The following is a 72,089-nucleotide window of genomic DNA, read 5'->3' on the forward strand; positions in this document are numbered from 1 at the left end:
AGAGTAAAGAGCTGGAGCATGGTTTGTGATCTCAGTATCGGTTGGATCGGATCAGCCGATACGGACCGAGATCGCCCAAACTCGGGCAAATATGACACTTTTGTCCCTATTTTTTATAAAAAAAAAAAACTAATATTTTTACATTTTTACCCCTGTCCATACAGCTGGAGTGGACCGGTCTCGGCCAATACCGATTAATTGGTTTTGATCCCTGTAGTAAGAAGTAAATCACCAAAGGAGTATACGAGTTATCACTTATGTAGCAACTTCCATCAATTGAAAGAGAGTGTATCAACTATGCTTGATTCGAATTCTGTAACACTTGAATGCATTGAGTACTGCCAATTGGTCACTCTCCTTAAGGTTGTAGAAGCCCCCCCCCCCCCTATAGTGCAATTGAATGTACTTGTCAATCAACCAGTAAGTTAAAACAACCCCAAAATGTGAAACTGTCTAGTAGTGATGGACTCACTCACTAGGCCACCCAAGGACACCAAACATTGTCCTCAATTAGATATAATAATAAAGAGAGAAATGTGCTAAACATCTTCTCTCTATAGAAGAGAGTAAGAGACACCACTAAAGGATGTCTTCAAAAGAGTGTTCTTAGACCTCTTCAATACCGAGTAACATCAAGAGTTTGTCATAATGGTAACCAGAATTACAAATAATCAAGCAACTTTACCACCTTAAGAATTGTTGTAAAAATGAATCACCAACTGAGAGAATACAAAAACTTATCTTTATGGTTGTACTGAAATCCATGTATAGAAGGATGGTGCATCAAGTTCCTAACTTGATTTCTGTAACACAACAACATAATATGGGTTGAGTTACGCAATCTGTATTCCTTGCGAATCAACCTCTAAGATAAAACAACCCCTACTTGAGAGTCAAGACTATACCAGTAGTGTTGCACTCACTGACTGGACCACTTAGGGACACCAACGTTGTGTTCAATTGAACATAACAAAACCTTAAAGAGTGAAATCCAAGACCAAGAGAAAACAAAACTTGGGATTGTGTCTCTTAAAACTGATTGAGAACTGGGCAAAACCTCCTCTCTTTATATATAGAAAAGGAAGAGACCACCAAGGATTGTCTTCAAAAGACATACCCAAAAACCATGTCTTTCTCACAAGATATATCTGTTGACCAGTTAAACATGTCTACCAATAAGCACACCTATTGGTCATTTAAGTACTATTAGGAAAAGATATAATCATCTAAGGGTGTCAAAATCAAACCGAAACTATTTATTGAAATCCAATCGAGCCGTTTACACCGAAATTGTGAAATCATTTAATAAATGGTTCGATTTTTTTGTTTTAAAATTAGGATCATTTAGTTAAACAATTTAAATCGAACCAAACCATTTAAACCATTGATAAACCATTTAAACCGAAACAACTATTAGTAATATATAATGACAATAATTAACCATTAATGCACAGACAATAGATTGCTGCTTAACTTGAAAACAATGAAAGTCAAACATGGACTGGTGGAAGGTATATGTGAAATTTATAATAAAATAATCTCATCCAAATACATTAGAATAATAGTATTCAATGTTTCTATGAATATTTTGGCTTCTCTATGAATTAGAATCATGTCCCTTCCAATGTGTCTTGTTGAGTACATCTAGTAAGCATTAAATTCAATGTATAAAAGCAAACCATGACTGAAACCATTTAGGGCCAATAAATCGTAATCGTTTAAAAACCAAAAAACCGAAACCGTGTACTAAATGGTTTTGGTTTCAATAATTGAAATCATTTAATAAATGGTTTGCTTCTGGTTTCACCTAAAAATCCTTGCACCAAATCGATTACACCGAAACGAACCGTTTAACACCTTTATAATCATCCAACAAACAATATACAAAATAAAAAATTATTTTGAACCATCAATTTAAATTATATAAAATTCCAACACTACTGTAGAGTCTGAGGCAGTGTTTGGTATGCATTTTTTGAATGCATTCTAAGTCAATTCCGCATTCTCTGACACCTAGAATGCATACCAAACACAGCCTTATTATTGATGTCATTACAACAATGGACACATACACTATTTGAGGACCAATCATCAACGATAAACAGACCGAGTCATTGGTCACATGGGGTGAGAGGCCTGGAAAATTACCTTTCTGTTTTTATTTGATTCTTTGCAATTGATTTTTTTTTTCTCTTTTTTTTTGGGGGGGGGGATGCAAGGTTCAAGGTCACACTACTTGAAAAGATATTAAACTAATACATAATAATATTTTGATTTAGATGCCGTTAAGGGGACTTGATCAACTGATCAAATCCCTAAACACTATCTTAGTGATGCAATGCCAAAACACCAGAGCATGCCCTGGATTCTTCGTAGTTGAATCCAGGGTGGGATAACTGGGAAGTGGGAGGCCGCGAGAGTTAGGGATTATTTGTTTTTTGATTTACGGGTTTTTTTAATTGTTTTTTTTATTTTAAACGAATAATACGTGTAATTAGAGTAATTTACATTTAAAAAATCGCGTTTATTACCGTATCTATTGAATTACACGTAAAAGAATGTTTTTTTTTTTCATTCATACATAAGGATATGCATATAATACATATATAGTATATTAAAATTGCTTACACACCCCTGAACCACGGCCCAAATGCTTGACACACCCAATTTTCAGACAATTACTTGAAACCCCAAAAAACCTGATGGTGTTAGTGTGCTATTATTGGTTGAATGGAAAAATCCATCTTACCCTTATTAGCTATTCAGTTAAAAATTTTGAAGTTAGAATTACCAATTTACCTTTTCAATGTTTTAACCTAAAAACCCCAAAAACTCAATGCGATTCTAATAACACCGTTGGAGAGAAGCTTGGTAGTGATCCATATCCATTGCCGGCAAAGGTGAAGGTGAAGATGACGAGGATGCAGGTGGACCCAAGAATGCTTTTCCCACTTAAAATTTTTCCTTTCCCTTGGCCAACAAAGCCTTAGACGTAAACAACAACTTTTCCCCTGACTACCTTTTCCACCCAGAGGATACAACAAAAATAAATCATCAACTGAAGCCAACAGATGAGGAACTACATGTTTCCTAATTTTGTTCATCGGATTTAGTTGGTATAAATCGAATAAAGGGGGAAAAAAAAGGCGTGGATGGTAAGCACTGATAGAGAGCATATCGTGAACTTGTCTCTTCAATTTCAAGATCCTTATCTCTTTTTTTTTTGGGTTAGATTTGAAGACCTTTACCAATAGCTAAAAACATCATACTCTTCACCTTCAAAATGAACCATCAAAAATCTGCTCTCAACGCCAGATTGAACCTAAGAATGCTTTTCCTTAAACCGGATTTGGGAGATTCTTGCTCTCAATGTCGGATTAGAATTTGGTTGTTACACACTGGTTGCCGGAGGTAGGGGGAGAGGTAAGGGGAGGTTGCAGGTGCTAGCGACAGTTGGGGCACCATTGATTTCTATTGCAGAGAAGGGTTGCAAGTTATGGTGGCGGTTAATGGTGGGTGGTGGTAGTGCTTACGGTGGACGGTTCCAGGTTAGGGTTTCAAATAGGAGAGAGGGGTTTCAGCGAGGGTTTATGGGAAGGGTTGGGGGTTTTTTAATGGCTGGCGGTAGGATCACAAGGGTTGAGGGTTCCATTCAAGGCTTGCTTCGTCTTCTCCGATGACTACAAATCGCCACAACAGTAGCAGCAAAATGGAGTGTGGAGGGCTTTTTCAATGATGAAAAGGAATGTACCCTTTACTATGGCCAAAGGGTAAATGGGTCACTTCACTACCCTTAAAAGGTAGTTTGGGTATTTAGAATTTTTTTAATCCATGACATCATCACTAAAATGGGGATTGACTAATGGACAGTGACTACGTGTAAGAAATTGTACAATGCAGGGGGTGTTCAAGTAATTATTTGAAAAATTGGGGGTATCAAGCAATCGGCCATAGTACAGGGGTGTACAAGTACTTTTCCCTTATTTTAATATAATATAATAAAAAAGTCTTTGCATATTCTTTACAAAACAATTAATCTAGGCCCAAGGTTTTAACCAGTCATAGTTTGACAACTCACTAACTTGGATATTCTCCCTTAATGGGTAGTGGTAACCTTATTGAGTGTCACCCCAATCATCATTTATAGTGTATATGCCGAGCAACCGATGTGTAGTGTTGTCAATAGGCGTCAACCATATTGACTCACCACAATTGCCCAAAATATAAATGTAACTCGTATGTGCGTCTTAAGTTTGAGAAAAAGTAACTACAAAAAATTCTTGTTGCCAAAAACAATCAGCGGTGTAACCATCATAAATTTCAAATGAATTAATGTTCAACACATCAAAGTGACTCATATTTATATTTTCATTAACTATTATTAAAAAAACATACAATACAACAACCCTAGAACAGAGTGCCTAAATTTATCCATAGTTGTGAACACTAAGCGGTACTATGGTCAAATGATAACCAATCTGACCACTTTGGTTAAAAGTTTGTAACTCATTAAAAAAAAGGTTTAAGGTTTGTATAACCTTCTTGATTCGCATTGCCATGTGTATCTTTTAAGGGAAGTAGTTTTTTGACGAGAGTGTAGCCTACACCTACATTTCCATGTGTCTATCTCTCTCCTCAAAACAAAGGAGCAGAAGTGTCTTTTCATATGGGAAGAGAGATAGACTCATGGGAGTGCTGGCGTAGGCCACACACATAGACAGAGTTCTTTTTCCCTTCTTTTAAGAGACAAAGTTCTTTGTCAGGGAGTGTGGTCTACGCCAACACTCCCATGTGTCTATTTCTCTCTCCTCCTCAAAACAAGGGGGTAGAGATGTCTTTTCATATGGGGAGGAGAGAGATAGACTCATGGGAGTGTTGGCATAGGCCACACTCCCGGACAGGGATCTCTTTCCCCTCTTTTAATTATAGGAAGGACGAAAATTCCATCATTTGATGGGTGTGACGAACCGACCGCCTTGCAGTTCAGATGGTCGAACCAACTGTATAAAACAAACCATTGAATGAACATCATTTTCGTAATTTACAAAATTAAGTGGCAATTAATAAACAAATCGTTATCATCTACGGTTTCCTAACCGATGCAGTTTCCTAGTGCCTCTCACAAGAGGTGGTGGGATCCACCCTGGCACTTGATCGAACACTTTGCCCGGATGGGGTCCACCCCCTCTTGTGAGAGGTACGAGGAAACCGCATACGATAAAAATTCGTTAATATACCCTTTTCTCTGAAACTATTGTTGCTGAACCCTAACAAACAAAATAGTCTCCACTTCCCAGGGGTTTTGGCTCTGCTTCGCTTTCTCGCCATGGGTAAGAAACTCAAAGAAATTCTGCAGTTAAGCGAAGCTGAAACCCTAACAACTGAAGGGAACCGTGTAACTGAGAAGAAGAATAAGAAGGATAAGAAGAAGAAGAACAAGGAAAGAAAACACAACCATTTCAACGAAGAAAACCCAACACCAGAACTGCTTGAGAACGGCCAAGGAGAAGCTAAACCAAAAAGGAAGCTTGAAGAAGCACTAGAGCCTTCAGAAGTCTATGGAAAGGATACTGAAAGTAAGAAGGCCAAGAAGAAGAAGGAGAAGAAAGCAGAGGAATTGAATTCGAGTAAAGAACTTCAGGGTAATAATGTCGAAGCAAATGAAAACAGTAGGGATGAGTCATTCATTAATGCTTCTGTGACTGTGTCTGGAAACAACACAAAGGATTCCAAGTACGCAGCTTTGAACTCTTTTGCTGAATCCAAGCTCCCTGAGGAAGTACTTGAATGCTGCAAGAATTTCAGTAAACCTTCTCCAATTCAATCACATGCTTGGCCTTTCCTTTTGGATGGTCGGGATTTCATTGGTATCGCTGCAACTGGATCAGGTAATCTTTAGGTTCGTTTATTTGGCTTACCTTTTAGTCTCCTATACAATGACATTGCTCATCATGTAACATGCTTTTGTAACCAGGTAAAACGTTGGCATTTGGGGTTCCTGCTTTGATGCATATTTTGAGCAAGGAGAATAATAAAAAATCCAAGAGAAAGAATCCTCTTTGTCTTGTACTCTCACCTACAAGGGAACTAGCTCAACAAGTTTGTATACTAGTCTTCCATGCATTTCTGTTTCTGCTTTTATTGTTGTGTTCACCGTTTGGTTCATAGATGGTTTTTCTGTTGATCATTTTCCATTGGGTGTGCAAAATGGGATTCACTACTTCAAAACACAACTTTAGGCCGAAGGAGTTGATTTTCTTCCTTTTCTGTTATTGAATTCTATGTCATGGATGTTATAGTTTCAGGCTACATGTAAGTCATCAATTACTAAAGGAGTTTAAGATATTGTCTTCTCTGGTCTGTCTATGGACCACCTGATTCCATACCTATCCATCAATAATAGTTGATAATTCACCTTGCACCACTAAGTTTTGAAATCCAAATCTGAAGCAAATATTTATCTGTAACACTGCAATCACCTTTGCTTTACGGTAGTCTTCTTTGCAACTAGACTGAAATATGGAAAAAAAAGAAGAGTAACTTACAGCCTGTAAATGTTTCCTAACTGCTTGAAGGCCCAGGATTTCTCTATAAACATCAACGTTTAGTCTGATGATTGGACAAGAGAACCAAACATGGAGTATCTCTGCCTTGTAGGGACTTAAATGGTAGATCTTGTGCCTTTTCATGGGTTGTTCCTGGCCAAAGGCCTAAATTTTTTCTTTTTTTGGTGTGTTTGTTTGTTGGGGGGGGGGGGGGTTAGGATTTGGGAATTCCTGTACAGATTTAGTCAGTGTTTGTTGGTTCATTTTATAATTCTCTAAAAAAGGTTCCATTGACTAGATTTTTCTATGAGGGTCATTAGTAGAGATGCCCCTCTACTGTAAACACAAACATCCCAACAGCGGCTAGAATTGGGAAATCATTCACAGTTGGGAAGGACTGTACTGTCATGGTTTGAATGGGAAAGATTATGAAGGAATATAAATGATGGGTTTTTTCTCACTTTCTCACTTCCAATGGTGTTAAAACCCACTTCCATTCTCAGATTTTTTGAAGGTGGAGGGGAAGTATGGGAAAAATGCGACTTGTATGTTTCATAGGCAGGAGAGAGCCACTGGATGACCTACGCCTGAATCTTGGAACTTTTACTTAGACCCAAGAACTGAGTGCCACATGCTTCTGTCTTTTCTTGGAAACCTCCAAAGCAAGTTTCCTAGGAGCCAAAAACATCCATAATCATAGACCAGACTTTTGCTTCAATATGCATACCTCCTTTTGCATGGATCCTTTTGTTTTATGATCATTTTCTTGATTTCATGTCTTCCCATCCTCTTTCTTCTAGGGCGTCTAATGTAGCTCTAGATAGGAGAAGGATCCTACTAAAGGCCAAGCAACAAGATCAAAAAGGGGCTTCTGGTTCGAATGGGCAGAACTAGGGTTAGATTTATGAGAATGGAGTTAAATCTTATATGGTTTTAATAGGCAGGTTTAGGAGAAGCTAACAGTGAAGGTTTGAACAAAATTTCAAATTTCAGAAAGTTAGGGTTACGGTTTTGGGTTTTGGATTTTAGAATTTAGGTTGAACTTAGGGTTTAGAATAGAAATTCTGGGCAGGGGTTCTAGCCGAGTCCTAAGGGCAACAAGGGGATGGTTCGGCTGTGGTTTGATGCAATTCTGATGGCTGGTTAGGTCTAGGAAGCATTTGGGGTTTTAGGGTTTTGTGGAGATGAGGGGATTTTAGGGTTTTGAGCTAGGAATGGGGGCAGAATCTGGATCGAGTGTAGGGGCTACTGTGGGGGTGTTATGCTTGAAGTTTGAAAGGATATGGATGGTAGAATAGGGCTGGACAGTCTCTAGATAACCTAGGGTTTAATGGAGATCGATTGGGGGTGATTAGGGTAGGCTGTAGAAAATTAGGAGAAGAAGGATAAATGCAGAAGATTAAAATAACTTACTGGATTGAGCAATGGAGAAGGATAGAACCACCTTCAGTGAAGATCCTCCCAGCCGTCACGGCGTAAGGAGTCGTAGGAGATCCACCTACCCTTTCTACCTTGATAGAACCACAAGGATATACACTCTCAAAGAGCAGCAGCAGCAGCAACAAGGCAGCTATACGATTTTTTTAAACTCATAAACTTGTGGGGGAGCCTCCCACGATTTAATATTTATAATAAAAGGCCATAGGCCAAATCCTAATACAATTTAAACTCTTCCCTCACTTAAATTGTGGAGGGGGGGACCTGATTAAGCAACTTAAAATTTTAAAAGGTTAAAAGACCTATTTACTCCTAATAACTTAAAACAAAAAACACTTAATTAAATCACTTAAATTGAACCAATTGGATACAACCAATTTGAACCAGTTCAATGAAACAACATAAAAATAAACTAAGTATTGAGCTAATCCCGTATGCAACCTATGTACTCCTAGTTTGGGCCCATTAAAGTGGCCTATTACATAGAAAACCCTTGGGATCAAAGGCCCAACATATATATATTCTAACCCTAGACTTATTTCTAAAGAAATAAGCCCATTTCGATGATGAATTTGTATTAGTGTCCCCGTATGCGACTCGCCTCGTCGACGCCCGGATGCTGTGATAAGTAGGTAAGGGCTAGTGAGAGGAATTGTGCCAGCCCAGAAACGTAGGATTAGACTAGCTTACTGGAACATTGGATCCCTAACGGGTAAGAGCCTGGAGTTGATAGATGTTATGAGGAGACGAAGGATTAATATAGTTTGTATCCAAGAGACATGATGGAAGGGTAACAAAGCTCAAGTGTTGGATGACTTCAAACTTTTGTATTCGGGAGACCAAAGTACTAGCAATGGAGTGAGGATGATAGTGGATAAAGATCTAAAGAAAATGTAGTGGAGGTCAAAAGTAATGTAGTCCTAAATAGGTAGGAGACCTACTAGGAGCCAGGTAGATCAAACCCTCACAAAGGTGCTGGTTGATTGGGGGCAGATTGGGGTATTTTAGGTCAAATCTAGGGTTAGGTTTATGAGAATAGGGTTAAATCTTATATGGCTTTAATGGGCAGGCCTAGGAGAAGCTAATTGGATAGGTTTGAACAAGGTTTAAACAAAAGTTAAAAATTACAGAAATTAGAATTAGGGTTTCGGGTTTTAGAATTTAGGTTAACACTAGGGTTTAAACTTGAAATTAGGGCAAGGGGCTAAGGTCGAGTGCTAGGGGCAACGGGAAGGGTACTCGGCTGTAATATGGTATAGTTCTGATGGCTGAATTGGGCTATACAGAATTTAGGGTTTTTTTTTTGGGTTCTATAGAGACGAGGTAAATTAGGGTTTGAGTGGTTGGATGGGGCTGCAACTTAGGTCTAGTGAAGGAGGAGATGAAAGGGGGCTGTGGTTGAAATTTGGTTGAGATTGGATGGAGGAACAAGGCTGGACAGAATTTAGAACAATTAGGGTTTATGGGGATCGATGGGTTTTAATGGAGGAGACAATGTGGATCGATTAGGGCAGGTGAGGCTTGGGTTGGAGGATTAAGAAGAAGAGGGGAATACTGAAACAGTAAATAACTTATTGGTTTAAGGAGATCTTCAATGGCAGCAACCTTGAAGATAGTTTTGAAGATGAAACTCTCGATCTACAAGATGCAAGGAGTCACTGGAGATCCACCAGTCCTTCAACCTTGATATGACTCACAAGGGGAGGCCTTGATATGACTCACAAGACAATCTCAGAAGAGAGAAACAACAGCAGCAATAGCCAGCAGCACATAAACGATTTTTTTTAAAACTTTAATTGGTGGGGGAGACTCTCCCACGATTTCTATTAATAAGGGCCTAAGGGCCACAATCCTAATACAATTTAAAATCCTCTCTCTTCCAAAATCGTGGAAGGAGTGTGACTTAATGAAATAACTCAAAGTTAAAAGTCTTAACTACACCTATTTAACTTAAAACACTTAAAACTCTTAAACTAAGAAGATTCCTCGTCAACCAATAGGATATAAGATCCTAATAGCCAATAGGAACACTTCACTTAAATTGGACCAACTTAAATTGAACCAATTGGATGCAACCAATTTGAATCGGTTCAATTAAAGACATAAAAATAAAACCAAGTATAGAACTGAAATAAAACTAAGTATAAACTAATCTAAGGCTCCTACTAAATCCTATGATCAGGGGGGGCTTTTTCAGCTCATGGAGGCTTGGATCTGCATAAAAAAGATTGGGTGATAGGATTATATCCATCAAACTAGTGTTGGAGAAAGAGGTTGTCATTATTGTGTGCACTTATGCATCCCATATAGGATTGGATGAAAGTAGTAAGCGCCAATTTTTGGATCACATGGATGATTTAATGCAGGGTTTGGCCAAGATGAAAAGATTATTATTGGAGGTGACCTGAACGGCCCTATTGGGAGCGATTATAGCGGCTATGAAGGTGCCCATGTAGGCTTCAGGGTTGGGGAGAGGAATGAGGAGGGAACCTCAATCCTAGACTTAACAGTAGGATGAGGAGGGGACCTCAATCCATCAAACTAGTGTTGGAGAAAGATGATTTGTATTAAGAGGGTTGCCAAAGAAGTTCTAGGGGAAGCAAAAGGGTAGGCGTTACGCCCCTAGGGAGACTTGGTGGTGGGATGAGGAGGTCCAAGCAGCCATCAAGACCAAGAAAGAGAGGTTTAAAACATGACAACATACTAAGAAACAAAAGATAAAATGAGGTATAATGAGGCTAGAAACGAGGCTAAGAAGATGGTGAGGATGGCTAGGGTGAGGAAATATGAGGAGCTCTATATTAATCTAAACACCAAGGAAGGGGAAAAAGATATTTCTAAAATAGTTAAAATGAGAGAAAGGAAGAGTAGAGATTTCGACTAGGTGAGATTTATAAAAGGGGAGGATGGGAGAGTGTTGGTAAGGGATGAAGACATTGTGAGGAGATGAGATGAGTATATCGAACTTCTAAATGGAGATAGTTTGAATATGACCGAACCGGTTAACTGCATTAGTCATTAAGACATCACACATCATAGATATGTACGAAAGGTTGGTGTGGCGGAAGTTAAAGAAGCCTTACGAAAGATAAAAGTAGGCAAGACACCAAGCCCAGATGAGATCCCAATAGAAGTGTGGAAGGCCCAAGGAGTATGTGGGGTATTTTGGTTAACAAAGTTATTTAACAAGATTATGATCACAAGGAAAATGCTAGATGAGTGGAGGAGAAGCATTGTAGGTCCGATATACAAAAATAAGGGTGATGTCCAAAGTTGCAATAACTATAGAAGCATAAAACTAATGAGTCATGCTATGAAACTTTGGGAGAAGGTTATCGAAGCACTCCTGAGAAGAGAGACTCATATCTCGAAGAATCAATTTGGTTTTATGCCAAGGTAGAACCACGAAAAAAGCTATATACCTACTAAGGAGGCTTATTGAAAGATGTAGAGCTAGTAAGAATGATCTCCATATGCTCTTTATTGACCTAGAGAAAGCCTATGATAGAGTTCCTAGAGATTTAATCAGGCATGTTCTTGCAAAGAGAGGGGTGTCGAGTAAATATATCGATGTAATTAAAGATAATTAGGGGTGTGGCGACTAGTGTGAGATTTGTGGGAGGCCAAGGCAAGGAATTCCCAATTACTGTTGGGCTACATAAAAAACCAGCACTAAGCCCTTATTTGTTTGCGCTTATCATGGATGAATTAACTAAGAAAATCCAAGACGAGGTACCGTGGTGTATGCTCGTCGCCGATGGTATGGTTTTGGTGGATGAGACAAAAGCAGGGATCAATGCTAAGTTAGAGATGTAGAGATCGACCTTGGAAACAAGAGGCTTTAAGATTAGTAGATCAAAGATGGAGTATATGATGTGTAACTTCAGTCACACTATGATAGATGATGACATTGTGAAAATTGAGGAGAGAGAGATACTGCCAAATGACTGTTTCAGATATTTGGGGTCTATCATACACAAAGGTGACATAGATGATGATGTTTCACAAAGAATTAAAGTGGGATGGATGAAGTGGAGAGGTGTGATGGGAGTACTGTGTGACCGACACATTCCTGTAAAGCTTAAAGGAAAGTTCTACAGGACTGTTGTCTGTCCTGCTATGATGTATGGGGCGGAATATGGGCACTTAAGAAGGGCCATATAGCGAAGCTATGTGTTGCAGAGATGAGGATGTTAAAATGGATGTGCGGCAAAACTAGGAAGGATAAAGTGAGGAACGAACGTATTAGAGCTGATGTGGGAGTTGCCCCGATCAGCAACAAGCTCTGAAAATGTCGTCTGAGGTGGTTTGACATGTGCAACGGAGGCCTATGGACACCCCAGTAAGGAGGAGTGATCAGATTCCGATTGAAGGAGCTAAAAGAGCTAGGGGCAGGCCTAAAATGACCATAGGTGAGGTTGTGAAGAATGACATGCATAGTCCGAGTCTTGTGCCAAGTATGACCTAAGATAGAGCCTATTGGAGGGCAAGGATCCACGTTGTTGACACCATGTAGCTGATATTTTCCTGATTTCATGGGCTATCCTCTTTCCTCTTACTTTCATCTTTCATTTTTCATTCCTCACTTTTGTTGTCCCATTTCTCCTTTTTATTCTGCATTCCTCTTACTTTCCTTTCCCTTTGTGAGGACCTCAGTTTTTCCCTACTTTATTTTGAAAGGATCCATGTAGTGACCCCATTTAGTTGGGATTAAGGCTGAGTTGTTGTTGTATGCATACTTCTTTCCAATTTATTGTTTTTTTTAGTTTTCTTTTTCTGGTAGATTGTCCTAGGTTCTGTGGGAAATTCCTTTGAACTTGTCCCATTCTTGTCAACCCAATTGGGGCTTTCAAAATTTGGTTAAAATTGGTGTTATTGATCCATGCTGATTCAGGATATTGCTGTTTCAATTGGTGCTGAAAATCAAAATCATTCCTGTAATTTGATCAAAATGGACTGAAGCTGTATAATAATTACAGTGATTTGGGTTGAAATCCCTAATTTCCCCCCCCCCCCCCCCCAAAAAAAAATTTTGGTGATTGAAATCAGGATGAAATATCTTGTGAATATAACCACACTTTGATACCTAAATGACAGATCGTGGTTTCGCTTCAAGAGTTAAAAACCTAGAGGTGATCAATCTCAGCATATGTTCCTGCAATGTATTCTAGCTTAGATTTATTTTAGACTCCCCTCATACATAGGTAAAGGTTGACATTGGATTGTACCTCAAAGAAAGGGGGGGGGGGACTTTCTTTTTTGGGATATCTGTAAGTAGGTAACCCTTTCTTTCCAACCTTCAACCAGCTTCAGATTGTTTACTAGTCAAATTAGTCTACTAAGTGCTTCTTTACTAGAAAATGGGCTTCCTAATCTATGTCCTTTATCTGATTAGAGAAAACCTTTATTGATCCATATAATATGATTGAGAAATGGACGTTAGAATTATGCCAACTTTCAACTGTCTTCTCCATTTCGTCTCAAAATGATGGTTATCACTAATTCACTATCATACTAGGCATCCTAAGACATACAAGATAAGGCATAAGGGCTAGATTCAGTGTTGATTTGGCACCATGATGGTGTGGTCAGTGGTGCCCACGTGGGAGATTCCCTAGCCCCTTGGAACCCACCTGTCTTTGATATCAAGATATATTTAAGTAATTTTATGAACATATATAAGTAAGTGATCTAGTGAAAATATTTAATCTGGTGCTTCTTTGTAAGATCACCATTAAAGTTATTACTCATAATATTTAACTGGTTTCTTTTATCCATTGAGAAGAAGTAGCTCAATCTTGACTTTGTGCACTCTGACAGATTGCAGATGTTCTGTGTGATGCTGGAACGCCTTGTGGTGCCAAAACAGTTTGTTTGTATGGAGGAACTTCCAAAGGACCTCAAATATCTTCTTTGAAGTCTGGAGTGGTAAGATATTTTGAACTTCTTCATTTTCCTTTTCACTCTCCAAAATTTTGGTTTCCCTATATGGGATTGCGTCGAACATGTGATGTCCCTTCTTCTTTTTTGTTTTTTTTAAAAATAATCAACAATTTTATTGAAAGTATCAAATAACACAGATATACATAAAAAATATTGAAATACATGGTGATACAAATGAGAAAGAAGACCCTGATCACAATTCAACAGACTGAAACCCCTAACCGACACAGATGTGAACTATCTGACATCTCACAGAGGAATTGAGTTCCCAAAACAATTTGAGGTCTGACAACCCCTTGCTTGGCCAACTCATTTGTGGCCTAGGCTGCCACTGGAACTTGTTGATTTGAGATGCAAGCTGATGAATTGGCCTTATTAAATGGTCATAACACCATGTTTTCCCCCGCCAAATCTGTCGTCCATTTTATAATGTTTGCTGAATCCCCTTCTATTATGGCTTGAGACCTCCCAATTTGTCGTCCATTCAAATTAATTAACATATAGTCATCAAAGAAATTTAGAGGGCAGACCTAGGCGCGATGGTAAGGTTGCTCCATTGCGACCTAGTGGTTGTGGGTTCAAGTAAGGAAACATCCTCTCGATGAAGTGGGGGTAAGGCTGCATACATTATGACCCTCCCTACACCCCAGTGGTGGGAGCCTCATGCACTGGGTTTGCCCTTTAATAGTCATCAATGAAATTTAATGAAATAACATAAAAGAGAGAAGGAAATTGGAAACTATTCCTTAATATCATTAGAATCTCTGATTGGTCATCAAGATGTGTGTTCATGACACATATTATAGCTCAGGAAAGCAAATATTTCTCTGTCCATGGCTCGTGGAATATTAATGAACACACAATTTATTTTCTTAAATTTTCAACTTCTAACTATCATTCATCGAAGGTTCCTTTTTTCCGGTTTGACCAAGATTTTGACCTTAGTCGAAACCGAAATGAACCATCAAACTGTTCGAAATCAGGTTAAAATCTGGTCCATTTCGCAGGTTAATTTGAAATGGCCATTTCATTGGACAAATGATGGAATTTTGCCCAGAAACATCTTGTAGTGCCTATTTAAGCATGTTTACACATGTTGGAATCGTGAGATTGGAAACCTCCCAAAGTGATATTTTGGCTTTGGACCCTAGTTTTCTGGTGTATGCGTAGCCTACTGTATCATTTCCCTTATATAGCTTATTCTACAAAATTTAATCCTACAGCATACAACATTCAATAAGAACAATTGAAATTAGCAATAGGAATGAAGAACAGATTTACACAATTAACAAACTGTGAAACCATTTAATGTTACAATCCACAATACATTCTCAGAAAGTGTCATCATGGACACGTAATAAAGTATAAATATACAATACATTTTAGGTTTACAACCATTTCAAATAAATTCCACATACTATTACGAGGAGCCTCACAATCACTAGGCAGCCTTTGGCTCTGGGGCCCATTGGAATTGAATCTCAAACTTGATGACAAATGCCCGCCATGTTATACTGTGCATGAAGACATGCTCGAAGTCTAGCATAATGGCCCTATAGGTGGCATCGTCAACATATTCAAGAAATCCCAACCTACGATGTAGATTACTAAGCCGTGAAGGTGCATATGTGGACTCACCGAAACTGTTTGGTGGACCAAGCTGAGATGGTTGGGGGATTGGGTATGAGAAGCTCTCCGCAAAAGATGATCCACTCTGTGATTGACCCTCATGCTTAGTGGGAATGAAGAATAAGAGCTATACTGGCCATACCCCCCATATTGACCATACGCACCGTCTTGGTTGTCATGGCTTCTAGCTAGCTAAGGCATTGGCGGAGGGCTTGGATGCAAGGCAACACCAATAAGGCAGGTGCCTGCCTAGGCAACCAATGCACCTGGACGCCTAGGCATCGCCTAGGAGACACCTTGACAACTATGCCCATTGCACCCACCTACTTGGAACTGGAGCTCTGTGCAGGAAATGAGGATGCTTGCCACTATGCTTACCTACCATATCTGCTTCTCTCCTCTAGACTCGGGCTTCCAAGTGTGCTAAACAAGCTCGTAATGTTTATATCCATGCTATCCTTCTCATCTGGTTTGAACCTGAGTAGCCTCTACAGGGTAGGGGGGGGCATGTGTGCCATGGTCGGTATCCTGTATGGTATGATCGAACTGAGTCTCTCTTGTGAGTTAGAGGGGGCTCAGAATCATTGGCCCGCTGCTGCTGTGCCTCTTCCTCTCCCCTTCTCTATTGGATGTCACCTACGGCTACAAGTTGATCACCCCCATCTTCATCATCATCATCGTTATCGTCGTCATCATCATCATCATCACCAACATTATCATTACCAAATGGGGATGGTGTGTGAGTGATTGTGGAATGCAATCAGTCGACGTCGTCCTCCTCATCTTCCGCACCAGGTTGGGATTTTAAAGGCCATGGTGTCTGTTATTGAACGTGGCCCTCACGTGCAATAAAAGCGTTGACATCAACATCCATCACTTTGCAATCTCGGTGGGGTCTAACCCTAGGCTCATCCAATACAGGGTGTGCATCGCTCCCTCACTCACTCATAAAAGGGATCACCTCATCTGATTCTTCCTGGAAGATGTTATTGAGCTCTATTGGGTCATTGTCATTCTCTATGCCCATGTATATGTTTTGCATCTTTAGTCTCATGTTGTAGCGCACATGCACCAACTTCTCCAGCTGTTTGTGACCCAAACGGTTCCACTTCTTGGAGTGGATAAGTGAGAATGTACTCCAGTTAAGCTCACATCCGAAGGTGGACCATGTTTGGAAAGCATGCACCAACTTCTCCAGCTGTTTGTGACCCAAACGGTTCCACTTCTTGGAGTGGATAAGTGAGAATGTACTCCAGTTGAGCTCACATCCGAAGGCGGAACATGTCTGGAAAGCACCTTTAATGCTACCTTCCTCAATTTAGGTGTCTCTTTGCCATATAACACCTACAGTCACCTGCATTAGAGCATCAAGATTATTCTTGTTAAGTGGTGGTACTTGGTAGTTGATATATTTATATTCAACTAAGGAACCAAGTAGATTGACCTACCAAGAGTAGTAGTCTTCCGAAACCCTTGCAGCTGTGCGGCCAAGAGTCTTGGTGGCAACGTTGAAGTTCTTTACTAAACCCGTTTCAATGATTGCTACTGATAGCATCAATACCTAATTATAATTAGATTCATTCTAAGTATTTAGGAAAGTACAAGTGTCATTTCATTGTTGCATTAGGATTATATGCTGGAATTGGTTCCAACTTTGTCACCACCTCTTCCACTGCATTTATTAGATCTTGATTCATCCCAAGTTTGTGCTTTTGTGTAGTTGTATTGCTACTTGAGATTGAGATAATAGGCTGGAAATGATGGGAATACGTTATCAATGCTTAATGAGGATCTAAATGTAAAATAATTTGACTTAGGTAGATTACAACAAAAAAACAAAGAAGGTAAAAAAAAAAAAACAGCCTTGTGCAGTGGATGCATAAGCATCTTCTTCTAATGGTCTTGTATGATAGTTAGGTACTGTTTGTTTCCGTGTGGTACAGCTGCCCGCACATGCTCCTTTGTCATCTGTTTTGTTTGGATCCATTAAGTTGGGATAAGGCTGAGTTTGTTGTTGTACACAAGTTAGGCTTCTTCTCTGAGTCAACCATCTTCAACACCTTTACCATTGGACCAAGTATCGATATTACCTTTTTCAATTCCTGTCAGAATGTGTCACTGGATACGATCAACTGGACTGCTCTACCTGCTGGAGAACCTGACTCTTCAACGAAACCACTCCTCTGAAGCAAACATCAACCTCAGCCCAACCATCTTCGTTTCAAAGCTCTTTAGGGCGATATAATTTTTGGCAAAGCAAGTGATGCCAGGTCTCACTAAATCCCCACCACACTTGCTCCTCAATAAATTTAGGGCATACCCGTGGTTGTGTATAAAACTGGTCTCATGTTGCTTTCTCAACCGCTTTTTGTACTATGGACAACTTCCCCATGTCCTTTAGCATGAAGTCGATGCAGTGGGCTGCATGTGAAGTCTTGAATAGGCGGTACCTATTGTTCATCATTCTCTCTCTACCCTTCTGGAAGTTGTTGTCGTTTTCTGTTGCCACTTGTACAACATTTTCCATTCCCACCTCATCAGTAACTAACTACCTTCAACACTTATAGATGTATTTTGCATCCTTAAATCTCCTTGGATGTATCCACTGATTTCAGAAATATGGTCTTGCCATCACAATAGATAGACTGTTAGTGGGTCCAACTCAACCATCACATTCCACAGTCACGCAGCTGCCCTCAACAGCTTTTGTCTGTCTGTGTACTCCTGGAGCTTGTCTCTTTACTGGAGCAAATAGACATTCATGAGCTCATATGTAGTGAGCCCCTTCACTCCTAGGCCAACTTTTCTGATAGTGTCTAACATATTCTGATAGTAGGGTCCCTCAGTTGCATTGGCTGGGATACTGTGATAGATAAACCACATAGAGACGGCGTCACCAACTTCACCCTTCTAATCAGACCACATGCTTAAGCTTCCTTTGTTTGGTATCCTGTGTTATGAATATAACAGGATCCTGGTCAAGGATGTCAATGACATCCTCTTCTGATGCAATGTTCGGAATTTCAGTCGAAATAATTGTACTTTCATGCAATTTTTTTGGTTTCGACAAAGGTTGAAACAAAACAAGGTGCGATACCTGGGTCTTACCAAGTTCTGGTCAAAATTTTGCAGTTTTGGCTAAATTTCAAGTGTGTTTTACGTTTCAGTATTGTTTCGATCAAACCGTTTGTAAAAAATGCATGGTTTTGATCTATTTTCGCAGTTTCGGTGAAATTTTAACCAAGTTTTGGGTTTCGTTATCATTTTGCTAGTTTCAACAGTTTCGACTCCAAAGAGGAAGCCTCCTTCAAAATTTCAGTTTGTATGATTTTTGGCCAAATCACTCCCACACATTTGTAATGAACCATGTATAACATTTGATGATTATGAAATGGTTTCTAATTTTATGTTTCTTTATTACTAATGATTATTTTAGTTATTTTAATTGAATTTTGTGTTTAGTACCAAATTTTATGTAGAATAGGTTATATTGGAGAAAGTATACAACAACGTACAATGTACGCTACCAACCTAGGGTCCGAAGTCAAATTATCGTTTTAAGGGTGTTTTTTTACAATACAAGGATTTTACTATGTTTAAAGGGCATAAAGCAGTGTTTCCAGAATTTTCGGGACCTAATTTTGCAATTTGGTCCTCGGAACCAGCAGTTAAAACATACCAGGTTTCGGGCGAAATTTCATAATTTTACGAAATTTTTTGGTTTGAAACTTCAAACCTTGCTCTGATGCCCCCCCTCATACTCTTTGACTTCCTAAAGGGCAATTCCATTTGCTTCTGCTTCTTCCTACCCCCAGCTCTACCCTGTGAAGAACCAATGGTAGCTGCTGAGTCACTACCACCAACCTCTGGTGCAGCTGGTCTAGAGGCTCCTCTGTACTCTCTTGCTCTATCTTGCTCCTACCAGTGTGTAACTCTGCTAGCTGCCTTTTCATGCCATATATTTTTATTCTCTATTGTTGACACTTCACCAGGAATATCCTCATCACTGCTATATCCTTCCTGGTGCTGGTTGTTTCTCCAGCACTGTTTGTTCAAACTCTTCCATCGCCTGCCTCTTGTCCAACCTCCCCTGAATTTTTACTTTCCATGAAGGCAACCATGACCTTTTGTACCTCAATAGGGACCCTAGGGCATTTTGCCACATCCCTGTAGCCGGTTTAAAGTATCGGTATCGGGTATCGTATCAGAAGGGTCATTTTAAGAGATGTATTGTTTCGTATTAGAGAGACGCAAGCTACACTAGATACATATGGAAATGCTTAGGATATATGCAAAATACAGTTTTGAAGCATAAAACACTATGTCTGAGTAATATATAAATATATCATGTATAAAAAGGAAACAAAGTATAGTGAGACAAGTGCATTCAATTGATTATATATAAATGATACGTATGGAAATGGTCAAGAAACATATGGAATTGCTTAGGATATATGCAAAATACAGTTTCGAAGCATAAAACACTATGTCCAAGTAATATGTAAATATATCATGTATAAAAAGGAAACAAAGTACAATAAGACAAGTGCATTCAATTGATTATATATAAATGATAAGGTTTCTTACTAGTACTAATACCAATTTTTTTTAGATATCGAATTGTATTGGTAGCTTAAAGATACGGTACATATCGGTTAGCATCAACAGAGACAGAAGGATACTTAAACTTGACTGTAGGCTGTAGCCACCAGCCAGTTGTTTCAGTTTGTTGGCCCCACCACCCATAGTTGTCAAGGTGTCGCCTTGGCGTCCAGGCGGTTTTGTAGGGGTCTAGGCGACAGGCGCCTTGTACTGGTTTTATTGGTATCGAACCTGGTTCTGGCACTTATTTATGCCAAATATCATTTAGATAAATGTTTCATTAACTTAGATATTATTCATAAATTGGCAAATACCCCTATTTGAATCCAATACAATTAGTTAAAAAATAAAATTCCAGAAGGATAAAAATCAACCCCCCAGTTCAATAACAAAAAACTGGATTTTCGACGGTAGATGAAATTTTCAACTTTCTAATGCTGGGGTTTTTCTCAAATCTAAAATTTCTATAAATCTTAATATGATAAGACATTGCTAAAAACCAAAAGTGCGGTAAAATGTTCATTTGTTTTGATATCTAAAACAATATTTTCATTCAGAGCAATTTTGATAGCATTCGCGCATACCAAATAAGGTGTGACCAGAACATAACTTCTTAAATATAAATCAGATTTAAGCAATTTTGGATTTGTTGGAAAGTTGGTTTTGTGCTCTACCTAATACTAAAAGTCTCATGTAAAAATAAAATCATTTGACTAGTCAAATTTCTAAGAGAACAAGAACATTTCTCTAAATCGAGAGCAATTTAATTACTTATAGATAAGATTATATTTTCTAAGAACAATATAAACCAAATGTATGTTTGATTGTTTCAAATTTCCAATAACTTGCTTCTTCAGTTCTGCTGTCTTCTGGTTCTATGTTGATTTTTGATGATATAAATATATTGTAGCAATACTAAAATATTGTAGCATAGTAATTAATGTTAGAAAAGGGGGGAAATAAAAAATAACACTTGTGGGCGCCTGAGCGGCACCTTGTCGCCTAAGCGCTTCGACACCCCTCCACCGCCTTGGGTCGCCTTGCTGCCTTGACAACTATTCCACCACTCAATATCCTCTTCCCACAATAATTGCATTGTGACTTTAATTTGTCATTGCTAATAGGTACACCATGATTCCATGCTGGGTCTACCCCCTCTCTTGACCCTGATTAGCAATTCTGCAACCTTCTTACACTGTTGCAAAAAAAATGCGGACATTATGGAATTTTTTTACAACAATTAACACTTCTAAAACAACAAGAAAGCATATTTTTAAAACAAAATTTTTCCCTCTTATATTTTTCCCCAATAAAAAATGTTGATATATTTTTAAATACAAATTATTAATTAACAAAAATTAATTAATGAACAATACAATAAGTACCTACTATCAGTTGAAAACACAAAAAATATTTTCACAAATTTTCATGATTTGTCAAACCAAATCAGAATATTTTCCCTATTTTATATGTTTTGGATTTGTAAACTTTTTTTTTAAAATAAAAAAAGCATAAAAATTCTATAACATAATAAAAACCGACTCTGTGAACTCGTAGATCGGCCTACGGTGTTTTATAATAGATTGAAGGCTAACCAATAAATTTACCATATTTTTTGCAAAAATATAATTTCAAGGAAAAAGGGTTTACCTTCAAATTTGAATCATGCATAAATCTTGACTTAAATCTAGCAAATGATTGATGTAGATGCGTTGTACTACTCATGTCTTAATTCCAGCAAAATTGAAACAATTCGGCCAAAAATCAGGAATTCTAGGAGTTCCTAGAGCTTTTGGCCAAAACCTTCCTCACAACAACAACAATAACGAAAAGATTAATAAAAAAAGAAAGAAAAGAACATAACAACAATAACGACATAACTCAACATTATTTTAACTAAATGGGATCAACTACATGGATCTTTGCCCTCCAATCAGCTCTATAGAGGTCATACTTGAAACAAGACCTAAGCTATGCATGTATTTCCTCACTACATCTCCCAAGTTCATTTTAAGGCCTGCCCCTTGCTCTTTTAACACCTTCAATCCGAATTAAGTCACTCCTCCCAACTATAGCATCTGAAGGCCTCTGTTGAACATGACCATGCCACCTCAGACTGCTCTCTCGGGGCGACTCCCAAATCAGCTCTAATATGACCATTTCTTATTTTATCCTTTCTAGTTTTGCCACACATCCATCTCAACATCCTCATCTCCGCAACACTAGCTTATCTATATGACGCTTCTTAACTGCCCAATATTCTGCACCATAAATCATAGCCAGACGTATGACAGTCCTATAAAATTTTCCTTTAAGCTCTAAAGGAATACGCCGATCACATAGCACTCTAGACGCTTCTCTCCACTTCATTCATCCTATTTTAATCCTTTGTGCAACATCATCCTCTATATCACCTTCTTTATGTACGATTGAACCCAAATATCTTAAATAGCCATTTTGTGGGATCTCCTTCTCAACAATATTCCTCACCTCATTAACCGTTCTAGTGTGGCTAAAATGTTAGAAAAAAGGAGAAATAAAAAATCACACTTGGTTGCCTTGGTCGCCTAAGCACCTAGGCACCCCTCCATCGCCTTGGGTCCTCATTGCTGCCTTGACGCTTTGACAACTATGGATCTAAAAAACAATGAATGTTTCCTATAGATATGGTGCACATTGCACTAAATTCAACCTGATTGTAGAGTTGGTGTGCCTCCAATCGAGGCATCAGGTGATGAGAAATCTGAAATCTAGTACTTGTCTTCATGTGTGTGGAGAAGGTGATGGGGTGAACCACTTTGAACTTCTGTTATATTGTAAACCAAGCCTAACCTGCAATTTCCGGGGTTTAGATTAAATAAAATAAAATCAGGGTGGAACCTTGGTCTAATTGTCAAGGTACATTGGCTCATTTGTTGACTGTTCCTTTCTTCATGTTGACAGGGTTGGGCCCATACAAACTTGCCCTAAATTGCTTCCCTATCTTTACTTCTTATCTACGCAGTTGAGATTCGACAGACTACTGGATTGTCATCATCTTCTCTTAACCCTTTTGCTTTTGCTTGTGTATATCAGGACATTGTTATTGGGACTCCTGGCCGTTTGAAGGATCTAATTGAAATGGGTGTGTGCTGCTTGAAGGAAGTATCTTTTGTGGTGAGTAGGACAACACCTGAAAACATTTTTGCTGATATGTATTTTCTTCTTTCTTTCACCCTTTTTAAGTGTCCATTGGATTTCTTTTTTGATAAATAATAAAATTTTTATTTATTTAAGACAAAATGCTAAACAGTCAGAACTTTGTATGCCAAAAGACAACTCAAAACAATGAAACATCCTACACCATAGTTATCAAGGCGTTGCCTGGGCGTATGGCGTCCTTGGACTCCTAGGTGGGCGCCTTGCCGCCATGGCGGTGTCGCCTTGATTTTTGACTCTCTAAAACGCCATGTCCGCCTTGATAACTATGATTGTCATCCTCCTTAAAGTTTCTTTTACTTCAAACACCGTAATTTTTCATACATATCTACAATATGTGGTGTCTTGATGGTTAATGCAGTCTTCTGGGCCACTATTACTCGAAATGTCTTCATTTAGTAAGCTGTAGAAGTGATCTTTCCATCTCTCTTTATTGTCCTCATCCCTTATTAGATCTTCGTATCTCTTCGCCCTTGCTTTTCCCACAATCTTCTTGATGTATTTCAAGAGAACAAGAAGGGCAGCAGCAAACCATGTCACAAAGCTGGATCAAGAATGTACTAATATGTGTTATTTTGAGTGTCCAATAGGTTGTATGGGCCATGGGCTTTATATTTTTAGGTTTACTTTTGTAATTGGCCAATTCTATAAGCTCAAATATTTGGGATTAAGTAGTTATTTTCTGTTTCTTAGTCATTAAGAATCTTAGGTTTCTATATTTGGGGTTTCTATTTTCAGTTTAGAAAGTAGACTTTCCATTTTATGTAATAGCAATATTAGAGGCTTAGTTTCTAATTTGTAATGTTTCTAGAAGAGAATCAAGAGAGATCTTAGAATTGGAGTATGTTAGAATATATGTACTCCAGAATACTGTGGGGGTATTCTGGTCCTTTTGGGGTATTTTTATGTTATTAAGTGTACTTAGCTTATGTCGGCTATGTGGGTTTTAGTCCCACATCGCCTAGCTTAGGCTATTTGTAATTTCCCCTCTATTATAAATAGAGGAGTTTACCTATCAATACAACAAGCCATTCTATTATTTTATTTCCTCTCTCTGACCCACGGTTCAACCAACATGGTATCAAAGCAGGTCTGATCTAGGTTAGAAAGAAAGAAAACCCCCTCTTTTTCTTCAATTGACTTCTTCCTCTTTTCTCTTTCTCGGTTCTCCTTCTGGTTTTTGGCCTTTTTTTTTCTTGTAAGAGGGCAGCACTAATGAGGAAAACCTAAACCAATGATTTAGTTGCTGCCCTCCCACAACCAACCTATCATTGAAGGTGCAACCAATTTTTTTCTGTTGGTTGAACCATGGGTCAGAGAGAGGAAATAAAATAATAGAATGGCTTGTTGTATTGATAGGTAAGCCCCTCTATTTATAATAGAGGGGAAATTACAAATATTCTAAGCTAGGCGATGTGGGACTAAAACCCACATAGCCGACATAAGCTAAGTACACTTAATAACATAAAAATACCTCAAAAGGATCAGAATACCCCCACGGTATTATGGAGTATATATATTCTAACACTCCCCTTCAAGCTGGATTATACAAATATTAAAGAAAGAAGATCCAGCGTGGACTAAAGAAAAAATAACTCCATAATAATGCTAACACTCCCCCTCAAGTTGGCGCATACAAGGTACTAATGCCCAACTTGAATAAAATGGGAAAAAGAAGTTGTAGCAGAATCCAGCTTCAAGATGAATGCAGCTCCCAAATAAACCTTTAAGAACTTGTAAAATTAGATCTTCAAAACTTGGGCAGACTTGATCAGTAAACTTTCACCAATCTGCAGCAGCTGTCTGGTGATGAATCTCAGACTGTCATAATGACATAAAATCTTGAAGTGTAGAATTAGGGTAGCAAGCAGCGGAATAAACTGAATCAGGCAACGAAAATAATCAACCCAATTGTAAAGTCCTCAAATAGGCAACAACCAAATATCTTCAATACTCTTCAATACTTCAATCTCCCCCTTACAGCAAACTCAACCCAATAACGAAAGATACCCAATGACAATAGTGGAGAAAACTGATCTTCTATGTTTTGCACAATGTCTGCAGGTATTGCGTTCTGCAATGTTTGCAGGTATACTGTACATAATCCCCCTCGCACATGTAGTACACGTGGACATAACAAAGATGAAGTAAGAGATGGGGCAAAAACATAATATTCCAGATTTTTCCAAGAGGTGCTAAGGGTAATGGAAAAGGAAGAAATGGCAAATTAGAGAATACCATTAACTTCCAAAGGGGTTATGGGTATATGCCAAATGTATGGGATATGAAGGGAATTAGAATTATTGAAAGGCAACGGTGTTGGAAAAAAAGGATGGCATGGCTGTAATTTGGTGGAGATCCACTTTTAAATACAATCCAAGCCAAAGGGTAAACTGGTAATAAACCATAATTTTCAAGGGTCAATTGGGTAGTCAAATAGGGGAATGGTAGAATTACAAATAGTCTAAGCTAGGCGATGTGGGACTAAAACCCACATAGCCGACATAAGCTAAGTACACTTAATAACATAAAAATACCCCAAAAGGACCAGAATACCCCCACGGTATTTTGGAGTACATATATTCTAACACTCCCCCTCAAGCTGGATTATACAAATATTAAAGAAAGAAGATCCAGCTTGGACTAAAGAAAAAAGAACTCCATAACAATGCTAACAGAGTATTTTCTATTTTTAAAGTTTTCGATCTTCGAATGGTTGCTTTGTTATTTAATTAAGAGAATGGCTGGACAAAGACCAAGATTTGGGTTTTAAAAAAAAGAGAGAGCTTGGCTTTGAAACCTGTGAGATGCAACTGCTGTGAGAGACAGCTAGTGTGAGAGGCCGTTGTGGAGATAGGTGGGAGACCTTCTTTACCATCTTCTCTTTTATTTATTTATTTTTCACTGTTACTGAGTTTCATTGGAGATTATGGAGACCATCTAAGGAGGTTCTAGTAGTGCTGTTATAACCTTTTACTGGTGCCATCATTCCCATTCAATATTCTGCAGATTGGAGGCAGGACCAGACTGCGACACCTTCTGTTCTATGTTTCTGGACAGCATTATTCAGTTGTGAATTCTCTCTCATCCAACCAGTAATTTAGGCTCAACTTTTAATATGTTTCTCCCAACCCTGGTTTTCCTTCGATTGAAATCTCTTGACCATGCAATTGTTAGATTCTTCTCAGGTACTGAGTTACTAATTCTGATCCTTCACCTTCTAATTTTGAATCTCTAATTTATCTCCTAATCTGGCCATTGACTTTGGCTGTAACTTTGAGCAGGTAACCTACCCTAGTACCCTACCTTTGACTGGACCATCATCCCCATCTGAGTTGGTAGTTACTAATTCTGGGCAATTGCTATTTCTGAGTTTGTTTGTTTGTTTTTTATTTTTTTCACTTTCTGTTCTGGCGGTTGTCAGTACGTTGATCCTTACCGTAGGTTAGGACATCATTGACCGAGTCCTACATTACTTAACATCATTTCTTGCAAATGTATACATTTTTAGATCCGCTACATCCTTAGTCCTTTGCCATGTCTTAAAACTAGCTTTCTTAGTCTTAATGGCTGCTTGAACTCCATCATCCCACCACCAAGTCTCCCATAGAGGAATGACGTTTTCCTTTCAATTCTCTTGGGACATTTTTAGCAACCTTCTTAATACAAGTAGTCATCTTGTTCCACACGGTAGTGTCTTTCTCAAAGTCTCACTTTCATTGTTTAACCTCTTTATCAGTAAATAGTTTCAAGTTATCTCCTTTTAAGCTCCACCGCCTTATCCTAGAGCAAATAAGCTCACCATTCTTACGATTCTGCGTAATGAGGCACATATCCATGACCGCTAATCTATGGTGTGTGGTTAGGCTCTCCCCTGGTATAACCTTACACTCCTACATAACAATCTATTGGACCTTCTACTTTGGAAGAAATCTATTTAGTTACTATGATACCCACTTTTGAAAAGTAACTAAATGTGACTCAACTACCCTATTGGTGAGTATTGTATTGGTGAGATTCCAATACTGCTGGTGGGATTCCAACAAGGCTAGGTGAGAGGTCTGATCATATCTTCTTCTTCTAAATCCTTTCTTCACTGTTTAAGCTCCATCAATCAGGTCAGTATTTAATTTTCTGTTCTTCAGTTTCCAGCATAACTTTTTAAATCTGAAATTTTAATTCCTGAAGTTATAGATCTGAGATCACAAGTCTGCTTTCAGATTTGTTAATTGCAGGTCAATCTGAAAAGCCCTACGGTTTCAGATCATTAGAGTCCCGATCTGCTGGAATTCTTTTGATCAATAGCTTATTCTTTAAGCTACTGATTTTTGCTGTAATTAAAGACTAATCTGATGTGGTTATAACTCAGATCTGTTTGCTAATCCATTACTCATACCTGTTTTTTGATCAGTTTCTGCCCAATATTTGTCTGTTACTTGAGTATCTAATTTTTAGGGTTTTAATTTGCTAATTCTGTAACAGTGCTGGTTCTTGAGATCCAACCATTGGATCAAGCCCATCTTTTGAAGAGTTGTTCCTTGCTATGTTATCAACCTCATACCAGAATTTTACATCCATCGGAGTTGTTGATCTACTGTTATTAAATATTCTTGAATTCTGGTCATATTTAGGCTTCCAGACTCCATCAGTTATGTTTCGATGTTGGATAGAGGCTGATTGAGTTGGCTTGTATGACCAAAGTATTTTGAATTAATGATTAACTCTACCATAAAAAACACAATAGACATGGTTAGGGCACATGAACCATAAACTACAAGAAGACCAGCTGCGCATAGTTGTCACGGCGTCTAGGCGACCCAAGGTGCTGGAAGGGACCTGGACACAAGCCGAAACCAACAAGGTGACCAAAATGCCCACCTAGGTGACCAAGGCGACAGTAGTTGTCAAGGTGCTTGGATGCCAAGGCTGTCACCTAGGATACGCCTTGACAACTATGGCCAACTGCAAATTGTGTACATTGTAGGGTTGAAGAACTGATACTCTCTCTCTTTTTCTCCCCCCCACACCAGCTTTCAAACTCTCATCTCTTAACCACTCAATCTCCATATTGAATGCTGATATTAAAAAGAGTCCTCTTCCTTTTTGACCCAGTTAGCCCTACAGTTAGCATATAATGTTACTTTCAGTTTCGAGTGGATATAAAGCATAGCCCTCAAAAGTCAAAACACGAAATCCTGCTATGAAATAAGACTAATAATAGTCCAAGGGATGAGCAAGACCCATTTGGGCTTTCAGTTTTTTTTAAACATCATATCATCAAGCTATTTGTAGTGGTCATCACAACTTGAGGTTATCTAGACTATCTACTTATATGTTTATTTTTGTGCGTAGATGGATGTATTAGATTGATATATTTTTGAATTGCAGCTGAACAAGAACTTCATTTTTTCATTTTTTGGACTTGCAATGATCTTATAATGCAATTCTTATATTTTCTTATTTGTGTATCTTAATGTTGTTCAAATGTGAAAGGTCTTGTTTCTGAGCAATCAAACAAGCATTTTAATCTCCTGCTCGCTTTTTCCTTTGTCTATCTCATTTGCAGGTTCTAGATGAAGCAGATCGGATGCTTGACTTGGGTTTTGAACCAGAGGTTCGCTCCATATTGAAGCAGACATGTGCTGGTATGTGACACCAACTTGGATTCCTCATTTTGATATTTTTTCTAATGTCCATTGATTGGGAACATAGTAACCCAATCTATTGTAGTTCATACTTGTAGAGAGAGCATTGTTAGACTCAAAAGGTTAGATAGGACCTTTTCTAAATAGAAAGAAAAGATAGGACGGATATGGTCAGTAATCACTACATGAATTTGGCTTTTTGCCTTTGGTTCTATGGCGATTCAGAATGCTCCCTGCTGTGGCGATTCAGTAGGTTCCCTGGTGGTGAACCCAGGAACCCTTGGACCAATTTGAAAAAGTAAAGGCCTAAAATCATAAACTGTGAGGTCACTTAAACTAACTAGGAAACTGAAATAACAAAAAAAAGGGTGGACTGATATAAGGCTGGACTCTTAGAGACCTATTCCATCCTAACTAAAACACTTTATAACAAATAAAATAAAGAAATAGAACTCTAACTGGACTATCTAATAAAAATCCCATATTCATTCATCCTACCCATATTGTAGGCCCATTAAAGTAGCCTATTTCAATAAAAACCCATTGGGCCAAAGGCCCAACATGTATAGAACCCAACCCAAGGCTTATATCCACTTTTTTTTCCCCGCTAGAAGGTCAGATTTTATTATAATTAAGAAAAAGTATTACGATGGAAGAAAGGAGGGCATTCCCTGCCTATTACAAATACAAAGGAAATAAGGTCCCACCTTCGACAAAGCCATCAGCAGGAAAACCTTAAATCCTCAAATTAACAAAAACCTATATCTTGTTCTACTAGATGTGTCCCAAAATAAGTTTTCCTTGACATGGGATGGAAGATCTATATTTAAAGATGTAGTTGCAGTTTTTGCAGCTGTCTTAGCTAAAAAGTCAGCAATATTGTTGGCTTCCCTGCAGCAATGAGTGGTCTTCCAATTTATAGAGCTTAAATATGGTTTGAGGCAGTTCTGATCCTGCTGCACATACCATGGCAAAAATCCTGAACGAAGAGACATCACTCCTGTAGCCATAGTTTAAAATCTCATCTCGGCAGGCCGAAATGGCCAAGATACCGATGCCAAAATTTTGCCAAAAGTTGGTATTTTCAGGCCCAATTTCGGTAGGTCATTTCGGTGGGTTTTAGGCCAAATTAAGGCCTGATACTTCATGGAAACCCCATTTTAAGCTATATAAACATATTAAATGTTCATATTACAAAAAATAGTCAATCAAAGTGGTGTTTTGGATTTGCACCCTTGATTGACAGTATACGGTCGCATCCAGTTGTATAAATATTTAAATACACATTGTCGAAGTACTAGAAGACATAATAAGCAATTTAAACAAGTAAATCGTACAAAGATAAAGTCAATGGTAGCCTTTAAACTCATAACGCCATAATCATAGAATTAAGTACATAGCCAAGATTACAATAGTCAATAGATTTAATACACATATACTTTCGTAAATCCTAATACAACTGTCTACTAGTAATAACTGCTGTGCCTTCCTGGATCGACCCCACTCATGGTCCGCTGGTGTCGTTCGACTATTGGTGTCTAACATATATTTAATTGATCCCAATCCAATTTACATAACTCCTATTTTTTTCTTTATTTTTGTTGTAGGAAAATCAATTTTTTGAAGCAGAAAATTAAAAAATAATATATAGACAAAAAAAATCAACACTGTGAGGTTGTAGATTGGGCTCCGGTGTCTAACATATAATAAATTCATCACCAACTAACATGTATTGATCATATATTTTTTTCAAAAAAAAAAACTTTTACCTTGAACAATGGAGAAGGCTTCAAATATGTGCTAGGAAGCTTCAATGCATTGTTTCCCAAGTATTTCTGGCGTTGATACAACAAAAATTCGAAGAATGAACCTCAAAATAGCAAAAACCAGCCTTTGAAGTCGAATTGGGATAAAAAAGAACACTCTGGTGAGGTCTCGGTTGAAATTTTGATTGAGACCCTGGAGTTTCTGCCCTTTTATAATTGGGCTTAGTAATAGTAAGCCGAAATTTTGGCGGAATGTCACAACTGGCCGAAATTGCAACTGAAATATGGTCTTTTTCAATTCGATGGTGCTTTTCGTCTCGACCTCACCAAAATTACCGAAATTTCGGCGAGATTTAGTACTATGCCTGCAGCTGAATCACACTCTAACCATAGCCTTTCAATGTTAAGATTTTTGGCTATGATTAAACTATAGTTGTCAAGGCATCGCCTAGGTGTCTAGGCACCCTGGTCGATTGGGGTGCCTAGGTGGACGCCTTGATCGCCTAGTTGGTGTCGCCTTGATTTTTGACCCTCTCCAATGCCTTGGGTCACCTAGGCACCGTGACAACTATGAGTGTTACATAATCGTAGATCAATTTCCATGCTTTCGCGTTCGAGTGTTGCGAACCATTCATCACCTTGTTCACACTTCACCACCAAGCCCTAGCTCGAAAGCCCTTGTCTTACTTCAATTCATAGCAACCCAAGGCTTTAGGTCTCTCCCAATTCCCAAAACAGAGATGCTTGAAGATGAGTGGTTTGTTCCACCTCCAAGTGTGGGGAGGAAACTTTTCCCTCAACGAATCTTGCCCTAAATACTCCCTTCTTTTATGGATTTCCCTCTTTGTTAAGTGGCTTCTCCCTTTCTTCTTTTCTTTCTTGAAGTTTCGATTAAAAAATGCCCAATAACCATCTTTTAACAACTCAAGTCGCAGGTTACTGTTCACACTATCGTGTTACCGTTCACTCTGCCGGGCTCACCGGTTGCTTGCTGGGTTCACCGGTAGTCAGCCCGGATTGCACTGCGGTCATTTGCAGATTGATCTCTTCTCACTAGAATGGCCATATCTTTCTTGTCCGGACTCGGTTTTTCGCGATTCCAGTTGCGTTGGAAAGAAGACTCGAAGGTCTACATTTCATATGAAGACATCTTCAACCCAGGTGGAGTGCATGGTTCCCAAAAATTGGCTTGAACCTGGCTGATGTGCAACCACTGCTGTATCCACCCACCGTACCATTCCAATTTTCCCTAAAAGCTAACTCATATATGTTCATTTTCTATGCTTAGAGTTCTTCCTAATTCTAATGGTTACCTAGTCAAAGAAATCGGTGAAGTTGCCGTACTTTGTCAATAAACCCCAACACTGCCAAATCATATGTACTCTCCCCACTTAGACAGTATATTATATCACCTATAAATTGCATAATTATCAGGACTTAGACCATCAATAATAGAATATCATTTTTCACACTATTATGACTACTTCACATTTCAGAATATATCTAATATTACAGAATTGCCCTCATAAAGTTATTAGTGCATTTATTGCTATGATCAAAATAATATCATAGTACCTAGTCACCTAAGGCCGAAGATTACTAAAATTACCTATAATACCCCTAAAATCCAAAAAACAAAACTTGGGGTATTACAGTCTACTTTTTAGACCTGAAACCTGAAGTCAATATGTTCTGTTTTCTGGTCCGTTGAATCTGAAATTAATAGTGTCCACTGATATTCCATTGGACTATATGAATCTGCAATCTGATCATTATTCTGACCCCTAGTTTGACAGATTTAGCCCTATCCTAGTGTCACTAGGAATCCTCCATAATTTTTGATCCAGTCATTGGGTCAAGCTGAGATTTTCAGCAAGGTTCATACCCCTTAAAAATAGAACTCGATCAGGCTATAATCTAACTATTTGATTTGATTCTATATGTTTTCTCCTATTGCTGGAATTTTGTCTCTGTTTCGATTCTGTTGTTAGCATAGTTGTCACGGTGTCTAGGTGACCCAACGCATAAATCAAGGCAACACCAACATGGCGTCCAAGGCACCCAAGTCGACCAAAGCGCCTGGACGCCTAGGCGACGCCTTGACAACTATACTTGTTAGTGCTTGTTTATCAATTAAATCTGAAGGACATTATTATCACCTTGGTGCCTGCCTCTCTGGAATTTACATGACCCAACTAGAGATCTGTTTAAACTTAAAAAAGAAGAAGCAGAAGATGCACTAATGAGCTGCCTTTTCCTTGTCACTCCAAAGTTGAGTCCAGCTTGCAGCTCTTCAGCCCTTCCCCAAGAGATGTAACTCTTTCTGCCTAAATAGACATAGACATATACTCTTCCAACTGTAACTTTGGTCTTGCTTCTACATTGTCACTGTTGTACTTCATCTATAACTGAGCACTAATTCTCCTTTTTAACTTGTCTAATGGAGTTTTACTACAAAATATTTTCTGGCTGGGAAATGTTGTTTTGTATGGGCTAATTCTATTCTATGTTTCTGTTGATGGATTTGACACTTCTAAATTGTACAGTGCGCCAGATGGTAATGTTCAGTGCAACATGGCCTCCTTCTGTTCATCAGTTAGCTCAGGAGTTCATGGATCCAAATCCTGTTAAGGTGTGGCTCCTGATACATATTTTGACATTTAAAATGTTCCTATTTTTCTTTCAAAAAATAAATATCATCGAATTCTTTGCAGGTTGTTGTGGGATCAGAGGATTTATCTGCCAATCATGACGTTATGCAGATTGTAGAGGTACGATTATTTTCCACATCAGGTGATGAATGTGCTTGATCTATGTCGACAAATATGTTTACATTTAGTGTCTGTTGGGAGCTTAAGAGCCATCCTTTTTTTCTTATCTTCAGGTATTAGAAGACCGTTCACGTGATGCACGTTTGGTCGCCTTGCTCGAGAAGTACCACAAATCCCAAAGGTATCTCCTGCTGTACAACAATAGTTGTAGTGTTGTACGCTTGTCATTGCTTAGTAAGAATGTATTGCTATTCAAAAGTGTTGAATGTTGTACCATGAGGCGAGAAAGTGTTAAGTTGAGAATGGGAGAAGTCTAAGTTAGTCATTGTTATTTACTGTAGTTAGTCTTTGGTTGTAATTAGACTCTTAGTAGGAAACTCTTAGTAGGTTTCCTACTAAGAGTTGGTTGCTTGATTAATATAAGTGAGAGGTTGTCCACGATAGAGGTATTCCATTCCTATTGTGTTCACCCTCTCTCCTCTTCTTCATGCTCTTGTTCTATTTCCTTCTTCACAGGTCTTGGTTTGCGGGTTCTATTTTGTCACATGGCATCAGAGTCTGAACTGGGAGCGGTTGTAACGTTCTGTGGATCGGAGTTCGCTCAATACTTGTTGGTGATCATAGAGTTGGTGTGCTTTGTCAGTCTGATGGTGGGTCACCCTCGGTCTCATGTCCCTTTCCCTTGTCGACCTTGAAGTCCTCATCAAGTCTGGCCATCCCAAGTACTGCATATGGCATGGTGGTGGGAGCAACGTTGGCACCCCTTGTCCGTGTCCTTTTTCTGTTCTTTCCTGTCGCTTACGCAATTAGTAAATTTCTGGATTGAATGTTGGATAAGGGGGCATGCTGTCCTTTTACGGAAAGCAGAGCTCAACTTAGCCACCATTCTCTGCTATTTCCATATTCCCTCCCTGGTGGGGAAACCCTAGCCGGCCGGGGTCGAATTCAAAAGGAGAAACTCCAGAGGATCAGTACTGGTTTTAGAGTTTCTTGTTGCTGCCGCAAATCCTGAAGAGCTGATCAATTACTTCTTCTTCTTCTTTAATAACTTCTCTTGAACTGTCAGGGTTTTCAAGGTTTGGTTCCGATCAATCTTGAAAGATGTACAAGAGTGGTGAAGGTTCTGATTCTCCTCCCGCCTCTGCTATTGGTGTCACATGAGAGATCGATTCACGTTTCTTGTTGATGCTTCTGCTGTTGGGTGTTGCCTGAAAGATCAATTCTTGTTTCTTGTTGATGCCTTTGCTGTTGGCGTCGGCTGTGTACAGGCAATGTCATAAGGCCCCTTGGTTCTTGATAGGGAGGATGAAGACAACCACATATCGTGATGTTTTTATCTCCATATTTTATTTAATCCCATAATTGCCCCTATATTTTAAATGCTTGTTTTTGTTTCATTCCTTATTTATATAGACTTCCAGCTTTGCCCTTGCCTTTTAAAATTTTTTATTTATTGACCCTAAGGCCCTTTATTTCTTCCAAAGGAATCCTGTATTGTTCATGATATTTACCAGAATGCCATTACCCCCTTAATTGGGTATGTACTTTGCTTTAAGTACAGGTTTGCCACTGCCATAACACATTGACCTAGTCAGGCACTTGGGTGGGCCCATATCAAGCCCAGATAGGGTTTTTGAAACCTGGATTAAAAAGAGCATCCCAGTGCACAAGGCTCCCGCTACTGCAGGGTCTGGGAGGGGCAAATGTATGTAGCCTTACCCTCTGCTTCAGGGGAGAGGCTGTTTCCAAGTTTTGAACCTGCAACCAACAGGTTGCAAGTTTTGAACCTGGGATTGCGTGAATGAATTACATATTTGTTCCTCTTGACTATTATTTTGCTTGGGTAACTCACTGGATGTCGATTAGGGCTACTTTTCCTCTGAAAGATATCTATGTTCAAATCTGGGATTTCTATCTACAATGGTGATCGACAAGATCTGATTTAGTTGGAAGGATGCATATTTATTGTGACTGCTCTTGATTATGGGATTTAAGTGTTGCAGATCTTTTGTGATGCTGATTATGGCTGCTATATGATGATGGGTTATCCTTTGATGTTCTCCACTGCATTATATGTCCACGTGTAGTGCTACACGTGAGGGGGAGATTGGAGTTATCATCTAATATTTGAAGAATATTATTGTTATATGCTCTAGTCATTAGCTAAAGATTATTATTATTTGCTTGTTCATGTCATCTGCTCGTGTCCTCAGCAATGATATTTTCTTATGAAGATGGTTATACTTGTGGTTTTCAGCAACAAGATTCTTTTATATGGTCCCCAGCAACCTTATGCTGTTATTCTGTTACATGTGGTTCCCAGCAACCTTGTGCTATCATTTGTGGTTCACAGCTACCTTATGCTGTTATCAGTAATTTGCAGTAACCCATACTGTACTTTTATCAGGGGTGTGCAACAACCTATACTGCACTTCTATCATTGGTTCACAGTAACCTGTACTGCACTTTTATCTATGGTTCGAAGCAACCTATGCTACAGTTTTACTAGTGGTTTGCAGCGATCTATGCTGTACTTTTATCTGTCTTCTTTGTGAAGGTTACTATTTGCCTTCCTTGAGAGGGGCTTATGATGTTGCTATTGCTCCTATGAAATTTTGGCTTGCTGTTAATATTCTCTACTGCTTAATTTACTGTTCACTCCCTCTTTAGGGGAATATACACAGTAACCCCTACCTCCCTGAAAATAAATACACCGAGAAGCCCGGACTCTCACAGATATATTTTTTAGTTTAAGTATGTATTAATAATTTGTTTAAGTATGTATTAAAAAGTTGTTAGTGAGAGGGGTCACACTAGATCTGATCCACACGGTAGGGCAGCAGGAGGCTAATTGATAGGCATGGAGACCTACGGAAGCTCCTATACTATCAAATATATCCGGGTACGCTACCTGCTAATACGGGTACCCTACCTGCAAATACGGGTACGCTACCTACAAATACGGGTACGATACATAAAATCGCGTAGGTATATTTCCTTCCAGATGTACAACAGGTACGCTACCTGAAATCCAGGTAAATACCATATATAATAAAAGCAATGATTATCCATTTTTACCATCAACTATCATATACCAGATCGGCAGCTATAGGTACTAATAATTACAATATTTCTCAACTTGGGTCATATTCCACATATAACTATATAAGTATGATACAGAAAAGACTATATAGATATACTGTCTTATGTAATTTTTTCGTTGCTGACTGGATTTATTTGACACGAAGATTTTTCTCTGCTGTTGCTGTTGATGATTGGTGTGCTTGAGTTGGTATTGCTACCAGAATGAAGTTCTCTCTGTACTCCCTGGCATCTACGACTGCTATATACATAGATGCCAGGGGAAAGAGATCACACAATCACCCACTCTCACAGAGTAAACCCAATAAATTTCTATTCAATTCACTATCTCCATTGTTGAGTTACATGCAAGTATTTAAAGAAAGAAGTGACTAGACTCCTAGTTAGACTATGAAACTGAAATAACTTGCAACTCAAACTCTTACTCTATCTAACTCCGACGTAGTCAAGCCAAAACAAATAAAAGTCTTAAATAAATAACCTACTTAATAACTAATTCGAACTCTTGTTGGACCAAAAACCATTGGACCAGTTTTGTCTAGGTTTGGGTTTCCAAAGTCTATCTTACTAGTTGATGCAGATTCATCATCGAAATGGGCTTATTTCTTTAGGAATAAGTCTAGGGTTGGGTTACATATATGTTGGGCCTTTGATCCCATGGGTTTCTAATGTAATAGGCCACTTTTATGGGCCTAAAATATGGGTAAATAGGTTGCATACGGGATTAGCTCCCATACTTAGTTTTATTTCCATACGTAGCTTTTTATTTGGCGTTTTAAATTGAACCGGTTCAACCAATGGTTCAATTTAAGTGATTTTATTAGTTTTTCTTTTGGTTGTTTAGTTGGGCTGGATTAAGACTCTATTTTGAGTCTATTTCAGTTTCCTAGTTAGTTTAAGTTAGCTAATAGGTTTAGGATTGGGTTAGGCCATTCCTTTTTAGTGTCTAAGTCTATTTTTGAGTTTTCTATATAAGTTTGTAAGGGAGGCCAGTATTGAATACGAATTTGATTAATAAAAATTAGATTTATGCTTGTTGCCATTGCTGCTGCTCTTTGTAAGGTCTATATCCTTGTGGAGCTCAAGGTGGATAGGGTGGGTGGACTCCTGCGATTCCTTGCATCAAGAAGATCGGGAGGTTTCTTCAATTTTCAAGCTGCTGCCTTTGAGTTCTTCAAACCAATCAGATCCTCGTTGAATTGGCTCCTAGTAGGTCTCCTACCTATTTAGGACTACATTAAAGTGGTATCAGAGCTATGGCGGAGGGAAGCTCCAACCAAGCCTCGAAAGACCCACTTCCCTTCGTTTTTAAGACCCGAATTTGTTTACCCAATGGGAGCACAACCATATTAATTGTTGATGAGAGGCGACGTAACAACATTATTTCACAATCCGTGGTGGACATGTTGCCCCAATCAGGAGAGATTTGCATAATGCCTATAGGTAAAGTCTTTGTTGAATTTGAGCGTTCCTCATACTTTGACAGTGCTTGGTGTCAGTTGGTACCATTTCCAAAAAGCTTTATTGCAATAGATTGTGATTGGTTGGACGAGCGACAAGGTTGGATTGAACCTGAAAACAACTCGTGTGTCCTACCTGATTGACATGGTCTATACCATTGTTTTACTCTAAAAGGGTTACAACCAAAGGTGACCACATCGACTGTACAGCCACAAGGACTGCCGAACATGTCAACTCAAACGCAAGTGGCATCGACTGTGTTTGAAGTTTCACCAATGGAGGATGCACCAATAGATGATTCTACTAAGGCGGTTTGTGTTGCAGAGATTCGAGAACCTATAGCTAGAGAAATTCAAGTAGACCAAGCTGCTTCAGTAGTTGAGATCATGGTTGAGAAGCTCGGCCATCAAGTTGATGTGGAGGTCTAAAATACAATGGTAGAAGAAACTATTGAAGAGGTCTACATTGAAGAGAGCAAAGTAGACAAGGCTGAGGACATGGAAGATGAAGTGGTGATTGGGAACACTCCACTAGAAATCATCGACATCCAAGATGTTGTTCTTGAAGAGGTCGAGCACATAGAGTTTGTTATGCCACTATGGCTCTCTGAAGAGAAAGCTCCACGCCTTGAAGACTTTATTCCTAATATTCTTGCCTCACTAGAGTTTTGTTTGGGAGTGGTCAAAGCTGCTACTCATATGTTGTTTCCCCCTCATCAATGTAAAATTCGAGGACGAATTTTTTCAAGCTGGGGAAGTTGATGCAGATTCCTCATCGAAATGGGCTTATTTCTTTAGGAATAAGTCTAGGGTTGGGTTACATACATGTTGGGCCTTTGATCCCATGGGTTTCTAATGTAATAGGCCACTTTTATGGGCCTAAAATATGGGTAAATAGGTTGCATACGGGATTAGCTCCCATACTTAGTTTTATTTCCGTACTTAGCTTTTTATTTGGCGTTTTAAATTGAACCGGTTCAACCAATGGTTTAATTTAAGTGATTTTATTAGTTTTTTGTTTTAGTTGTTTAGTTGGGCTGAATTAGGACTCTATTTTGAGTCTATTTCAGTTTCCTAGTCAGTTTTAGTGTAGGTTAAGGATTGGGTTAGGCCATTCTTTTTAGTGTCTAAGTCTATTTTTGAGTTTTCTATATAAGTTTGTAAGGGAGGCCAGCATTGAATACGAATTTGATTAATAAAAATTAGCTTTATGCTTGCTGCCATTGCTGCTGCTCTTTGTGAGGTCTATATCCTTGTGGATCTCAAGGTGGATAGGGTGGGTGGACTCCTGTGACTCCTTGCATCGAGAAGATCGGGAGGTTTCTTCAATTTTCAAGCTGCTGCCTTTGAGTTCTTCAAACTAATCAGATCCTGGTTGAATTGGCTCCTACTAGGTCTCCTACCTATCTAGGACTACATTATTGGTCCAACCAGCCAAGTGATACTGCAGCAATTCTCCTCTGAAAAGAACTCGACTTCGTCATCAGGCTACATAATTGGCCATTGCATTTTACACAGGTCTGAAAGATACTGTTGCGGTGCCAATTTTCATCCTTAGTAATTTTCCAGGTGGTCAGAATAGGACAAAGAACATAACAAGGATGTCGCTCCTCATCATTGTCATTGCCGTTGACTTCACCTAGTCCGAAGCTCTGGCGGTAAATCAACTGTCTCAACACCAAGGTGCTCTTCTGGAACATAAGGGATAAAAGATTCTTATTAATATAATCCACCAAACTGTTGGGACACTGAGTAGTGACATGTCCATAGCCTTTGCATGTAAAACATTGGATGGCAGTCTTTGGCATCACAGAAGATTTGTCAAAACCATGCCGAGGCGGAGAATATGGTCTGCTAGGGTGTGAAGATATCATGTCAGAATTACGCAGAGGTGGAGAATATGGTCAGTTAGGTCGTGAGGATGCCATAAACAAACCAATAGCTTGTGGGTTGCTGAATGGCTTTTCTTGGTGGAAAAACTGCTACTGACTGTAATTGTTAACCCTAGCAAAAGTGTCTGGAAAATTACTTCGAATATAAGACCATTTCAGATTTCGTCTACCTGATATGCAACCTCTACTACATCTTCCATTGTAGGCAGTCGGCTGGATGCAAGTGCAACACTGATCTGAGGGTGCAAACCATTGCGGAACTGTGTCACCAATACCTATTCATCTAACTCACAAGCAGATCGAGTGGCGTAATAATAGATTTTGGCAAGAAATTCCTCAACTGTTAGGTTTTCCTGTTTCAACTATGCAAATCTGAGGTGCATACGCTACTTGTAGTCAATAGGTAAGAATCTTTTGTTCAGGACTTCATGCATTTCGGCCCAAGTAGAGTAACTAAACCAATGGCTCCGATTCTATTGTTATTGCTTGATCCACCAGACTCGAGCTGTACCTTTCAGTTTAGCTTCTACAAATAAGACTTTCCTGGCCTCAGTCAAACCGCACCATCTGAAAAAGGTCTCCAAACTGTGAATTCAGGCAAGGTACTGTTTTGGATTATTATCCCCGTAAATCGAAGACATCCAACTTCGCTGCTCTTTCAGCTCCATAATCATCATATCGATCAATGGCACAAGGTGGGGGTGGTGGTGGTGGTGGTGGTGGCGTATGATGAGATGGGTCATGTGGGACGAAGTTGAATAATCCTTAGATTGCATGGGACTCTTTCCTTTATCAGAAGCTACCAGTCGATCAATAGAAGCTTGCGTGGTTGTCATCATAGTATGGAGGGAATTGACAACTGTGGTAAGGGCATCGACTCGTTCAGTGAAGGTGTGAACTTTTGTATCACTTTCACCTTTGTTTGAATTGAGTTGTTGGATAATCTTGCTGTTGGCTACCATAGTGAAGGTAACTAGGTAAGCAGTAAAACACTCAAAGATGAATGGCAAACCAGTAAATAATTAGAAGTTCCTAATAGGGTTGCACAATGCAAACTTGGAAGTTAATGGTAAGTAAAGGATAGAATGTAATAAAAGTGAAACAAAGGGGCAATTTGGGAAATAAAATGAAAGAGGATCTAAGGGAAATACTACACTAAATGGAGGGTAGGGAATATGGGTTGTATGAAGAAACTTTTCTCACTGGGGTAAACGTGAGGCCTTCTACCAACGGACAACTCGCAAAGGTGGAGTTCGAGTGGGATCTAGCTTCGACAGTGGTAAATGTGAGGCCCTCTACAAGCGGACAACTCGTAAAGATGGAGTTTAAGTGGGCTTTAGCTTCGACCACGAAGGACTCTTTGTGGTGGGGTTGCAACTTCGAAGTGGACGTGCGGAGAGGGAGGTGGCTTTGTGACTTCAAAGGCTCAGGAAATGACCACTTCGAAGATGGGGGTGATGTTGGGAGTCGACTCGCGGGAGAGTGGAAACTAGGTATCCAATAAATTTGTTTTTGATTCTCTCTCTCGCTCTCTCTTCTGTTCATCTTTTGTTTTTTAACCAGTGGAACCCTAGAGTCGGGGAGGGGACTTGATCGAAGAAAGAAGGAAAGGGGAGTGGTTATTGAGATGGAGTAGAGGTTCAGTGGATTTGGGGTTTGGCAGTGAAAATCACAAAGGCGGGTGGGTCGCTAGAATCGTCGAGATTGGATGGGGTTTGAGTGGGACAGTGGGATTGTGGGAAGATTGGAAGGAGATGGGGACTGCGTGATGGTAGAACAGCAATGGAAAAAAGAATAAAGAAGAAGGAGATGAGGGAGATTGATAGGGAGGGAGAGAGGTTGATGGGGAAGGAGATGGATCATTCGGCTTTGATACCAAATTGGTGGAGGGCCGGATGGGAGAAGGGAAAAGTTGTAGGGGAAGGGGAAAGAGATCACACAATCACACATTCTCACAAAGTATACCCAATAAATTTCTATTCAATTCACTATCTTCATTGTTGGGTTACATGCAAGTATTTAAAGAAAGAAATAACAAGATTCCTAGTTTGACTATGAAACTGAAATAACTTGCAACTCAAACTCTTAACTCTATCTAACTCCTACTTAGTCAACCCAAAACAAATAATAGACTTAAATAAATAACCTACTAAATAACTAATTCCAACCCTTGTTGGACCAAAAATCATTGGACCGATTCTGTCTGGGTTTGGGTCTCCAAAGTCTATCATTTTGGTCCAACCAGTCAAGTGATACTGCATCACGTACTAGACTGGTTTGGCTATTATTATCTATTCTTATTGTTTTGAGCTGGAGCATTTTAATATATATACACACACTCCAGGTTGTGGGGGAGAGTTGAATATTGTACCATGAGGGGAAGAGAAAACGTTAAAGTCGAGAGTGGGAGAAATCTAAGTTGAGTCGTAGTCTAAGTTAGTCATTGTTATTTACTTTAGTTAGTCTTTGCTTGTAATTAGACTCTTAACAGGTTTCCTACTAAGGGTTGGTTGCTTGATTAATTTAAGGGAGAGGCTGTCCCCAATAATGTTATTCCATTCCTTTCGTGTTCACCCTCTCTCCTCTTGCCCACGCTCTTGTTTTCTTTCCTTCTTCTCATCTTCTTCTTCACAGGTCTTGGTGCGGGTTCTATTTTGTCCCAAAATGAAATGGTAAAATATGAAGCTGTAACATACTGAGAATATGAAAAATGGAAAATTCCCAACCAGAAGAAAGAAGACCCCCTAACTGCTGGTGTTCAAAATGCTTTGATTTTTCTTTATTTCTGTTATATTTGAAGTTTTCTTTTGATGCCAATCATTATAGAGGCCACATATTTTTCTTTTTCCAAGTGGAGAACCAATAGTATTGTATCTTTCCTTGATCATCTATTTTTCATCTATTTTTACATTCTCTCTGATGTGAGCTCTTGTTGATATGTAAATAATTTTCTTAAACAGGAACAGAGTATTGGTTTTTGTCTTGTACAAGAAGGAAGCATCTCGTGTTGAAAATATGCTTCAAAGAAGGTGACTTATTCACCTTGCTTTTGTTTATCTTATGTCCTTTTGAGTTGACTGTCAACATGTATTAAATTGTTTTGTTCTCAGTTTACAGGCATTAAAATTTAAAACTAGAAAATAATAAAAAGTAATGGTTATAAATTTAAGTAGGACATTATTTTTATTTTAATTTATCATTATGAGAGAAAGAAACAATGTCACTTCATTTATGATCAATTTCCCATACTCAAGTTATTAAGTTTGAGAAATCATATGATCTCCTAATGGATGATATAACAAAAAGATTTTGATTATTATGTAAAATCTTTGAGGGCTTTTATGTTTAAAGGGGAATTTATATTATATATATATATATATATATATATATATATATTTTATTTTTTTTAATTATTCTCCCTTTTCTTCTTGGAGAGTACATCTTTCATTTGTCTTATGAGAGAGGAGAGCTTTTTTTTCAACCTCATAGAATGTTTCTTCATGAAGTCAAAGAGCTCAGAGTCTATATTTTGGTATTGTTATTGGCTTTCCTTCGATTACTAGGTTCTTTTTCTTCCCTAAATTTTTGAAGATCATTAAGCATGTCGGGAAAGGCGGGCAGAGGAGAGCTACTTTTAGCAGCCATAGGTCTTTTATATTAGTGCGTTTAGTGCCTCCCATATAATGTAGGTTAACTACTTAATTGTTCATCACAGGGCTACAGAAACTATTCAATTTTTTACTCTTTCAAGCATGGGGTCCTTGTATAAATTTCTTCATGAAAATTTTTGAAAATGGGTGTAGATATTTACATCATGAGTGTCAAATTATGAAGTGGTTGGTCTTTTGAGAAAAATATCGATTAATACAGTATCCAGTTTATTGATTTAGTGTATCAGATCCACTGTTCTTTAATTGCAGTTGATTTTTTTGCTTGTAGGGGTTGGAAGGTTGTTTCTGTACATGGTGACAAAGCTCAACATGATCGTACAAAGGCACTTTCTTTGTTTAAGGATGGAACCAGTCCTCTGATGGTAAGCTGTCATTGAATAATAGTTATCCCATTTCCATGTAATAGTCATGGTAGTCACTACAGACGCAGAAATCATTAATATGACTACTAGCATTTTTAGAAGCATTCATATAAACTTCCATATGTCTGGTTCTTGAGGTGACAATTTTAATACAATTAGAAGCTATTTAGATGTTTTGATATAGATCTTATGGTAGTCTGAAGGATGTGTGGTTGAGGGCTTTTTCTGCTCTATGCTCATGCTCTATCTTCAAAGGTTTTGTGGGTGGCTCACTTAACCAAGTTTACCTCTTGATTTTGTGAAGCATTGATATTGCGATTCTCACTGTTGTATAATATGGAATCTTCTGTATAGGCCACATGCTAAATTTTCATGGTCCACTCATTTGTATGGCCCATGCGCTAGACTTCTCCTTTTGTATTAACAGTCACTGAAATATTTTTGAACCTCTACCTCCTACCTAAATGCTAGTTTTTCAACCATTTTCTGTGGTTTCATTCTTCCTCGTGGCTTAATGTTTGGGTGAAGATGTCCACATGATAATTACAGTTTTTACAACAGATGATAACAATTTGTTGTTGCTGATAATTTTTTTTTTTTACCACAGGTGAGAACAATTTGTTGTTGCTGATAAAAAAAAAATTCTTTTGGGGGAAAAGTACTAAATTACTAGGGAAGTTGCGTGGATAACTTGTCCACAATTTCTGTCAACCATGTATTTGGGTGTGCTGATAATATACTGGGCAACAGATTTTAAAGAAGTATCAAGAAATCAATTAGAGAAAGAGTTCTTTTTGCAGTGCATTTCACTACCAATTGTAATAATGAGTTAAAAACAAATTCTTGCCCAACTTCATATAAAGAAAAGATAGATTGGGGATATTTGTGAGGAAAAATGGGAGTAGGGAACATACTCTAGCTTAGCCTTGTTCTCATCCCTGTTCTTCTTTAAAGATTTGTAATCAGCACTAAGATAAAATACTAGTTCATAATACAACAAACTTTGTAAAGATCTTCTTTTTTTCCCTTCCCCCAACCCGCGCAAATGTTTTTATCATCCGCATCCCTTCTCCGACTCTGTCCTTGAAGATAGAATAAAGAAGATACCCAGAGGTATTTTATAATTTATAGAGCTTTAGGCTTAGATGTTTAGTATGATGTCGAATAGAGCTGATTGGAGGGCAAGGATCCGCTTAGCTGACCCAAGTTAGTTTGTTTTAGACTGATTCGTAGCTGTGGTTGTCATGCTCCCTTTCCTTTATTCTTATTGTAATCATTTTTTTTTTTTTTTAAATTATTGTGTCCTAGTAAGGATCTGTGTAGCCGACCCCATTTAGTTGGGATAAGGCTGAGTTGTTATTGTTAGGCTTAGATGTCTAGATATTTATGGCTTAAGCATTTGGTTGACATTCTCCTTTGGAATTGTAGTCACAAGTCCAGATTTCCTTGCTGACTAGTTTCATTGATATCATTGATTATTGGTTTCTGTTATGGTAATTTTTCATAGCATATGTTTGGTAAATGTCCAAAAACATTTTTATTTAACTAAAAATATGTCTCCAGATTGCCACTGATGTAGCTGCTCGAGGATTGGATATTCCGGATGTGGAAGTAGTGATCAACTACAGCTTCCCTCTCACTACTGAGGATTATGTTCACCGGATAGGGAGAACTGGTCGGGCTGGTAAAAAGGGTGTTGCCCACACCTTCTTCATGCAGGAAAACAAGGTATAAGTTGAGACTTATTCTTGTTTGTTGCTCAAATGTTATGTACTGAACTCCTACATTTAGTCTGCTAGGACCTTAAACGAATTTCAATTGCATCATTGCAGGGCCTTGCTGGAGAGCTCATTAATGTTCTTAGAGAAGCAAGGCAGATTGTGCCTGCTGACCTCATGAAATTTGGCACACACGTGAAGAAAAAGGTCTCTCTCTCTCTCTCTCTCTATATATATATATATATATATGTGTGTGTGTGTGTGTGTGTGTGTGTGTGTGTATGTTGGTAGTGGGAGAGACAAAAATGGCAAAGGTTTTAAATTCCATCAGAACCTCGAGGGTTCATTCTGGTTCAGAGGGTAATGGGAACAGAATTCTAGACTCTAGAGGGCTAGAGTTTTGGACTAGATGAGGCGCAGTTGAAACTATGCTAAAGGAGGGTGCGCATCTTGCTGTAGAATTTGTGTATGTAAGAGAAGTGGTTGAAATCCATGTAGCCGACCCCATTTAGTTGGGATAAGGCTGATTTTTTGTTGTTGTAAGAGAAGTGGTTGAGACAAGCAAGCCCCTGCACTTCCAGGAAAATGTAATGAGGCTGAAGCTTGCTGATCTCATCATGATCGGTTTGGTATACTAACTGCATAGTTAAATTAGAAGATAGGTACTATGCAAACATGAATCCCTGGCTTCCTGCTAACTGATGCAGCCCCCACCTATCCTTTCCTGTTTCAGAGTTTGAGATGCTTTTTGTTTGAAATGGGAACTAAGTGGACATTAGAAAAACCTAAGAATGGAGGATACAGCAAAAAAGGAACAGAACAAATACTTTGATAGTAAAGTTGAATACTTGGTTATAACAGATAAAATGAGTGTTTTTTTGTTTCCTTTGCCAAATATATATTTTTCAAACTGTTGAAGCTTCTCTATTTGGTCATTTGGTATAATCAACAACAATTACTTATTGGTATAAAATTGATTCATACAAGTGCTATCCTGTAATATACAAATGTGAGTATATCCCCATTGAGAAAGATGTACAATGTCCAAAATAAAAAACAGATCCTCAACCTTCCACCAAAATGCCAGCATTGCTCCTAAAAACTTAAAGTTTCCCATAGTTCTAAAATTCGGCAAGATCTCGGAAAACTCGAGAATCTAGACCTGGTCAAGACGAGTTCTCTTACGAGACTCAAATCTGCATGGTTTCGGTAAACTCGATTGAAATTTCGGTGAAGTCTCGAAAATCTCAGTGAAATCTCGAAACTATTGGATATCTCAACCTGCTTAAGAAACTACTCTTGTTTCTTCTCGAATACTATGATGTGGCATTCATATGTGATCCAGACGTAAGACAATGCACATCGGTTCCATCGGACCATGAGTGAACTTGATCCAACATGTCATAGTTCATATCAATAGATAGTCACAGACTCATAATATTGTATTGTTGGGACATGGAAGACTATGGTGTCTATGACATATGTATTGTTCACTGTACTTGGGTGTCTATTTAATATGCATTGTTCACTCGTCACTGTACTTTGTAGTTTATACTTTGAGTCCTTAAGTATTTCTTAAATAATTATTCAATATTATGTGTCTTCATCCATTATTGCATATTTTACTTCTTTTATTTGCCCATTATGTCTCATAGCACTGAGAACAATGTGTATAGGCAAATATTGCACGAGGATTCAATGTTTACTGCCAACGAAGGGTGCATATCCAAAGCACAAAATTGGGGGGTTTTTTTTTTTTAACAATTTGAAGATTTTAATATGTTTATTAAGCCTAAAAAAAGCTTCTCTTAAAGTTTTAGAGCCAACTATGGCCATTTTCCCACCGAAACATCAAACCGAAAAAAAAATGCACTGTCTCGCCGAGATCTCGATTTGGTCGAGACAACTCCTTGAGACGAGTTTTTGAACCTTGGTTTCCCCAAGCAGAATAAATTACAAAGTGCCATCATCTGTACAAGTTCCCATACAAAAAGTGTGCGATTCTCTTTCCTTCTAACCTCCCACTTGTTGGTTATAGAAAAAAGATTCTGCTCTGGAAGAGGCTGTCTTATTAGGAGCCCATACATTGCTTCTAGCTTCACACTGTCACATTGCCACACTGTTGGGTATAACCTCCCTGTACAGAGTTGTTTCTCTTGATCAAGGCCTTCATCCTCCGCTGACTTATTTTCCTCACATTCTTTCAATATCATTGAGAATAAAATTGAATCATCCACCAATTGAATTTTCTTACAGCCACTTAGGTTGCTTCTATGTAACAGGCCAAGGACATTGGTGAGTATTATGATGCAGATTTGGCATGCGGGAATGTTTATATTTGTATATCCTAATTATGTTTTTTTCTGTTGCCAATCATATAGGTGTGACTATTATCATATGTGTGTGTATGCTGCTGTGTATATTGATTGATTTATTTCTATTCTTCTATAGGCAACCTCTCTCTTTTGTTTTCTTCTAGAACGAGAAAAGAAACATGATGTTTCTAGCAATTTTGAGATGTCTGTCGGTTTCTGAGATTTGTGGACTTCACCAGAAAAGTAGGTGTCTCCTTGTTACATAGGCCATAAATACTCTGAATGGCCTTATAGTTTGTGTATTTGATTTATTCACAATGCTTGAACCCCAGATTTCAACCATGTTCTTTGGTTACTCCAACTTAGAGTCCTGCAAAAGGTTGAGGTCACCTCTTTTTTATTATTAAATTTATGACATCGTATTGTAGTAGGTAAACCTTAAGGCCACATAAGATCCCATGAGACAAGCTTCATTTAGGGGAAGGATGTAGCTCTTTCCTCCTGTAACCAAGGTTTGAAATTTTAGTTTCCACCTTGGTTGAAACCGAAATATTTCGCTAAACGATTGAAACATGGTCAAAACCCTGCATATTTTGGCTACTGGTTTCAATAGGGCATTTCAGTGGTCACACGGCCATATTTTGATCTGAAACTTCAGGGAAACCGTCATTGAACATATCTAAACATAATGGACCTTTAGATTGTTAAAAAAAAACACCCAAAATGTTATTTTGGTTTCGTCCCCTAGATTGGTAGTATCTGCTATACCCTGCTGTATACTTTCTCAAATATAACCTTATTCTACAGTGTACACATAATTTAGTATTAGAAGTTTAGAACACAGAATTCAATGAAATCAATTAAAATATACATTAAGAATGAAGAAAACCCATTTAATATTACACAATGTCAAAGTGTTACAAGTACAAGTGCACAACCAAGGATAAAAAAGCTCCTACGATATGTCACTACCACATCGAGTTCTGGGAAGCCTCGAAACCGTTGGGGAAAAAGGGTATACCTCTAAATTTGAATCTGACACCAATCTTGCTCAAATGCGGTAAATTGTTACTGTAAGTGCAGTCCTTGTAGTAGTCCCCCAGCACTTTGTTCTACCAAGAAATGTAGGTGATTTGGACAAAATTATCAAATCTGGGTGTTTTTTTAGAGTTTTTCCCCTCTAGCAGGTGACACCACTCAAACCTCACGAAATGGGTTGAAATTTCGATAGAAATGCTGAAATTTGTATCAAAATAATGCTTTTATTTACCGAAACAGAGTCAAAACCTAAATTTTGGCCAAAATGCTGAAATTTTGGTTGAAACCCTGCATTCCTACTAAGTCCACCCAGTTTTGTTTCAACCTTTGTCGAAACCGAAATATTTCACAAAATCTGTGGTTTTGACCAAAATTTTGAACTATGACCAACTTTGGATTTAGCTTGTTTCAAGGATGTCGTGCAAAATATCGAGTACCTTCTTTTGATAGAAATGCCTTCACTGAAGAGCCTCCTTTGCATTTCCCCTGTGATCTGTCTACTTAAGATGCCTGAAAAGGTTGTAAGCAAAGGAGCCCTTTTTGCTGAAAAGCCTTCTTTGCTCTTCCCCTTGGGGAAAAGATTTTGAATTTCTTGTGTACTTCTGAACACTGTTAAAGTGTGACTTCAATGATTAATTTTCAGCAATGACTACCTACAACAGCACTCTTCCTCTTCGTCTATTGTTCTTGGGTCTTCGTCTTGCAGATCCAATTTTCTACCCCACCTTAATAGCCCATTTGGTATTATCTACCCCACCCTTTATGTATGGGCAGTTGGAAGACTTCAGCTTGCGGTCACTCCTCATTTTGAGAGCATTCAAATTAATATCCAAACCACGTCAGACATGGGCCGGTATGCATATTCAGTGACTTCCGACTTCCGAGTTGGACATTGATCTTCTCTGACATGTGAGGTAGGGTGCCACCACAACAGGATTTGACTGTGTGATCAGTCAGCCATCTAGGTGATTGTTCATCTTCCTAGGTGCTCCATGGTTTCCTCCTCTTCAAGTCCATTACCCGCTACTTCTGCAGAACTTCTTCCTGGGGTACTTAAATATTCTGCATCACTTCTGCTTCCTGAACAGGGCCTGAAATTCCTAGCATTTTTGGTATGTAGTCAGTTCTAAACTTTTCTCGACCATATAGTGGCTTCAAGCCCCTGGTAAAGATTTGTACTGGGAATTGCAGACAAGAAAAATGTACCAGCAATAAAAAAACTACTGAAGATTGGAGACTCTAAGAACTATAGCTGTATCAAAACCAAAATGACAGAATATGACTAAAAACCAAAATTTGCACTAATTCTAAGATATTATATGTATAACAACATGATAGATTAGATCTCAAATCTTATTAATGCATTTTATATCTGTATGCCTCAAAGAAACCTACAAAACATGAAGCCTGTATTCTTCTCCGCTCTCACCCTGATTGAATGGAGTATTCATGGCCATTTGTTGGTGCTTCATTGGAACAAGTCTCCCTCGAGAAGCCTCCTCTTTGTTGCTGGATGATGAGCTGCACTCAAAACTCTTTTTAAGAGAATGAAAAGAAAGAGAAATAAGGTTAGTTGCTGATGCAGTAGCATTATCATGGCTGGATCGGCATGACCCGATCTGGAAAGCCGAAACCGAGACGAACTAGAACACAACCAGGCTTTTGGTCTAATAGGGGTTGGTAGGGGGTTTATTTAGTTATTTGGTTTTAATTCCGTAATTTGACTTTTATATAGCTAGCTAACGGAAGAAAGTAGATCTTTGTTTGAGTTGTGGAGTTTGAGTAGCCTCTCTTTTTATTTATATGTAAGCTATCCGACGATGGAGACAGATTAATAGAGTTAAGTTCGGAGTTTCTTCTCATGGGTGTGTGCGTGTGTGCATGGTGCTGCTCTCTCTCTCTGATTCAGTTTAGAACCTCTCCTTTCAGGCACATTCTTCGTCACTGAAGCTCCTCTATTATTCTTCTTCTTTTGCTACTATTATTCTGCTCAATTAACGGTATTACAGTCACCCACAAGTTTGGTCAAACTCCTTTAAAAATTTCTTCTTTCCCTCTCAGATTTTTGGGATTAGTACCTTATCCTAGGGCGATTCAAACCCTAGAGTTTGAGTCCCAAATAATTTCCCTGCTGTAAGAATCAAATCTGGAACCTCATCTATACATCTTACTGCTGTACTTGATTTCAGATAATTTTCTTGATTAAGTGAGTTGATCATTAAGTTCCATGGTTGGGTGCATTAAATTTTCAGATCGATCCATGATCGTATGAGAAAGTTTCCTCATCTGGAACAAGTTCAGGTCACCACTGTGTGCCTTTGTCGGGAGGTTGAAGACAACCTCCTAATGCTGAATCGATCTCGAACCAGGGAAAAAACCAGTGAGAGACCAATTGTAGCAGGATCCGATGATATAGAGATGATAAAAATCAATAGCAGAATTTTTTTTCTCATATGCTAGCAAAAATAATAAGGATATGACTTGAGCATCCCACCTAAGCCTTGATCCGTATCAAACCAACCATGCAAAGTCTCTCACTTTGCAATCTGCATCTCACAAGGAAAAACGGCATAAAGCCATCATATTTGTTTCCAGTTGAATCCATAAGTTCATAAGATAATTACGAAGTTTCCACTTATTCATATTGGGTATTTCTTCATTTGAGTAGGCCCATAGAGACCTGAAAGCAGGGTTTGTTGATGCGGGCCTGCATTAGTTGCAGAACTATCTGCTAAATAAAACAGGAGAAAGTTTCTCTTCATGCACGGTGAAGAGAATCGAGGGTCATAGATCTTCCCCCCTTTCTATTGTACGAAGTCTGACACTACCCTTAAGAGTCCCATCCAACCGCATTAAAGATAGGGAATCTCTTCACCATGGATGAAGAGAAACTCGGTTGAAAACATAATGTCTAATTTCTTGTAATATATGTTAAGATCTTAAATGGAATTACAGTATGTGTGGTATTTCTATTTTTCAGTGTAAGATGGATTACAAAGAACTGTTTACTTGGATTTTTCCATTTTGGTAGATAGAAAGTATTCTGCACCTCTGGACGAACAAAGATATATATATATATATATATATGCCCCTCATACTTGAGTACTGTTAATTACTTCAGAACATGTGCTAATGTGGTCAAACTATCTGATGTTTTTGGTGGTTTGTTGAGTTTCCATGCATTCATTTTGCATGTATCTGGGGTCAATGATTGCCTTGAGGATACCAAGCTACATAAAAGCTTACTCACCCTACCAACGAGATTGTGTGGAGAAAAGCTTATTCTTTCTACTCATCCCAGCTTCTGTAGGCACATGATTTTTGTCATTGAACTAAAATAGATATTCTGTCTTGCTGCAGGAATCCAAGCTATATGGTGCCCACTTCAAAGAAATTACAGCAGATGCCCCCAAGTCTATGAAGATCAAATTTGACAATTCAGATGAGGAAGATTGAGCCTTAAGGGATATTGCAAGTGTCTTTTTATTTTAATTCTACTGTGCACTCAAGAGGCTAGTGGAATTTGAGATAGCACTGGGGTTGATTCCCTGCATACTATCTCCACTCGATTGTCTCTCTCCAGAGACCGAAACTTTAGAAGAAAGATGAATTAAGGTAGAAGTTCAAGAAGCCGGTGAGAGCCCAACCAGCGTGTTGAACCTGATCTTTCTGCAGCTTTCTCCTCATATTGGAATGCCATACCCTATATAATGTATTAGCAGTCAGATAATCATCACAAAATTTTGCCTAGTTTAAAATATGGTTTACCTTTTTATTGATTTGTGGCTATTATTTCCAGTATCATACATTTTCTTGGTTTACTTATTTATCAAGAAGTTGTATTTTGGACATTTTTGTTAATTAAAAGCTCCTGGTTCCTTGCTCTCTCTCTCTCTCTCTCTCCACTGCTGATTATTTTTGGAGCACTGTGAAATTCATAGGAACAACTGGCTATCTGTATTGGGCAATTCTTGAACTTTTTAAACATCTTCTATTAAATGCATGTCACTGTCCATTGCCCAACAGCTTACTGGAAACTTATCTTCTTTTTTTGTTTTTTAACATTCTATCTAATGTTAACCCAACAGGAAGTGTTCTTCCTTATAAGACTGATCGTGCCCAGCCATGCTATTAGCACTGTAAGTGGTAACTAAGCTGTTTTATTTTAAATATCGGCGTCATGGAAGATGACTCATCCCTTGCTTAAGACAAAGACATTACAGGTGAACAAATAGGTTGGCATGGTTCAATTGGATTTAGGTTTTGGTGCTCTGTAAATCTTCTTATCTAGTGGTAACTGGAGCCTTTGCCTCTTGATCTAAAATTTGCTGGCCAGTAATTGAGCCTCGAATGGCAGACCTTTTAATACCTGTTGGTCCATTCATCTGTATAATGAACAGGGTGCAAAAATATTGCAATAAAAGGCCATAACAAAGTGTAACTAGCAAGGAAGAAACAGTACGAGTGTCAGATTTGGGGACCTCATTCACTTATATTTGTTCACCATGTATTGCACCCTTATTCCTATATGTTTCAATGGTTCAAATTCTTCTTAAGGTTTGTTTGTGCTTTACTTCATTTTGAGTAATGGTTTTTGAGCTCAAACATAGCATGATCAAAGGGCAACTGAAGAATCCCTGCCAGTGAAATTTGTCAGAATAATATTGCACCAAAGAAGAACATCAGAGTGAGGTAAAGCAGCAAATGATTGATTTTCATATTCTTTTATGTTTTCTATCTTAATGACTTTTAGTGTATTCTTTCTTTCAGTAGTAGTTCAATAGCATCAGCAATGTGTCTATATTCCATTCCATAAAAGTTTTTTATTGACTAGATGATATAACTTCAGAATGTAAACAAATTTAAGTGATCGATGCAAAGTAACAGTAGTTTAAAACTTGAAATTGATAATGGAGATATTTAAATATGACTTCAAAGTCTCTATTGATATAAGTTGGGTATGATATGTTGCACTGGATAGTACATGACCCCGTTTTAAAAACTGAAAACATAGCTGTACATAAAGTTAGGAGTGGTAGGAGGGATTGGATTCACTGTTTAAAAAAAAAAAAAAAAAAAAAAAAGAAGAAGAAGAAGAAGAGATCACAATGCACATAACTAAATTTTATTGATGGCTCGACTCTGGATGCATATTATCCAAGCCATCCTTCTTTAGGTTAACACACCATAAAATTTGCAAACCATACTTTCTTTGACAGGTTCATATAATCTTCATTTCATCACCTTAATTTTGGTTATGAGAATTCTTTCCCTGACATTGCTTCTGATGGAGGGGTGTGCTAAAGGCGAGAGGTTCCTGCATCTATATGACGTCGCTAGGTTGTAGAACTGGGCAGCTCTATATATTTTGGCTAGGTGGTAGATTGATTAGTTAGTTGATATTAATGGCCCAAGGTAGAGATGATTACTGTTTTAGCAGCTGTTTGGGCTTCATATTTGGAAATTAAAGTATCTCGAGGGATTCCACAAGGAACTGGGCAATATTGCAGATTAAAGAATATCCAGAATAGTGACCATGGGGTGGGGTATTGATGAATATAGATTTATTAGACAATTTGGCTTTGCTGGCTTAGTTGTGAATCATCGGACTATGGAAGGAGAAAGTTGCCATTAGGTATGGGGTCAGTTTTTTGGAGTAGGATCTGTGAAGATGATAAGCTCGTCAGGTTGGGTATAACTGAATTGTAAGTGGAAGGAAGTTATAAAGAAATTTAGAAAGGGTAGGTAGGCTTCAAGATGGGCAGAAAATCAAACTCAAGGGAAGGTGTATAGCTTGGAGAAGGCTTAGGTTATATCAGGTTATTGATAAGTAATTAGATGTTAGATAAGAATGATGTGGAAACCAAGTTTTGGAAGCAGAGATTTTTTACTTGATCAAAAAGCACTGGCTAAGGCGTCGCATGGATGGAAAATTTGACTTTGCTAAAGAATTTTTTCGTCACAGTTGGTATTAGAGTAGGCAGTCAATGCCTTGAGCTTAACATAAAGTCTTTCTAATAGATTGTTTAGGGCTACGTAATGTCATTAGTTGAATAGAAATGCTCTGGCAGTTGATTCGATTGTAGAACCATGCTTGGTGGTGGCACACTGGCACGTCAACATGGTTGGAGTCATTTTTGTGTTCGGTGTGTTACATCGGGAGCTTTGCGACTATATTAGTTTTGGGTTGTGCTTAATAATTGTGGCTTGAGTAGGTTGTTAGACTACGAAGGTCCCAGATGGCATGGGGTGGCAGTTTGTGTCTACAGTGGATCAGTGTCTTAGACAAATGTGCGTTACTACTATTGTTGATTTAGGGTGTGAGATTACATGGTTACAGAGGTAGGGAGTGGCAGACCTTGTCAGCTTTGTGTAGGATCATTGACTCATATGTTTGAGACTCTAGTGCAATAGTGCTAAAGCAATTGGGGGTGGCGCTAAGGCGCAAAAGAAGTCTTCTTCGGAGGCAAGGATTAAAGGGTACTTAATGAGTGTGTCAAGTGCCATAGGTGACACATATGTTCAGGTGTAGCGTGACTCAAGTTCATTCTATGAGTTGTGCTCAGGGCATGTTAGCTTTGACCAGGAAGTAGTTGGATCCTTGGAGACTAGTCAAGGGGTGGTCGTTCATTTTCTAGCGCTACATGATATGAACCGAATGGGATCAAAGGAGTTTGTTTTGCACATGTAGGACAGGTAAGAGCAGTCAGTGGGCCCTTCTACAGTGTAATGTCTCCTACGGGGGATGCCGCAACAAGAGAAGAGCCATCAAGAAGCTAGGCATTAAGGAGTCCCCAATTGCGAGCATGAGAGATTTCCTGTTGATGGAGTCACCAACTGCAAGCGTGGTTGACTAACATCGTAAGTCCTTGGGAAGCGAGTCACATAAGGTCTTTAGAAGAGGGGGTACCTCAAGCCGAGTAGACATAACTCGGCTCATGAATAAGGCTTTGACTGGGAAAGTTGGACGAATTGTGGGTCCATGCCGCAACCAATAGTCATTCATTTGAAGGGTGTTTCGCATGTAGATCTGAGTGAGTTCGATAATGGATGGACTAAGACCTGAGGGAGGCACAAGAAAGCACAACATAGTCACAAAAGAAGATCTCAAGTGTGAAGCATTATGATAGATAGTTACCAGGGATGAGCTCAGAAAACAACTAGATTTGGGATGCGATTGTAAGTGATCGATGGTATGGGACGTCGTGGGAAGCTTGTATCTTGAAGATGGTGTGGTCGACTTAGTGTGGGCATGTAGCAAAAGTGTGGCTCATGAGCATCATATATGGTGCATGGGAGGGTTAGAACTCAGGGTTAGTTGGTTTGTGTGTAGCAGATGCGTGGTGGTATGAGACATCATGTTGAGAATGGGATATCGATTCAATGTTGGCTGGTCTGAGAATGTGCACATAGGTACGTTGTAAGATAGAAACTCAGGGACAATAGTGTTTGGAGCACAACAAAAGTGTGGTGGTATGGGACATCATATCCAACGTGTGCTTCAGATACAGTGTTGTCGCTTTGGGAGTAAACGCACTAGGGAAGGTATGGCTCACTTTGGCACCCGAAGTGAAGCGAGATTAGCATTAAAGGGGTTATCTTTTCAAGAGACCAAGATCTATGTAATGGGGGCACATATGAGTAATGGAAGGGGCGTTGTGGTGTCAAAGAAGACTTTATTCATGCAGGTTGGTGCATTTTTACTTTAAGCTACAGGGTCTTCAGAGAATAATTGGCTATGTTACTTGGGTGAACTAGATTGCAGAAGGTTGAAGTAAGAGGCGTTGTGGTGCCGAAGTCCAGGAGCAATTGGCCGTGTTACCTTATGCTCATATTCAAGTTAGGTGGTGCATCGTATTTGAAACTACAAGAATCCTTTAGGGAAGTGAGAAGTGTTTCTTAGGGAATCGAGTCATGTCATTTACAAGGGAGTAGTTACTTGATGGGGGTACAAATTGAAGGTGGAAGATCTGAGAGTTAAGCGTTGAACTATTGTCGAGGGCATCAATGTTATCAAGTGGGGGGAGAATGTCATAGCCATTCTGTTGGCACATTGTGCCACATGGGTTGGCGGTGGCTTGAGGATGGTTTGTCGTGGGGCACAGAGTAGGACATGGCAGTACATGGATAAGAAGCTTCTGAGCGAGTGGGTTATCCTGTGTCTTGCATGTGGATGTGTCTGTCCTTGGCAGGGCTGGGGTTCGGCCTGCCTTGGGCATGTCTATGTGGTACTAGCTACTAGCCAGGCGACAATGGTGGTACTACATGGGCGAATGTGCTTGGCAAACCTTTGGTATGCACCGTGTCCTTCTAGTGGGGCTGTTACTACACTTTGAGCATAGTCATGATGGTTGGCTTGGGGTTACCGTGAGATGGAGTGGCACTAACAATGGGTTGCACGACGAGGGGTGGTTAAGCGAGTAGTGAAGTAATTAAGTATCAGTGGGGGTTAGGTCGAGCGAGCCTTGATAAGAATTGTTCTGTCAAAATTAGTTTTGGTGAATATCAAGATGGCATGAATAGCCTTAGGCTTGCCTTGGTCAAGCACTGGCTAAGGTGCCCCACGGGCAAATTCACTCCGCTAAATATTTGTCTGTAACAGTGCGACACTTCCTTGATGCTTCCATTGGATTGGGAGATTCTATCCTGCGCTGCCAACATGGTGATCTCTTACCAATTATCTCTAGTAGCACTAGCAATAATAAGTAGACTACGTATAATACAAAGAGTAAACACGAATGGAATATCCCCATCCTAAGGTATCAAATGCTTGGTTCGGTCTATTGTTTTAAAAAAAAAAAAAATTATTAGGATAGACCAAAATCAGACCGATAATTGGTTGGTATATAAAATACAAATTGACCAAAATTGATGACTGTTGGTCCGGTTGATTTCAATCCCTCAAATTATCGTTTTCTTGTAACGGTCTCTTGTTGTTTGGTCTCAGTTTTTCATACATAATAAAGAAACAATCATAAAAAATTATCGATTTAATCGGATTTTCTGGTTTTGGTCTAGTCTTATAGGTTCAATCGATCCAGTCAAAAACCCAACTGGAATTAGAGTTGTAAGGAAGAAAAAAAATACAAAATCAAAATCAAAATCATATAGATAAAGAATTTGGTCTGGTTTGGTTTGATCAGCCGGTCTTTTTTGGGTTCAATCTCCATTTTGACATTCCTACCTCTTCTCATGGGCCATTTTGGGTAGAAAGAAGATATTCTACAAAAGAAAAAGAGGCCTAAGTGCTATGAAATCATCAAAAAGCCATGGCCAAAAATTCTCTCTAACCTACAACAAAAGCAGCTGCCAAACAAATAAACCAGATTAGTCATCATTCCATCATAAAACATATAATAGGAAAAAGAAGAAAGAGATGAGACGATTTGAGTATTCACTTATTTGCAAGTCTATAGATTCTTGTCAACTTTCAACAAGGGAATCCCTTGACTACAAATTATTCAGTTACTTAGTGGTAGGCAAACTTGAGATTTTTTTAAAAAAAAAAATGGGCAAAAGTGATAAGTGGGTAGGCAACATCTCAAAAGTTAGTGGGTGAAGATTGATAGGATTTTAACTTCCTAAGCCTTAGGTAGGAAGTTCACAATTACGAAACTGAAGATTTTAGAATTTTTTTTTACCTTCCAAAGCCTTTGGTATGAAGTTTTACTATTAAGAATACACTTCCCCCTTTTTATAATTTTTTAGGCAGGTTAGTGTTGATCTACAGGCACTTGCTTGGAAGCAATGGAGTTAAAGGTCCATTATATAATGGTGGGTGCCCTTGGTATCTGAAAAGAATCTCAAATACAAAAAGGATCTTTTTGAAAGAGAGGTCTACGTGTAATGAAATGAAAAACTTGTGATTAAAATACCCTCTCCACATCCCCCTCCCCCCCTCCCCACTTCCTTAAAAAAAGGCACCTTTTGACCATCTTGCATTAGAGAAAAAGGTAAAATTTTTGAAGGGAGAATGTTCTTTGTGCCGCAGTGCAGGCTGCGCCCAGGTACATGGGTCTGCCATTCAGGGGGGTAGGGTGATCATTGCACCCAACCCCATGTGCTTGGGTGCAGCCTGCACTGTGGCACAGAGAACAGTGCCCCATTTTTAAAACCCAAGAGTAGTCAGGGACTGAATGGGCTAACTTGTAAGGAATTAACAACATAGCAGAATAAGGATATCAAAAGAAAAACGAAAAGAAATCATACTCACAGAACATAATGATTTGACATTATTCACCCAAGATGAGTAACCTCCACAGAAGAACGAGAAACCAGAACTTTCACTATTCTAATGAAGAAATTATAAACCTTCACACACACATACACACACATCTTTACAAGATCATTTGTTGTATCTAATATTTTATAGAGAACCCCTAAATCCTTGATGCTGGAGAAGAGTGAACATTACTTCCTAGATTAAACTGAGATCAAGCTTCACTAATAACAATTCCTATAGCTAGACAGGGCAAAGCCAAAAGAAGAAGATGAAGTCATCTCCTTAGGTCAATGACAAAATAAAAAATATTCATTGCTTCTTATGCAATGCAACCTTTAAATTAATGCTCCACATATTAGACTAAACTAACTAACAAGTTTATTTGAGCAGGTTAAATTTTAATTAGGGATGTAAATGGATATTCGTAAATCTGTATTCGATCTGCGTTCATATCCGTTTAGGAGAATCCGAATCCGTCCAAAACTAATCGGATACGAATATGATAATCCCCCTATCCGACCGATTATTATCCGATTTGTTTAGCAGTCCAACAGTAATAAAATATCTGAAATATAACTCTGTGTTTGTCTATCCTTTTAAGTTACCTTATTGGATTTTGTTATCTTATTTTTATAAATTTATAAGTTAAGATAATGTCATTCTTTTTCTAGATTTGTTATTGGTTTATATATATTATTTTATGCAATGTGCTACATGGAATTACATATCTATTAAAAAATCAAAAGTAAAAAACGTAAGAAAATAAAAGACTAAGAAGAGTAGAAGAAAGGGTAATAATTGAACTCTCAAGTTTCAACCCTAACTTTCATCATAAAAACGGTAAATATGTCAACGGATAGTCGAAAAATCGTATTCGATCTGTATTCATATCCATTTAGGAGAACTTGTATTCAAAAAATCATTATCCGAAAATTATCCGAATCCGTCCGAATACCGATAGGATATTATCCGAATCCGTCCGAATATAAACGAATACGAATATGATAATGCCACTATCCGACCGAATTCGATCCGTTTACATGCCTAATTTTAATCGAAGTTGGTTGTTATCGTGTTATGTACTTAATGAGGCTCCATATAATGTATGAGTGCTAAATTGAGCTAGCCTAGTATGAGATAAGTTAAATTGACCGTTTTCTTTCTATTATAAAACAGTCTCCACCATTGATCATTTTTTTTGGCTCTTTGTTGGCCTGAAAACGCGTTCATTTCTTGTTTCAATGGTCTTTCTAAAGATTCTTTGCCCTTTTGAGTCAAAAATTTTTGTTCTGTGGCTACAAACGGTCTATACCTATTTGCCTCTTACCTCATTAATATAACAAATTAATTATCATTACCGTACTCTTTTTTTTTTTGTAATACTTATCATTACCTTACTAATATACAAACAAATGTGCGGCAACCAGAGTTAAAATTATTAAATCATAATTACCAAAATAAGAAGCCAGCATTTAGGCCAAACACACTAAACTAAACCCCTACCAAAATAGGTAATTTTTAGTTCTATATATACTAAGCAACTCCTTGCCCTAAATATTCCCTGGACATTTTCCACTTAATCAGTTTAGTTTCTTCTTCTTAGCTTGCAACCATGAAGCTCTCTTCTTCATCACTGTCCTTTTTCATCATTTTTGTGCTTCTCTTCTCCTCCTATGGTGATCTCTCTTACCCTTAACTTCACCTTTGAGCCTATACAAATTTGCCTTCTGGTTTATTTATTTTTTTAATTTATTATTATTCTTTTGTTGCGAGTATGGATGGAGGTTCTAATCAAGGGTGATCAAACTCAGTTCATTATTGATTTTTATGATTAGGGTTTTCAATGAAAAAAATTCCTAATCACTATTGGAATTTAAATGTGTCTAATTCTAGGCCAAAAGTTCCATTTTAGTGGATAATCTAGAACTACAAAAAACAAGAGTGGAAACAATACCTGGTTATAGGCTATAGCAATATTTCCTGGCAGCAAATTTTTTTTTTATAATATTTTTTTGTGTAGACTTTTTGATAGTTTTTTAAATAAAATTTTACTCTAGAACTAGAAAAACAAGAGTGGAAATAGTCGTTTCCTATTGTTAGTTTTTATATCACTCTTTTCTAACAACATAATTTATATTTTTTTAAGGCTAAGTTATTTAGGACTGATCGCTTTGATAACCTTGTGGGGATGACCCAAGTTTTTGCCATGTGACAGTTCTAATGGAGCCCAAGATTTTTGGACAAGTAGATTTCAAAGTCCTCATTCTATATGTCAAGTTTTAGTTAGGGCTGCAACAGGGTCGAATTGGGTCGGGCTTTTTAAAACCTCAGACCAACCCTAAGTCCCCTTAATTGGGCTCAGGCCCAGCCCGACACTACCTCAGGGCCTGAAAAATTCAACCCTGGCCCGCCCTTAGTATTGGACCGGGATGACCTTGATTGGCCCTGATCATGGAGTGGGGGAAGGGAGATGCATGTGTTGGGCTAGGGCAGGGAGAACATTATCAATTTTACATAAAATAACATTATAATAAATTATATTATATCACTTATTATCTTCATATATAATATATTATATAACAAAATATATGTGATATTTAGTTTATAATATATATATTATGTCAATATATATTTCATAGTATAACTTAAAACATGGTCGATTGGGCCAGGCCAGGCTTAGCCCGAGGCCTCAACCCTAACCCGGCCCGATCTTGATTTAGGGCCAGAAATTTTCAACCCTGACCGGCCCTCAAGACTAGGGTATCTCAGCCCAGGCCCTGTTCGAGGTCAGGGCGGGTCAAGGTGGGTTCGGGCCGACAAGGCCAAACTTGCACCCCTAGTTTTAGTCCAAACAAAGTTCATCAGGTGAAAAATAAAACTCTGAAAATTTAGGGACTATAAGAGGATGCATGGGTATACATGTACGGCTGAAAAATAGAAGGGAGGATATTGGATCGAAGTTCAGAAATTTGACATATGACTAATTCAACCTTGAACCTATCTATTCAACAGTCAAAATTATCGAATCATTTCACAATGTTGCTAAATTTGGTGGGCGCAGATAAGCTTCAGGTTGACCTCTCTAAAAGTAACTTTTGCCCCTTTTTTTGTGTGGAGAGAGCAACATGATGTCTGTGTGTATTGGCATCTCTCACGCTAAGCTGATGGGTGCATGGTAGGAAATTCTTCATAGTTCGTATATAAGAGATCCACATGGTGAGAGAGCGAGAGAGAGAGAAAGAGAGAGAACCTTTAATTACTATCGGCAATGTGTACATTATTTTCCTTTTCTTTCTTTAGTTATCTAGACTTCAATATGGTTCACTCATTAGTTTTTGGTAGGTTTGAGTTCATCTGTTAAGTAATACTTTTCTCTTTTTGTATTCGGTCAGCCTTATCCCATCACTACCCGTTTGAAAGCTTATAATTTCAATTCAGTTAGTTGGTTTGGGTTCTTTTTTCTTTTTATTTTTATGAATAAATTGGTTTGGGTCATAACCTCTTAACTAATTTATTACCTTAATTACTAACAGGAAATATAATTAGAAGAGCAAATGGGGAGGGAAGATCATCAGATTGCTATGAAGGTGAGCAACAAATCAACTGCCAGTATGAGCAATGCACAAGGTTCTGTGTCATGAAGAATTCAAACAATTACGCACGTGGTATTTGTAACAAGGACCATAGCACCTGCCACTGTATCTGTTTTTCTTCCCTCCGCAAGATCAAAGCCTAATCACTTATATCTTATTACTCTTAGCTGTGCGCTCCTCCTAGCTACATGTATCTATTTCCTATGTATGCTTATTATTGGAGTGTTTCTTCTTACGATTATGGGCTCAAAATATATATATATATATATATATTTTAGAAATTAGCTTTGCTTCTTAATTCTTATAAGGGAAAAAGAAGGCTGTCAGGTTGTGTGGCATCTATTGCCAGACATAGTAAAGGGGAAATGAACGACACATCTCCCGTGGAATGAAAAAGCCCACTCCTGTTGGATGCCCCCCGTGCATGCTTTCAATGCCCATCGTGTTGGTGCAGGGGTTACACTGCCTAACAGCGATCCCCCTCCCTTCTTATAATCATGAGGAATCCATGGCACACCCTTCAGGTAGACCGGGTAAACCTTAGGCTCCCTACAACCCACATGGATCAAGAAAGTCTAAGGCCCATGAGAGAGTAATCTCGTGCTAGGGGTGGCCGACCCTAAGGGGTGGCGAAGAGTGGAACTCAAGACCTCTTTGGTCTTTTCATTAAAAACAAAAAAGGGAAAAGGAACAACGCCGGGATATGTAGCGTATGCTAGCGCTTCGCTGTGTCTATTTCTTTCACCCCTCCTATGACATGACATATCTACACCTATTGTGGGAAGAAAAAGATAGACACAAGGAGGTGCATTGCAAGAAATCATTCCAGTCATTCTCCCTTCCAGTGAAGTCCACGTGTCTACTCAGCCCTTACTAGTAAAGGGGTGGTGGAGAACAGTTCTGACGTTCTATTGCCAGTTCTACGGAACCAAAGAAGTGGGTGCTTCCCCACATGTAACAAAGTTTGCTAGTGTACACTATACAGCTGAACAAGAAACTCAAATCCCCCCCCCCCCCCCCAAAAAAAAAACTTCCTTGTTCTCTTTCTCTACAAAATTGAATTCAAAGCAAACAAAAATGGAAAATAAGTAATTGTAAAGACTAAGGATTTCATGATTTACATCGATAAAAAATTTTACTCTCATATAGGGCTCAACTTTCATGAACGGGTAGATATATCTCAAGATCCCCTGGTCACATGTCAAGTTGTACGCCCAAAAGAATTTGCCAAGTAACTAAACATACCATTGAAGAGGATGCAAGGACAAATGTGAGAGGATACATTAATAAATTTGAGTTTAAAATTAGACACATCACCAATTTAGAATGCAGCCCGGCAACCTGAGGCAGGCAGCCCGATTGGGTCCTCTACTTGATATGTAAGGTTATCCCGATGCCTTCAACCCCCCTCCCCCTCCTTTTTTTTTTTTCAATCACAGAGGCATGATGGGAGGGTACTTTAGGAATTATGACTAGTATGAAATTTCTAATTGGTAATCGAATCAATCCGATTCGAATCAGAAAAATCTGCCAGATAGTGATCAAAATCAGTGGAAATCGGCTGGATGGTCATGGCCGATTTTAATCCGAATCAGCTGATTCGACAAATTTGATTCCAATTCTGGAAACCAAGGGTATAATCAATCCGATACACACACTGTGTTTCTTTTTCTTTTTTGTTTTTGTTGGGGCAATTCAAGGGCCGAAAAGCCATCATGGCCACACAAGGAGGCAAGAGGGGACCCACAAGGGGGTCAAATATGGTACCAACAGGCTCCACTTCTTGGAAAGCAATTAAATGTGGACTAGGTGTCGCTGAAGAGACTTGAACCACCGATCAAGCTCTCGACGCTGTTTCTCCAAAGGAGCAGCGAACCAACAGGGCAAGCCCTTGATCGACACACACTGTGTTCATTCTCACACAAGAGAGAGAGAGAGAGAGAGAGAGAGAGAGAGAGAGGTTTTATTTCTTTGTTTATTATATCTGAGGAGGTTACATTTAACATTTAAATCGTCACTACATGAAAATGAAACCCCTTGGATATATAATTCAAATCAAACATTTATTTGGGACTCAAGAGCATTCAGCCTTTCTTAAAACAGAGGCAGTGGCAGTAATCATTTCCCTCATCCTCATTGCAAATCCCATAGTAGCAGAGGATATGAAATCCTACCTTCCATGTCTCGTTTTAGAAGAAGATGTCAGGAATAGTCCTACCTGGATTATCAATTAATGAACTCAATTTCCACCAAGACTTGAGATATGTACAGACAGAATGACCATATGCATGGAAAAAGACACGATGCTCTGATACTATGTTGGATTTTCAATCTACAATTTCTAACTATTACGAAGGTTTCAACAAGTATACGAAGACACATTTATTTGGTTTGTATAGGAAGAAGCCCTTCGTACGTGGATCGTGCAAGAAACCTGCCCCCTCCCCAAAAGAAGAAAAAGTTATGAAGAGAGTTGAAGAAAAGATTACCATCAGAAAAGAGAAGCATAAGAACAATGATGAATGGAAGTGATGATGAGAGCTTCATTCTTGAAATCTCCTGCCTTATGGTATTGACACAATAGAAGTATGGGGGGGGGGGGGGGGGACAATACCGGCACAAACGAACCTCTGAATCCACAAGGTAGAAGACAAAGGAAAATAGGGAAGAAACGACTGATTTCATAAAATTCAAGATGAGATTACAAATGCCCAAAGAGATCTTATATAATAGGTTATAAAACATTTTGAACTTACAAAAGTGCACCAAAATTCGAAATTCAAAAAATTGCTCCAAAATTCAAAATCCAAAAAATGGCGCTCAAACATTGGAACACCGGACGGTCTTGAAAACAAAGGAAATTTTTCGTAAAAATGCCTAGGCTGAACCAAGCTCCCTTTTTCGAAAACATATTATAATAGAGAATCAGTCAAAAGTGTGGGCAAAGTTATGCTACACGAAAGTTAGCCTAGGAAAATTAGCATTTTCTGTCACATCGAGTCACCTTCTGCCGGTCCAAGAAGTCTACGAACTGTGCTGATCATATTTCCTCTACATCAGGTATTCACTGTGATGCAATGTCAATAAATTTGTTGAAAAAATTTGCTAGGTATATATAGTAAAACAAAGGATTTCCATATTTGTTATTTGAATCAATTCAGACTTATCTAGTTGCTCCCTTGACCCTAATATCTGGTAACTCCGGTTGGTTGGGAAGGCCACATACAAGCGCAGTTAATGTTGGTAACTGCAATATTTATTGATGGCTGATGAATATGATATTAAATTACTTATAATGTGCCATTTTGCATGGCATTCTAGAAGGGAAGAGTTGATTTAATCTTGTGAATTAATTAGATTTTTAATGAGTAACCCAAAATGAAGAACATTTCCTAACATTCTACTTTTTTCTTTTATAATAATGAGTTGTTTTTTTTTTGATAAGTAACAAAGATTTTCATTCAGGACAAGAGATTAATTTCCATAAAAGTGGCTTGTTTTTAAGCAAGAATGTTCCCTTCTTTGATAGAAGGAGCCTTTGTTCCCGGATTGACATTGATGCATCGAAGGATTCCTCTTATCTTGGAACTACCTTGACCCATTATAGATCTAACTGCAAGGAGCTGGATTTTGTTTTAAAAAGAATGAAAAAAATATTGAGTTCTTAGAAATCTAACAGTCTCTCTTATGCAGGAAGGAAAGTCCTGGTTCAATCCGACTTGGCTTCAATTCTAGTCTATTTCATGTCTTGCTTTCAATTTCCCATTAAATTATGTAAAAATATTGATTCCATTTGTCTTAACTTTTGAAATGGTACTTCTAGGGCTAAAAAAAAACAGCTTGTCAAGTAGCCTGGGACAAAATTTGCACCCCGATTGAGAAGGGAGGGCTGAGACTTAGAAAAGCTGAGGTCCACAATAATGCTCTTCTTTTAAAACTTGGTTGGAAGTTAATTGATCTCCAATGATAATGCCTAATGAGCAGAAGGTCTCAAGGCCAATATTTCCTGGGAAGATCAATTTTTATCCTAAGGTTATGACTAAGGGAAGATCTTGGCCCTGGAATAGTATTACCCACATCCTTCCCACTCTGAAGAAGATGGTTTTTCCTCCTTTTTTTGGTTTGATCCATTGATTCCTACGATCCCAGGGTTTAGCATCTCACTGTTTGGGTGGTTTGAGACCTTTAGATCTTGTAAATTCTTTCATTGAGAACAACAGTTGGAATTTGCATTCTCATTTTTCTCTTTTACCTTCAACCTGTGCCTCCTCAATGGCTAATGTACATATTTCCAATGATAGTGACAGATGGTCGTGAGTTTTATAGAAAGATGGTCGTTTCTCCACTCGACTAGCTGCTAAATTTCTGAGTTCTTCTAACAAGCCTCCAAATATTTCTAAGATTTCTTTATGTTGGCATTTTCTTTGGAAACTTCCACTACATCCAAAATTTAAAATTTTTTTGCTGTGTCTTACATGTAGGAGTTCTGGTCAAAGTTATTATCTCAAAATGGTGTCCGGTCACCCCTACTGTGCATTTTGTGGTTCTTGTATTGAAACCACATGGCATGTTTTCCTATCGTGTGATAGGACTAAGCATTCACCAAAAAAAAAAGACTAAGCAACCCCTGCTCAGTTGGCAAAGACCAACACCTAAAAAATAAGAGGTCATAAGATCAACTCTTCTTGGGGTCTAATTCCCCCACCCCCCAGTAAAATATATATATAAGCTCCCAATTCCAAAAAAATATAAGATAGGACTAAGCATGTCTGGGTTGTGGGTCCCTTGGGCTTGAGAACATAGTTTCTCTCCACTTCCTCATTGGAACAATTTTGAATTTCCACCTTGCTAAACAAACAATTGGACAAACCGCTTCTTGAGTGGTTTTTTTGTGTGTGTTTATTATTACATATTTTATTTGGCAACATTGGAATACATAAAGGTGTAAAAATTGATCCGATGTGGGTTATCCAGAACTGCTCCAGATGGTTGAATGATCTTAGGATTTAACCCCCATCACCATCTATCCCTGGTGATGTATCTAAGTTTCATGTTGTTGACAAACTTCATTATCTTTGATTAGCTCTCTTCTTGTGTTGAATTATCTTGTTTTAATTTGTGTAGGATCTTCTAACTCAGTCTTAGACAGAGTGAGGAGGACATACAACATTTTGTTAGATAAACATATTGTTTTGACCGCTGCAGTTTTTTTAGAAACAGCCAAAGCACTTGGAAGCTGAAGCTCTTAGCCTAAAGAAGGGACTTGAACACGTGGTGTCACACCCCAAACCACCCCCTAGGCGGGTTGAGCGGGTGACCCGGATGTCGAACCACATCCGTCAAACCCCAAGGATCTAGAAGCAGTATTTACATGTCACAAACCACACAATGAGGGTAAAAGATAATAAATAAATATCAGAGGCAACGAAAGCTAAAAGAGAAACTACTCACAAGATAGATTATATTAATTACAGTACGATCCCAAGTACCTATGTTATATCATATACATATCCATTTATCTTCAAAAGGTACATTGTCATGATAATCACACTTTCTGAAGAGAGAAATTCGAATAATAGTATAATCCTCGTAGATCAACATGAGGAAGATCTATAGTCCATCAATAGCTTCATCGCCTATTGGCAAACCAGTACCTGCAAAATCACCTAAAAGAAACAATCCACAAGGGATAAGCTCCACCGAGCCCAGCAAATGAATATAAGATCATGCAAGCAGGTACAATCAACACAATCATCAATCTACATGCTGGATTCAATTTTATTACTCTAGTCCACCTAACATCATAACTAAGTCACTAGGTGTAAGCTACTTGCAATGACTCAGGCGACAACCTCTGTCGCTTCTCCTCCTTCTTCGGTTGCCACCTCAATCAATGCGGGTGGAACTCACACTGGGTAGTGAGCACCAACTCCTCCCTTGGCGGACCCCTAGTTAACCATAGCAAACTGACCCGGCTTCTACTATCCTCGGCATTCAGGATGTCATGATCACCCAACACCTACACCCCTGTTGGGAAGGGCTGTAGCATAAGGATATGTTCACCTAACCCAATGATCTACATGATAAGTATGAGTTGAGTGGTGTCAATCGTATCCCATTCTACGGGCTACCACAAACCTCATTTCCAGTATGAAATGCACGGTGCTTCCGTAGCCCATACTACGGCTCACCATGCCTTTCATTTCCAAGCCGTCTATTACGGCATCTAATCTAACAGTTCACATAGCATGCATTTTAGTCATTAATCATTTTATCAACATGCTCATTATCACAATCCACAGTATATCAAAAATTTCAATGTCCAAAAATAAATAAATAATAATATAACACAGATAACAATAATGAAAAGTAATTTTTGTTATCTTTGGCATGTTCACAAGGTCACACCTACAAGAATGATCCAATATCCACTCACCTTGACTGTAATCCGCCGGATCTGAAGACTACTGGTTAGGAAGAGCACACGAGTATGCGTCACTGGGCGGGCACTCAAAGCCTAATTAAATAAATTAAAGATGATTCGTTAATATTCATCAAAGTACCCCAGGAGGCTAGGGAAAACCTTGGTCTAACTCCCAGACCAAGCAAGACTCAAAACTGCCATGACAGCAGCAGTGGTCGATTGGCACTGGTCTATCCAATGGACCAGTGGCAATGGACCAGTAGGCTGCTGTGGCCAGAACCACAAGGGGTTTGAGGAAACAATCTCCAAAGGGTTCCTAGGTACTATTTTAGGTAATTGTAGGGGTTAGGGTCATGTTATTCATCAATGGTTTACACCGGTGGATTGGACTGGTCTATCCAATGGACCAGTGGCAATCAACCCGTAGCTCCAAGTGTAGGAATAGGGCTGAAATGGAATGGTTTGCACCAGGGGTATATCTAGGAAAGTGTTTCAAGCCTAGGGGTAGGACAAAGTCAATACTGTCCTAGGTTTCCATCAGTGGTTGATTGGTACTGGTCCATCCAATGGACCAGTGGCCATGGACCAGTAGGACTTTCAGTTATAGAATCAAGAGGGGTTCTCATCAGGGTTTCTAGATGGCCCTACAGTATCTATATCAGTGGTTCGGGTGCTGGTCTCATGCCGGATATCAGTTTGGCTGCACAAAACCCATCCCGGGAAGGCAGACTAGCTCCAAATAGGGGTACAGAGCATGGATTTCAACTGGGATGTCATGCAAAGCCTCATGCAGGGCATCACAGACCAAGGGGTAAATCAGGGTAAACACAGATTCAATTTCTTGTAGTGGTTGATTCACAGTGGTTGATCCAATCGACCACTGCAATCGACCAGTGCACAAGCAGCTAGAGATTTTCAAAAGCAAATGCTATTTTGGCTTGGATCTTTGGATCAATGGTCTACATGGATGATCAGGAATCATATTCAGGTTCCATGCATGATGACCAACATCTACATGGTGGAAAATCAAGCATGTATGTGATCTTGGGTTATTTTGCTTACATGGTCATCATACATGATTGTTCACACATAAACTATCAAAAACAGAATAGGAAGAAGTTCTAATAGCTATAGATAATCTCTGTGGTGCCCAATAGGTTGGGGATTCATCATGCATTTAGAGAAAAATAAGGCATACACTATGGGTTATATCCTAAGCTCATTAAAACATGAGAATCACTCATCTAAAGCTGGAAACAGTAGGTACAGCATATGTTCATCATGGCATAGGTAGATAGTAGGCCAAGCATAGTAGATTTGCATTTGCATGAAAGGTTCTAAGCAAGGAAGCTAGTAGAATATGTTTAACTAGATAAACACATGAAGACATGGTGTACAGCCAACAACGAGAGAAAGACTCATGTGCAAGACAACAAGAGGGTTTAGAGAGATTTACCTTGTTGGATTCCAAGCACAAGGTCCCAAGACTTTCCCCTTCTCTTTCTCCTTCTCTCCTTCTCTTCAACGAAATAGGCAAGGAAGGCTTTTTGAACTAAGGCTGGCTTATATATAAGCCAACCACTAAGGTCTGTTTGGTAAAAACTGATTTTTTTATAAAAATGCATTTTAAGAGTTCATTCCCCAATGCAATTGGCTCTAAAGTGGGCCCCACATGACCACATTGATGGGGTAAGATTTCCACGGGTCATTCTAAGCACGAAGAGGTGACTCTGGGTGTGAGATGGTGGGCCCCACACATCTGAGATGAATTCTGAGCTGTACAGCAGTACTGGTCGATCCAACTGGTTGATCCAATAGACCAATAGGGATGGACCAGTAGGTAATTTTCTGCTGTTTTTGCACGTGAGTCCCACTAGGGTCTGTGTCAAGCCAAGGGCATTGTCCTTGCACCATTTATGGCCATTAAACCATGTTTAAACATTTATAATGAATTTTAATCCTGTTTTTGTTAAGGAAGGGTTATACCTTAGGTTACTCATCATCTGGTATATGGAACAGCAACACAGGTCTGGTAGTTGCCTCCGAATCGGTAGGTATGATATTATCGGAGATCCCCCTAAAAAAAAATGAGTATCGGGTCGGTGCACCACAGGTTTCTAGTGGATAAGTCCTAGGATCGATCGGGCTTCGGGCCTACATTTGGAGTTCGGGTCAGGGTCCGAGCACAGATGTAACATGTGGCATGTCTCAATTTGGATGTAAGTGAAATATAGTGTAATAGCAAGGTAATCACTCATTTTTTGTCAACCTTGAAGGATCCATGGCCTTGGTACTTGGTACCTGTTTTTTTTTTTAAGCTCACAAGCATGATACCCGGGATTCGGATCAATGTTAACCCCTACCCAAATATATCTACCCTCATGCCCTAAGTATCTCTTTCACTTCGGAGCTTCCTTCAGCTGCTGTGCGTGCTTTGTTTTTTTGCCAATAGTGCGTGTATCTTTCTCCGCCTTTAGTGCGTGACTTCATTTTCCCATCTCCTCCATACCTTTTCCACCATGATCAATGGCCCTGCCTATGAACAAGATGCCGATGATGACAAACCTGTTTGGGGACAACGATCATCGCCCTCTGTGGCCATCCCCTTTCCACCCAGCTCCCATCACTCAGTCCCTCCTTTCCTCTATTTTCTCCGGTGTATTGCAACTTTTCTCGGCATGTTCGTTGCTACAAAAGGTTGGAGAGAAGCAACTCTGGATTTGTACTCTTCGGTGCCTGATTCGCTTGACACAGCC

The 72,089-nt window shown here is 38.8% G+C and overlaps 1 protein-coding gene and 1 long non-coding RNA gene across 2 annotated transcripts; one reads left to right on the top strand and one right to left on the bottom strand.

The window, feature by feature from the left end:
• Nucleotides 1–5,237: 5,237 nt before the first annotated feature.
• Nucleotides 5,238–52,983, top strand: LOC122646262 (DEAD-box ATP-dependent RNA helicase 5). The gene is made up of 13 exons (XM_043839784.1): nucleotides 5,238–5,888; nucleotides 5,975–6,099; nucleotides 13,803–13,910; nucleotides 23,232–23,312; nucleotides 28,921–28,999; nucleotides 33,312–33,397; nucleotides 33,480–33,536; nucleotides 33,650–33,717; nucleotides 42,951–43,019; nucleotides 43,930–44,023; nucleotides 45,587–45,751; nucleotides 45,856–45,948; nucleotides 52,455–52,983. Exons 1-13 carry the CDS (start codon nucleotides 5,327–5,329, stop codon nucleotides 52,548–52,550), a joined length of 1,683 nt encoding a protein of 560 aa, XP_043695719.1. The 5' UTR covers nucleotides 5,238–5,326; the 3' UTR covers nucleotides 52,551–52,983.
• Nucleotides 35,189–57,157, bottom strand: LOC122646263. Its single transcript, XR_006330580.1, has 3 exons — nucleotides 57,147–57,157; nucleotides 49,254–49,259; nucleotides 35,189–35,323 (listed from the first exon to the last, which is right to left on the bottom strand). It is a non-coding gene; the product is annotated as an uncharacterized LOC122646263 (long non-coding RNA).
• Nucleotides 57,158–72,089: the final 14,932 nt, after the last annotated feature.

This window comes from Telopea speciosissima, chromosome 11 (assembly GCF_018873765.1).
Source record: "Telopea speciosissima isolate NSW1024214 ecotype Mountain lineage chromosome 11, Tspe_v1, whole genome shotgun sequence".
NCBI lineage: Eukaryota > Viridiplantae > Streptophyta > Magnoliopsida > Proteales > Proteaceae > Telopea > Telopea speciosissima.

Bases quoted from the DNA above. Each gene is read 5' to 3' on its own strand.
- LOC122646262 (XM_043839784.1), top strand. From the start codon at position 5,327: ATGGGTAAGAAACTCAAAGAAATTCTGCAGTTAAGCGAAGCTGAAACC. The intron at 13,911-23,231 runs GTAAGATATTTT...TGTGTATATCAG, and splicing joins CTTCTTTGAAGTCTGGAGTG to GACATTGTTATTGGGACTCC. The intron at 23,313-28,920 runs GTGAGTAGGACA...TCTCATTTGCAG, and splicing joins TGAAGGAAGTATCTTTTGTG to GTTCTAGATGAAGCAGATCG.